At 30.9% G+C, this 60,948-nt stretch overlaps 7 protein-coding genes across 8 annotated transcripts; 4 read left to right on the top strand and 3 right to left on the bottom strand.

Annotated features, from left to right (window-relative positions):
- Nucleotides 1-881: 881 nt before the first annotated feature.
- LOC128955054 (influenza virus NS1A-binding protein homolog) lies at nt 882-5,000 on the top strand. Its single transcript, XM_054300687.1, has 7 exons — nt 882-1,073; nt 1,386-2,499; nt 2,570-2,713; nt 2,790-2,891; nt 3,723-3,848; nt 4,126-4,446; nt 4,526-5,000. The coding sequence occupies exons 1-7, from the start codon at nt 924-926 to the stop codon at nt 4,849-4,851; spliced, it is 2,283 nt and encodes a 760-aa protein (XP_054156662.1). The 5' UTR covers nt 882-923; the 3' UTR covers nt 4,852-5,000.
- Nucleotides 5,001-5,085: 85 nt separating this feature from the next.
- On the bottom strand, nt 5,086-6,177 carry LOC128955067 (selenoprotein F-like). The gene is made up of 4 exons (XM_054300703.1): nt 6,089-6,177; nt 5,724-5,909; nt 5,581-5,644; nt 5,086-5,507 (listed from the first exon to the last, which is right to left on the bottom strand). The coding sequence occupies exons 1-4, from the start codon at nt 6,131-6,133 to the stop codon at nt 5,332-5,334; spliced, it is 471 nt and encodes a 156-aa protein (XP_054156678.1). The 5' UTR covers nt 6,134-6,177; the 3' UTR covers nt 5,086-5,331.
- A 4,123-nt stretch (nt 6,178-10,300) lies between these two features.
- LOC128955053 (tetratricopeptide repeat protein 7B-like) lies at nt 10,301-13,119 on the bottom strand. The gene is made up of 2 exons (XM_054300686.1): nt 11,188-13,119; nt 10,301-11,113 (listed from the first exon to the last, which is right to left on the bottom strand). Exons 1-2 carry the CDS (start codon nt 12,889-12,891, stop codon nt 10,310-10,312), a joined length of 2,508 nt encoding a protein of 835 aa, XP_054156661.1. The 5' UTR covers nt 12,892-13,119; the 3' UTR covers nt 10,301-10,309.
- A 556-nt stretch (nt 13,120-13,675) lies between these two features.
- Nucleotides 13,676-15,061, bottom strand: LOC128955062 (heparan sulfate 2-O-sulfotransferase 1-like). Of its 2 annotated transcripts, none has more exons than XM_054300697.1 (2): nt 14,985-15,061; nt 13,676-14,923 (listed from the first exon to the last, which is right to left on the bottom strand). In XM_054300697.1, the coding sequence occupies exon 2, from the start codon at nt 14,805-14,807 to the stop codon at nt 13,734-13,736; it is 1,074 nt and encodes a 357-aa protein (XP_054156672.1). In that variant the 5' UTR covers nt 14,808-14,923; nt 14,985-15,061; the 3' UTR covers nt 13,676-13,733. The 2 variants fall into 2 exon arrangements, with proteins under 2 accessions (XP_054156672.1, XP_054156673.1); XM_054300698.1 differs by having other exon boundaries at nt 14,990-15,061.
- A 16,100-nt stretch (nt 15,062-31,161) lies between these two features.
- LOC128956070 (deoxynucleoside kinase-like) lies at nt 31,162-31,818 on the top strand. The gene has a single exon (XM_054301753.1). It carries the CDS (start codon nt 31,162-31,164, stop codon nt 31,816-31,818), a length of 657 nt encoding a protein of 218 aa, XP_054157728.1.
- Nucleotides 31,819-32,094: 276 nt separating this feature from the next.
- Nucleotides 32,095-33,978, top strand: LOC128956069 (zinc finger protein Xfin-like). Its single transcript, XM_054301751.1, has one exon. It carries the CDS (start codon nt 32,095-32,097, stop codon nt 33,976-33,978), a length of 1,884 nt encoding a protein of 627 aa, XP_054157726.1.
- Nucleotides 33,979-58,539: 24,561 nt separating this feature from the next.
- LOC128956068 (uncharacterized) lies at nt 58,540-58,938 on the top strand. The gene has a single exon (XM_054301750.1). It carries the CDS (start codon nt 58,540-58,542, stop codon nt 58,936-58,938), a length of 399 nt encoding a protein of 132 aa, XP_054157725.1.
- Nucleotides 58,939-60,948: the final 2,010 nt, after the last annotated feature.

Here is a 60,948-nt window from a genome sequence, read left to right as displayed (position 1 = left end):
GATGTGTTTTAAAAAAAAGTCAAATATTTGGTTATAATTTATTTATTTTTTCTTTCTATTAACTTAACTATAACTTAAAACTATTTCAATAGATATATATATATATGCTGTAAAATACCGGCATTTATGACATGTATGTATTGAAGGCTTGATTTTTATCGATGGCTGGAATTACCACTTGATTTTTATGGGGGCCTGTATTTCAAGTGTTTAAATATATATATAAAATACTTGTATTTGAATAGCTATTTAACAAATCAGTGATTGGTTTTTGTGGGGGAAAAACTGTTGCTATTAATATGTTTGCCCAGTTGTCTCTCTCCCTCCCTTTCCCATATATCCCATACAATACTTACTTACTTATACATGAGCTCTATATATATATGACATCCTATAGCCCCCACCAACTCATCAAAAGCAAGTTTAGTCATAAATTAAATACTTTGTGTAAAATAATTAATTTATTTGTCTGGCAATAGACTCGACAACTCACACACACATTTAGACCACGTTTTTATACATTTTATATTTTAGTCAATTTTATACAATTTTTTTTTAAAAAAAAGTTATAATTGTATATTTATTGAAATTGTTATTTGTGTGTCTGTGAATTAATTATATATTTTAATTAATAACAAATTATTTATTATATAATAATATTAATAATAATAATGTCTTATTATTTGTCTAGTGATATACAAAAAGTTATTACAAGTTTTTTACGGAAACCGAAACTATAGAAGAAAGTCGAAGAAAACTTCTCTTTTTTTTAATTTAAATTAATAATATAATAATTATTTATTAAAATATAATAATTGTTTTCATATTTATAAATTGTTATAAAATAATAATAAGGAAAAAAAATTTAATAATTAGTTATAAAATATTAAATTTAATTAATTACCGTAATATTGACAACAACAATGGTATCAACAACTGAGAGTATCCGAGACAATGATGAGGATCAGCACTCGCCGGTCCTATTGATTGAGGACAAGACCTACCAGAAGTCGATTTTAGACAATCTTAATATGTTAAGGAAGAACAAGCAATTCTGTGATGTTATTCTTCAGGTAATCAATTTGAATGAATGATTGTTTGGAAAAAAATTACCAGTAATTATGGTTTTCACAAAAGTCAGTGATGATGACCAACCCGTTTGATAAATATAGTTAATTGTTATTAATTTTAGTTAGCAATTAATATTAAAACAAACGGGTAATAGCAATGACCGAATAGTGTGTATGACAGAACCGATTACCCATTTTTTTATAGGTTCTGCCAAAGAATATTTTCGGTGACATTATTTTTTGTATACATAATATCAATAATATAGATATGATTTATTTTTTATTGATCCCATACCTTATTGATTGTCTAATTAGATTAATAACAAACAAGATATCTACGAAATCTATGGCCACAAAGTAGTGTTGGCCAGTGCCAGTCCCTATCTGCTGGAACTGTTTGCCAACGATCAGACATCATCGTCCGCGACCACTACTGTCAACCAATATAAACTGTTGGCCGGAAACTACGATATGGAAGCATTCGAGTGTATCGTCGACTATGCCTATACTGCACGGCTAGAAGTACCGAACGATAAGGTCAAAGATGTCTACGGCATTGCCAGTCGGCTGAAGATGAGTTCAATTGCCTACGAATGTGGACAGTATCTGATGTCTTCGCTAACCGCCGACAATTGTCTGAACATACGATCCATTCGCGGCGTTCTCAACGATCAGTTTCTGTTGTCATCGGTTGACAACTTTATCCGACAGAATATGTCGGAAATTGTCGAAAGCAAATGTCTGGACGGATTGCAGAAGATTCAGGTGGAAGTGTTGCTTAACAATGACGAAGAAAGGTCGGCCATTAACGAGAAGCATGTCTTCAATATGGTTGTCGAATGGATTCAACAGTCGTTTGCCAGGGAAGAGCTAAATGAGCTAAACATTTGCGAAAAGATGTTTATGTTGTTCGTAAACAAGTCGGACAAAATGCTTCACGACTGTAACGAAATTGAAAACGACACCAACTATTATGATTCAGATCTAATACAAGACTATAAGCGACAATCTCGGCGACTGTTTCCGGCCAAAGATGCGGCCGCCGCACGTAAGTCGAGTAATGGTCATCAAAAGCCGTCGTCAAATAATGGCTCATCGAGTCAGCCGTCAAAGTCGCGTCAGTTTATGTTCACTCGTTCCGATTCGGAGTCGTCGCTGTCATCGATTGCCGACGAAGATGTCGAAAGCGATTGGAAAGTACTGTCCGTCTGTTTTTCGGCCAAACATACGCTTATGGGTTTGATTATAGTATCGGGAAAGTTGTCGGTACTGATTGTTAAACTGCGAGTTAGTTCACCGGTAAATTCGCCGAACAATTCACGTCACCATTCGTTGGAAAAACCGGAACTTTATTGTCTGATTCCGCCGATGAACTCTGGCCGCTGTGCGGTCGGTACGGCTATTTTTGACGGAAAACTGTTTGTTTGCGGTATGTCTTAATGTCGAGTTAGTCTTTAATGGTGTGATTAATATTTTTTATTTCGTTAAAATATCTTTAGGTGGATATGACAGAGGAGAGTGTCTGAAAACTGTCGAAGTCTACGATGAGTTGACCAACAAATGGAATAAAGTAAGTCCAATGCTTGTCCCGCGCGGACGGTTCGGTATTGCCGCTATCGGTACAAACGTTTACGCCATCGGAGGTATAGTTTGAAATTTTTTTCATTTGATTATAAAATTTGATTAATAATATATATTATTATTATTTGACTACTAAAGGCTGCGACGGCCAGAATGAGCTCAACTCTGCCGAAATGTACGACTCGGCCACTCAGGAGTGGACACCGATAACCAACTGTCCTATTGTTCGTTCGAATGCCGGTAAGAATTCAAAAAAATAAGAGTCAAATTATAGACACTATTGAGAAACAAAATAAATTTTATAACGGGTTTGAAAAAATAAATATATATTAAAATTGATCGGTAAGTACCCGTATTGCGGTTGGCATCCAATGGTTATAAATACCCCCTAAATAATATTGCCACAAAATCTTCACGTTTTCTGTTTTTGCAGTCATATTCCCCCAAATAGTGTGGGTGTGAACTAGACATTTGGATTGTTGTGTCAGTCGCCGACACTCACTCACTATTGATTGAAATTATCGGTTTTTATTTGATTTTTTTGTATAGTATTTATCAAAATTATTTAAAACGATTTTTCAAAAAAATCATTTAAGTATTAATCCTATTTATATATATACTGTTTGAATATAATGATATGTTTCCTATTTTTTTTTATAATTTCAGGTTAAGATGTTGACTGGACTTTAAAAATGAGAGGTATGTGTGTCCTCTCTATACTCAAGACCTCTCTATCTCTCTGTGTATATCTTCATTGTCGACCATCAACTCATTTATGCGATCCCGACATTACATACATTTTTTTTAACTTAAATTTATATAAATTATATTAATTAATTGATTGATTATATATATCGGGATTGCATTCAACGGTGTTTGGTATGTGGTTATAACAAAACACACACAAAAACATTGGATTTTTTAAAAAAAAATTAATTACAATTTGGTGCCAACCCTTGAATTGTTTAAAAATATTTAAATATATATATATTTTAGTTATTGTATAGCAAGCGCGCGGCGCTCCTAATATAAACATTGCTATAAATACTATTATACTCGTATCTAATTTAGGTGTTTGTAGTCTGGATGATAAAGTCTATGTTATCGGCGGCTGGAATGGCCAGAGAGGACTGACCCGATGTGATACTTACGATCCAAAGACAAACCAATGGGAAGAGATAAACCCATTAAATACCGGTATATTTTATTTTATTTATTTTTTCAATTTAATGTATAAATTTTGTATCAGATTTTTGATAAGGAAAAGTGTGTCAAATAATGTTATCTCTTAATCCTAATTATAAATATAGTTTAGTTGGTGATAAAGTTTTTAAATTGATTATTTTTGTTTTATTTATTTATGCCAAGGGCATTATTTTGTGTATACAAAAATAATTGATAATAGTTTTTAATTTTTATTTTCCTATAAATAATTCAAACGGTATTTATATCTCTCTCTTTGTGTATATATCAGGACGATATCAAACTGGTGTCGCCGTACTCGATGGTCACATCTACGCTGTTGGTGGTTGCGATTCGTGGACATGTCTGAACTCGGCCGAAGTATTTGCCAACGATTTCTGGAAACCGATTGCAGCCCTGCATACGGCCCGTCGCGGATGTGGTGTCATAGCGTTCAACGGCAAGATTTACGCTATCGGCGGTCACGATGGTGTGCACGCACTCTGTTCGGTAGAAATCTACGATCCCGAGACCAATCAATGGACATCTGGTCCATCGTTGACCAATTGTAGAGCTAATGTTGGCGTAGCTGTGGTCGGCAAAAGACTTTATGGTATATTTTTTTTTTGTCTTGAAAGACATTACATTAAAATCAATACTAAATTATTTAATTATTTTTTGTTTTCGCGAAGCTGTCGGCGGTTTTAATGGCAAAATATTTTTGAATACTATCGAGTTTTTCGACAGCGATACCAATGAATGGACACAATCGGTGGCTAAATGTCTGATCACTGATTCGGACGATAGCAGCCATGAGTACAATAATAATAACAACAATAACAATGAACACAATGGCAAACACCATCATCAACAGCAACAATGTTGCGGTATTTCTATGAACACAAACGGCATTACCGGCGATGGCTATAATGGTTGTTCATTCAATTATAAGACAAAGACATCGCCGCTCAATAACGAGCCGTTGATCGAAGTCGAAGAAACAACTGTTGGTCACTGAAACAAAAAAGAGAGGGAACGGCTATTATTCTATCCTACCCTCTCTCTCTCACATCCCATTCCCCGATCCCTTCCATAATTTATATATTATATATAAAACGTTTGCTTTTTCTAATTATTATTATTATTATATTTCGAAAAAAAACAATTTTTTAAATGAATGATTGAATAAAATGAGTGCTTTTTTGTGGTCAGTAGTAATTTGAAGAAAAAAAATTTCTATTCAAATATTGTGCAAAAATATTGGTTTTTTTATTTATTTGATCACATAATTTGGTAAATTTGAAGATACAATTCAATGGCTAAATAATTCAGTCATCGAACGAATCAATTCCAAGTTATTTAATGGATTTATTGATGTCGTTGTCATATATATATCTTTGGGATGTGTTATAGACAATGAATTGTTTTGTAATCTTCATTAAGCTTTCCATTCAAATCAATAGTTGCGTTCAGAAAACAGTTGTCATTAGATTAGATCTTAAGCCAAATGTTGGCTCAAAAATTCGTCAATAGTATCGGTGTCCCACTTCTGGATGTTTAGTTCATCAACTTCTTGACCATTTTCGTCCAGTAGTTTGATAATTGGATCCGCGCCTCTCATATACTTTACCGATAGATTTGGATACTTATGGCTTTTGTCTCCTTTGATGAACGCTTTTATTGAGACAACAAAAAAATGGTCACTGAATTGGTCCACAACAACAACAACCAACCAGCAAAAGCTTACCATTGATTTGTGGAAAGTGTCCTACTTTTCATCCGCAGACCTCCAGACGGGCGGCCGAATACTTCTGTGTGTGTGTAATACAACCCCACCGACGGGTTAATCAATGGATCAAATCATTAGTTAGTCAAATCAAATATACATACTTTGACCGACTCTTCCTGGCCATCGGTAGATACTTCCTTCTGGCAGCAGCTAAGACACGACGACTTTAGTGATAGCAAATCAAATTTGATTAGTTCATCGCAACGATGACACGACAGATCCTGACGGCGATAACCAGCGGCCAGACATTCGTCAACCGATAGCTCGACGGCGGCCACCAATCGGGTCTTTATTTTTGGTGAGAAAGACAGACAGACAGACAAAGATATCAAAAAACAAATTAATAAAAATATTTATATATAAAAAAAGTTTTTTATCAATTGTCACCAAACAATTGGTACACATCATCGACAATAGCAATAAAGTTATTGAATTATAAAATAATTTTAATAATAATAATACTAACAATTAATACGATTAATGAACTAATATATAGTTCAATAGATTTCATGATTTTTGTATTCAATTTTTTAACAATAAATATAATTACATTACAATTGAATTGAATTGAATTGAATTGAATTAAAATAATTTAATAGAAATAATTATATTTATAAAAAAATACACATTTATATAGTCATTGATTACTATTATTATTATAATATAAAAAATCAATGTATTGGGGAATATATTATATACATATTCATCAATAACGTCCAAAATAAAAGTAATTATAATTTATTATAATATAAATTTAATAATTGATTAATTAAAGTTCAATTAAATAGCTATTATATAGCATTTATTTAGCTATTTATATATATATATATATCAACAAAATATTGTATATAAGTTATAAGTTAATAGTTATTATCAATAGTTTTGATCATTTTTTAAATGACTTTTAAATAGTTGATTAACGATAATTGTGATAATAATAATAATTTTAAATATTTTAAACTAACTTTTAAGCTCTCTTTAATGCTATCATGATAGATTTTTTTTTAATTTAACTTTATTACATATTTTATGATAATGTTAATCATATACCTTACTAAATTTATAAATAAACTATTACTATCAAAATTATTTTTTACCCATTTAGTGATATATTAATTAATTAATTAATTATTTTGTCAATATAGTAAATGTTTTGCATATAATATATGATTTAATAATATATATATAATAATATTTTAATGTAATTAATTATTTGTTTAGTAATATAAAAATAAATTATTTAATATAATTATAAATAATTAATAAAATAATTTTTTTTCCAATACATATTATATAATGCAAATTTAATTGTACACATCATTTGATTAATTGATTGATTGAAATCAATTGAATATTAATAGCTATTAATTTTTTATATACTCTAAACAAAATAGCATTGTATAAGTTATAAGTCAATACTTATTAATAGTTTTTAATCATTTAAAACACATTTAAATAATAATTTGATGCCATTATGACTATTAGTATATGTTTTTTAAAAAAATTGATTTACAAAACTTATTAAAAATAAGATTAATATTTCTATTGAAGACAACAATATATTAGGAATAAAAAACAAACAATTTATTTATATATAATGTTATTAATTAAGTTTTTATTTATTTATACAAAATAAATATTTTATTTTATTTTCTATTATTCATTGTGTGATATTTATTAAAATCGTATATTGAATAAAGTAAATAATATTTTTTTTAATATAAAGTTTAATTAATATTTATATATAATATAAATTTAATTTAATACTTATATAATAATAATAAAATATTACTATTATAATAATAATAATACCTTAATATTTACTATTATTGTTATTAATAAATAATATTTATTACTTTTAAAATATAATAATCTATTGTTAAGTAAACTTATATTTAGAATAGATTTTTTTTAATTAAATTTATTTATACATTAAGTAAACAGTATTCAAAATAATAATTATTAGTAATACTGATTAAAAAAATTTAATATATCTAGATAACACTTTAAGATAATTGTTTCTATCTGTATAAACTTTCACTATGACACATTCTCAAAAAAGCAACTATATTTTAAGAAAAAAAAACTTTAAAAATCTATTGTTATATTTTTAAAATTTAATTTAAAGCAATGTTATTCCTATGGATAATTTTAAATGATTATTGAGCACTGGTAGGTTTTAAGGACAAGTAGGTCATTTAAGCAATGATTACAGATAGAACAGAGTAGTGTTTATCGGCGATATTGTTTATTGTCCGTTCGGTGATCATAATTGGTGGTCATTATCATTGGTTAACTGATTATTACGGATCTCATTCCAATCAACAATTCCCGACACAAAACAATATATAAAACAAAATAATATATAAATTTTTTTTAAAAAAAAACATCTAAAAGTTTAATGTTAAACATTTTGATTTAATTCATAAAAATTCGAATCCATATCGGAGCCAACAATCAATGATTTATTATTTAAACAAACATGGTTATTCTATTATATAAGATGAACCTAGCTTATCATATATACGCATTTGTAGTTATTTGAGATACGCTAACAATGCGTGTGATATATATATATATATATATATATATATATATATATATATATATATATATAAGCGCCGATGCGATAGTCAGCGGTAATAATTAGTGGACACGAAATTAACAATAATATCAATTAGTTTATGTTTGGGAAAGTAGTGTCTGTGCGGACTGATTGTCAGGAACTACTAGTACGGGCAGTAGTGTTGGTTGACTTTATAGTCAGTTCAGATCGATAACAATGAAACCGTTACCAACATTGATCTGTTGGCAGTTGTCGTATAAAGTATAGTAAACGATACTATTGGTGATCAAGTGTTGAGACTTGATATTAAAAGATTGCAAATACTTCAAGCAATTATTATATACCCCAACAAAAGTCTCCAATCATACATCATTGATATCATTAATGACAAATGGTTATAGATAAAAGATTTATTAAATTAAAACTTGAAGTTTTTAACTATATTTAAAAATTATATATATTTAATAGTTGAATTAATGTGTGAAAAATTAATGTTTATCAAGCTAGATATTTGAATATGACGATTTGTTTAAATAATAAATTTTCAAATAAAACTAAAATATAAATAAAACATTTTTAAAAAAATTTTACTCGACAAAAACATTCCATTCTATATCGGAGCCAACAATCAATGTTTTATTATATAAACAAACATGGTTATTCTATTATACAGTACAAGATGAATCTAGCTTATCCTATATACGCATTTGTAGTTATTTGAGGTACGCTAACAATACGTGTGATATATATATATAAGCGATAAACGATACAATTGGTGCTCAAGTGTTGAGACTTGATATTAAAGATTACAAATACAACTAGAAATTATATACCACAACAAAAGTGTCAAAATGATACATCATTAATAATATTAATTTAATATCCATTATGACAAGTGGTTATCAATAAAAAATTTTTACTAAATTAAAATTTGAAAACTGTAACAATATTTAAAATTTGTATAATTTTTATTTTTATAGTTGACTTAATGTATGAAAAATTAACCAAAAACAGCTAGATATTTGAATGGCGAATTTTTAAAAAAAAATATATATTTTTAATAAAAACAAATATAAATAAAACATTTATAAAAATATTTTTAAAAAATAATATGAGTCACATTTATAATAATATTTAAGTTGTTTATTTTTGACATTTAATACTCTACATGACTAAAGTTGAGTCATATTTAATAATAAATGGTATGAAAATAATGTCTAGCATTCTCAACTAGTTTCAAACAATTTTGAAAAAAAATAAATAATTTTTAATAAATACTTAATGAAATCATTTTTTCTGACTTTAAATATCTTGAAATAAATGAGAAGTAATTTCAATAAATTTAATTAATTAAAAAAGTTTTCAAAATAAAAAAAAATGTTTGAATAACAATTTGAATTTATTATAATTAATTTAAATATACTTTTTGGATATAATGTAAAGTATGAGCTGTGATTACACCCTCTATTAGATTGAAACTTAACTATTGTGTTAACACTACTAAAGCTACATATTGTTAAATATATACAGTACATCCACAGTATAGCATACAGTTAAGTGAAAACACTAATTGATCAATAATAAGCACTTAATAGTTTATTAATTAAGTGCAAAATTAATTATTTAGAAATTATTAATTATGGTGTAATACCATTAAAATTTAGGTTAGGTTGCGGGGCGTACACCAGGTTAGGTAACGTTAGGTAACACTAATTTACTATTACTTGACTACTATTGCTTGCTTTCTATGTATATGTTATACTGTAGAACATAGACAGTGTATAGTTTTAGTTAAACTAATATCCTATAGAGGGGGTATACACAGCTCCTACTCTATATTTTGCCCTAATTTTTTGTTTAATTAATTGTATTTACATTTCACAAGTAAATTGATAAACATTAATACAATAATAACTTGATATACAAATACAAATTAGTATTAATAGTAATATAATTTGATTAACAAATAAAACTTTCATAATATGGAGATAATAAATATAAGATTTAAAAAACCAAACATAAAAATAAAATTTAATTAATTTTAATTTAATATATATATATAAATTACATGACAACTCTCAACAATTTATATTATTATTTTTTGTTTGTTTGATATATAGTCTACTCTAATACTGAACGTGGAATGACATTAAACGGTAGTACCGGTGCTGTTGCCTCTAACTGGAGTCCTGTTAGATGACAATCGGCTGCCCGTTGATGATCATCGATGGCTTGCAATACCAGACCCATGTATTGCCAGGTCTGGTGAACAGTGGCGTCAATATTGAGAGAATCTTTCAGATACTTATCGGCTGCCAAATGATTGCCCAACAAATAGTATGTGTGTCCCAACTGTTGCAACGCTCGGACGTGTTTCGGATTAATCGATATTGCATTTTGTAAATAAGTTTTGGCATCAATCAGACTGCCTTTGGCTTTACTAATAATACCTTTCAGATACATCAGCTGATGGGACAGTGAGCCGAATATACCGAGAGCACCGTCATTGACGCACGACTCGGCTTCCGATATGTGTCCCAATTTGAGAAACAGTTCAACAATCAGCAGCCAGATGTGCATTTGCAGCGACCACAGAGGCTTATTGATGGCACTGTTGGCACCACCAGTTCCTCCGCCACCGCCGCCGCCGCCTAGATGATTGTGTCCGCTCAGTGAGACACCCGTACCCGACATGGCGTCGTTTGCCGGCGGAATTGGTGTACTATCAAGCGATGCCACTTCGCTCAATGTTTGCTCCATTTTCATCGATATGGTATCGTAGTTGACGTTCGGAAAGTAATTGAAATGATAGTTCAGTCGTTTTTCTTCTTCATTGTTGGCAAACTTCCAACAGTTGAGCATCTCTTTTGCCGTCAACAATGCCTCTTCGCGACCATTTTCTCCGACCATTTCTTCCAAGTGTGCCTACAGTTATATGAAATTATTAGTATTATTATTATATAAACAATCAATAAAAAGATCAATAAAGTCAAACAAACCTTGAAATACAAAACAATCAGATGATTGGGATATTCTTCGAGAGCCGTCTCGCACAGTGCCAGTGCTTCGCTGTATTGTTTGAGTGCCGATAGACAGAGAATCAATAGCTGTATTGATGGCAAATGTTGGCCATTGAGTAGTAGTGCAATCTTAACGTATTTAAGCGCATCGTTCAATGCCCGCTGGTTTGCCATATGAAGAGCCAAATGAAAATATGGTAAATGATCGGCAAATCGTGATTTGGAGGCAATCTTCAAGTGTTCAATCGATTTGTTTAAGTTATCCGTATAGAACTTCTTGCAGGTTTCGCTTTCTGTTTCATAGATCAACGCATTGGTTACACCGATAACTATATGAATCTTATTGCGCAACGACTCGTTGTCTTTACACCGATTCAAGGCTTCTTTGGCCAACTGAAGACCTTCTTTATATTTGCTGAGCTCTTGTAGACAAAGTTTGGCACCGATTAGCGGTGGCAATGGATCCGCTGAGTCGATACGAGAAACTTCTTTCAGTAGAAGCAGTGCCCGTTGAGGACACTTCTTCGACTCGATGAGTGTCAGTGCAAACTGAAACCATATATGTTTGACTTCGAAACTGAATTTCATTGATCGCTCAAAGAAATCCATATAATAGCAGCGCAAAGGTGTCAACGTAATGGTCAACAGGTCATAGATGGCCATCACATCGTTCAGCGACTGTTGCCGACTATCAGTAAATTCAGGACTTCGGTCGAGTACTACGTTACGCGAGGCCAACGATTCGCTCATCAGAAGCAACAATAGGATCTCCTCTTCGCGTACTTTCGGCACAAACAATGACTGACCGATATATCGGAGAGGTTTCAACGGTTTTACTGACGATGAACTGGTATTGAGATCGCATGAGCTCCACGTACTTTGGGAGACACCGCGTATCAAGAGTTCGGCCAATTGTTTGGCAAGAATTTGGCGAGTGGTCAGCGTTGACGGTGTTTCGCAGGCGTTCAACGTTGACCTGTACTGATTGACAGCTGACTTGACATCGGAAGCGGTATTAATATAGACTATCGGTGCCCGTTGTACAGCCGTTTCTAGTATCGATCCCAACGGTACCACAATATACGGTCCCAACTGTTTCTCTACGTTCTGCAGATATCGGATGGCCATCTCGGATGCCTTAACCAAACACGACGTCCTAGTGGTCACGTCGTCGGTTTTGTTTCGCTGTTCGAGTGACATACCTTTGACAGCATACGATTCGGCTACCAATTTGACGACCCGAAGCGGCAGGACTTTATCGACGGTATTGATACTGTCGATACCAGACTTGTCGATATGTCGAAGAGCCAGTTCGTAGTCGCCGCGGACATAGTGACACTTGGCCAACAACAGATTGGCGTCCATGGCCAGCGGCGACGTCTGCGACGAGTCCAGACAAGCATTCAGATGGCCAACGGCTTCGTTCAACAGTTTAGCTTCGGCTGCGGCCGCCGTTGCCGCTGATGTACCACTTGCGCCGCTGCCGTAGTCGCCACTAGTGATATGTTTGCTGTTGGCCTCCAAATACAGTTCGACTTTGGCTTCGCCGCTCAAAAAGTGGACCATTTGTGGCAACTCGTGTTGCATATGTTGGGCCAAATCGAGACATCGGCGCCAATTGGACTCTTCACGACACCGTTCAATGTCCGACTCGACCCGAGCCCTGCTTTTCGGCGATGACATCGTCGTCGACGCCGAATAATCTTATAATTAGTGTCTTAAGACAATTGTTTAAGTGTTGACCAGAAAATTTCTGGTCAGACTAATGAATAATAGCCGCTGCCGACACCCGAAGTTATATCACATCTATTGTAATCGCATTTAATATTAATTACTATTTAATACCGCAATTACTATACAAATACTGTATTTAATTTCTATACAAATATTTTCCTCAAAATATTTATTTTTGTTATTATTATTGTCATTGAATTACATTTATATTAATAATATGCTATATATTGGAGTTATTCATAACTATTGTAACTTTTCTATTCAAATAAACAAAAAAAAATCTAAAATAAATTTTTATTAAACTTTTATTATTTATTTTTATAAATTATATTTAAACAATTTATTATTTTTAATTATATTAAACAAATGATTATATTAAAAATAATATATATCTTATATTAATTAATATATAACTTATAACTGGTAAAGTGTGAATGTAAAAAAAGTGATTGTTTTTATTATAATTATAATTATAATGTATAAATTATATTAAACAAATAATAATAATATTGGCATTCAATTAGTTTATGACTTAATTATGTAATAATAATAATAATAGAAAAAATAATATAAAAAAATAGTTAACAACAATTGGAATGTGTTTATAGATAATAATAATACTAATAATAATAATACAATTAATTAATTAATTAATTGATTGATTGTCAAACAGATATCATATCAGTAGATAATATCATAAATACAATAATAATACTATCGTTTAATTGGTTTTTATAGCGCAACAAATATTTGTTACGATATAGGAGTCGGTCTATCGGTTCACTAATAGACTACCTCTTCGGTCGAATTTTTTCAAAGAAAAACTGTTGCTCTTTGCCAACCAATTGGTCATCGATGGTAATCAGTGTTCGTTGGCGAATAAATTTGAACTGTTTTACAGCAAACTCGTAGAAATCGTTTTCCATTTGCCAGACCCGAGACTCGCGAATTTTGGCCACTGTTTCGGCCGACGGCTCCAATTTGTTATAGGTTTTCCTTAGATGAGACTTTGGTCCGCTTTCGTACAGACGGCGGGCACCGGCGAAAAACTTCGGTAATGCGACCTCCAATACGGCCACAAAATCGTGCATCTGTTCTGTTTGGCCGACAATCAGATACTTGTCCACTAGATTACGTTTGGCTTCGGCCAGTGCCCACTCGTTACCGGGAATCCAACATTCGAAGATATGGCCGCAAAAAAACGGTATCTGAAGCCACATATTTTCCGGATTACAATCGTGTTCGCCGTGTTGGACACACTCGTCGAACGTACGTTTGTCTCCTTGTCGGCGGCGGACAACATAAGGCCGAAAATTGTCACCGTTTCGCAAGAAATAATAATACGACACCAGCCGGTCAAGCGGTTTGCGGATCAGATTAATGTAAATTGGCTTCACTTGATTGACACCCAATCGGCCGAAATCAATGTACGCAATGTGGCCGTGAATCAGTGCCGGATGTCTTTCGCGCCATTGGCTAACATTACGGGCAAATCTTAGCTGATCTGTGAGTGACATCATATGACTGTTCTTCGATGTATTCAAATGCAAAACATTGAAACCATTTTTATCGCACAAATCGTAGGCCAGACCCGTAAAACTGGTACTACCGGTCTTCGGGACTCTATTGTAGATAACGACAGTGTCTTTATCGTCATATGATGTCAATCGTCTGTTTTGATCACTTAGATGTCTGAATCGTATTTCAAAAGTCAGATAAACAAATATAACAAAAACTAGGAAAACTGTGGCCGTTGTCGACGAACTGGTCCATCGGTGACAGCAATGACACAAGTTGGCCGTTAAGTGAACCAATTTGCCGACCGTGCGGCTCGTCATTAAGATTACTGACTTCATGATAGACATCGTTGTTGTTGATGACAATGAACGACGAGATCCAGTATTTGTTACATTGTTGTCGATCGGAATGATGTCCGCAGCAGTCGATAGCTTCGATTGGTTGAGTAAAGACTTGGGATTAGCTGACGAGGAAGGGAATGGTATGAATCATATAAACTTTACAAATAAAATATATACTAATACTATACTGTCTTTAAAATTATTTCATAAGATAACCATCGAAATAGACATCAAATTACATATGGGTTTAAATGTCAAAACAAATTATATTTATTTATATATTTTTGTTTTCAAAATATTATTAATAATAATAACTAAAGTCCATAAATAACGTCAATTATTTAAATAATTAAGGGAAATAATAATATTAGCCTCCACTATATTGTTATATTATATGTTGATTATGTCATAATTAATGTTGTGAGAGACAAATTTAGTTCAACACATGTAGGCTACTAATGTTTATGACACTTGAATACAGTTTATGACAGATTAGTATTTACAGACAAATCTTGTGACTTCTTTGTGACTCTTGAATACAGTTTATGACAGATTAGTATTAACAGACAAATCTTGTGACTTCTTTGTGACTCTTGAATACAGTTTATGACAGATTAGTATTTACAGACAAATCTTGTGACTTCTTTGTGACTCTTGAATACAGTTTATGACAGATTAGTATTAACAGACAAATCTTGTGACTTCTTTGTGACTCTTGAATACAGTTTATGACAGATTAGTATTTACAGACAAATCTTGTGACTTCTTTGTGACTCTTGAATACAGTTTATGACAGATTAGTATTTACAGACAAATCTTGTGACTTCTTTGTGACTCTTGAATACAGTTTATGACAGATTAGTATTTACAGACAAATCTTGTGACTTCTTTGTGACTCTTGAATACAGTTTATGACAGATTAGTATTTACAGACAAATCTTGTGACTTCTTTGTGACTCTTGAATACAGTTTATGACAGATTAGTATTTACAGACAAATCTTGTGACTTCTTTGTGACTCTTGAATACAGTTTATGACAGATTAGTATTTACAGACAAATCTTGTGACTTCTTTGTGACTCTTGAATACAGTTTATGACAGATTAGTATTTACAGACAAATCTTGTGACTTCTTTGTGACTCTTGAATACAGTTTATGACAGATTAGTATTTACAGACAAATCTTGTGACTTCTTTGTGACTCTTGAATACAGTTTATGACAGATTAGTATTTACAGACAAATCTTGTGACTTCTTTGTGACTCTTGAATACAGTTTATGACAGATTAGTATTTACAGACAAATCTTGTGACTTCTTTGTGACTCTTGAATACAGTTTATGACAGATTAGTATTTACAGACAAATCTTGTGACTTCTTTGTGACTCTTGAATACAGTTTATGACAGATTAGTATTTACAGACAAATCTTGTGACTTCTTTGTGACTCTTGAATACAGTTTATGACAGATTAGTATTTACAGACAAATCTTGTGACTTCTTTGTGACTCTTGAATACAGTTTATGACAGATTAGTATTTACAGACAAATCTTGTGACTTCTTTGTGACTCTTGAATACAGTTTATGACAGATTAGTATTTACAGACAAATCTTGTGACTTCTTTGTGACTCTTGAATACAGTTTATGACAGATTAGTATTTACAGACAAATCTTGTGACTTCTTTGTGACTCTTGAATACAGTTTATGACAGATTAGTATTTACAGACAAATCTTGTGACTTCTTTGTGACTCTTGAATACAGTTTATGACAGATTAGTATTTACAGACAAATCTTGTGACTTCTTTGTGACTCTTGAATACAGTTTATGACAGATTAGTATTTACAGACAAATCTTGTGACTTCTTTGTGACTCTTGAATACAGTTTATGACAGATTAGTATTTACAGACAAATCTTGTGACTTCTTTGTGACTCTTGAATACAGTTTATGACAGATTAGTATTTACAGACAAATCTTGTGACTTCTTTGTGACTCTTGAATACAGTTTATGACAGATTAGTATTTACAGACAAATCTTGTGACTTCTTTGTGACTCTTGAATACAGTTTATGACAGATTAGTATTTACAGACAAATCTTGTGACTTCTTTGTGACTCTTGAATACAGTTTATGACAGATTAGTATTTACAGACAAATCTTGTGACTTCTTTGTGACTCTTGAATACAGTTTATGACAGATTAGTATTTACAGACAAATCTTGTGACTTCTTTGTGACTCTTGAATACAGTTTATGACAGATTAGTATTTACAGACAAATCTTGTGACTTCTTTGTGACTCTTGAATACAGTTTATGACAGATTAGTATTTACAGACAAATCTTGTGACTTCTTTGTGACTCTTGAATACAGTTTATGACAGATTAGTATTTACAGACAAATCTTGTGACTTCTTTGTGACTCTTGAATACAGTTTATGACAGATTAGTATTTACAGACAAATCTTGTGACTTCTTTGTGACTCTTGAATACAGTTTATGACAGATTAGTATTTACAGACAAATCTTGTGACTTCTTTGTGACTCTTGAATACAGTTTATGACAGATTAGTATTTACAGACAAATCTTGTGACTTCTTTGTGACTCTTGAATACAGTTTATGACAGATTAGTATTTACAGACAAATCTTGTGACTTCTTTGTGACTCTTGAATACAGTTTATGACAGATTAGTATTTACAGACAAATCTTGTGACTTCTTTGTGACTCTTGAATACAGTTTATGACAGATTAGTATTTACAGACAAATCTTGTGACTTCTTTGTGACTCTTGAATACAGTTTATGACAGATTAGTATTTACAGACAAATCTTGTGACTTCTTTGTGACTCTTGAATACAGTTTATGACAGATTAGTATTTACAGACAAATCTTGTGACTTCTTTGTGACTCTTGAATACAGTTTATGACAGATTAGTATTTACAGACAAATCTTGTGACTTCTTTGTGACTCTTGAATACAGTTTATGACAGATTAGTATTTACAGACAAATCTTGTGACTTCTTTGTGACTCTTGAATACAGTTTATGACAGATTAGTATTTACAGACAAATCTTGTGACTTCTTTGTGACTCTTGAATACAGTTTATGACAGATTAGTATTTACAGACAAATCTTGTGACTTCTTTGTGACTCTTGAATACAGTTTATGACAGATTAGTATTTACAGACAAATCTTGTGACTTCTTTGTGACTCTTGAATACAGTTTATGACAGATTAGTATTTACAGACAAATCTTGTGACTTCTTTGTGACTCTTGAATACAGTTTATGACAGATTAGTATTTACAGACAAATCTTGTGACTTCTTTGTGACTCTTGAATACAGTTTATGACAGATTAGTATTTACAGACAAATCTTGTGACTTCTTTGTGACTCTTGAATACAGTTTATGACAGATTAGTATTTACAGACAAATCTTGTGACTTCTTTGTGACTCTTGAATACAGTTTATGACAGATTAGTATTTACAGACAAATCTTGTGACTTCTTTGTGACTCTTGAATACAGTTTATGACAGATTAGTATTTACAGACAAATCTTGTGACTTCTACAGACAAATCTTGTGACATCTTTGTGACTCTTGAATACAGTTTATGACAGATTAGTATTTACAGACAAATCTTGTGACTTCTTTGTGACTCTTGAATACAGTTTATGACAGATTAGTATTTACAGACAAATCTTGTGACTTCTTTGTGACTCTTGAATACAGTTTATGACAGATTAGTATTTACAGACAAATCTTGTGACTTCTTTGTGACTCTTGAATACAGTTTATGACAGATTAGTATTTACAGACAAATCTTGTGACTTCTTTGTGACTCTTGAATACAGTTTATGACAGATTAGTATTTACAGACAAATCTTGTGACTTCTTTGTGACTCTTGAATACAGTTTATGACAGATTAGTATTTACAGACAAATCTTGTGACTTCTTTGTGACTCTTGAATACAGTTTATGACAGATTAGTATTTACAGACAAATCTTGTGACTTCTTTGTGACTCTTGAATACAGTTTATGACAGATTAGTATTTACAGACAAATCTTGTGACTTCTTTGTGACTCTTGAATACAGTTTATGACAGATTAGTATTTACAGACAAATCTTGTGACTTCTTTGTGACTCTTGAATACAGACAAATCTTGTGACTTTTTGTGACTCTTGAATACAGTTTATGACAGATTAGTATTTACAGACAAATCTTGTGACTTCTTTGTGACTCTTGAATACAGTTTATGACAGATTAGTATTTACAGACAAATCTTGTGACTTCTTTGTGACTCTTGAATACAGTTTATGACAGATTAGTATTTACAGACAAATCTTGTGACTTCTTTGTGACTCTTGAATACAGTTTATGACAGATTAGTATTTACAGACAAATCTTGTGACTTCTTTGTGACTCTTGAATACAGTTTATGACAGATTAGTATTTACAGACAAATCTTGTGACATCTTTGTGACTCTTGAATACAGTTTATGACAGATTAGTATTTACAGACAAATCTTGTGACTTCTTTGTGACTCTTGAATACAGTTTATGACAGATTAGTATTTACAGACAAATCTTGTGACTTCTTTGTGACTCTTGAATACAGTTTATGACAGATTAGTATTTACAGACAAATCTTGTGACTTCTTTGTGACTCTTGAATACAGTTTATGACAGATTAGTATTTACAGACAAATCTTGTGACTTCTTTGTGACTCTTGAATACAGTTTATGACAGATTAGTATTTACAGACAAATCTTGTGACTTCTTTGTGACTCTTGAATACAGTTTATGACAGATTAGTATTTACAGACAAATCTTGTGACTTCTTTGTGACTCTTGAATACAGTTTATGACAGATTAGTATTTACAGACAAATCTTGTGACTTCTTTGTGACTCTTGAATACAGTTTATGACAGATTAGTATTTACAGACAAATCTTGTGACTTCTTTGTGACTCTTGAATACAGTTTATGACAGATTAGTATTTACAGACAAATCTTGTGACTTCTTTGTGACTCTTGAATACAGTTTATGACAGATTAGTATTTACAGACAAATCTTGTGACTTCTTTGTGACTCTTGAATACAGTTTATGACAGATTAGTATTTACAGACAAATCTTGTGACTTCTTTGTGACTCTTGAATACAGTTTATGACAGATTAGTATTTACAGACAAATCTTGTGACTTCTTTGTGACTCTTGAATACAGTTTATGACAGATTAGTATTTACAGACAAATCTTGTGACTTCTTTGTGACTCTTGAATACAGTTTATGACAGATTAGTATTTACAGACAAATCTTGTGACTTCTTTGTGACTCTTGAATACAGTTTATGACAGATTAGTATTTACAGACAAATCTTGTGACTTCTTTGTGACTCTTGAATACAGTTTATGACAGATTAGTATTTACAGACAAATCTTGTGACTTCTTTGTGACTCTTGAATACAGTTTATGACAGATTAGTATTTACAGACAAATCTTGTGACTTCTTTGTGACTCTTGAATACAGTTTATGACAGATTAGTATTTACAGACAAATCTTGTGACTTCTTTGTGACTCTTGAATACAGTTTATGACAGATTAGTATTTACAGACAAATCTTGTGACTTCTTTGTGACTCTTGAATACAGTTTATGACAGATTAGTATTTACAGACAAATCTTGTGACTTCTTTGTGACTCTTGAATACAGTTTATGACAGATTAGTATTTACAGACAAATCTTGTGACTTCTTTGTGACTCTTGAATACAGTTTATGACAGATTAGTATTTACAGACAAATCTTGTGACTTCTTTGTGACTCTTGAATACAGTTTATGACAGATTAGTATTTACAGACAAATCTTGTGACTTCTTTGTGACTCTTGAATACAGTTTATGACAGATTAGTATTTACAGACAAATCTTGTGACTTCTTTGTGACTCTTGAATACAGTTTATGACAGATTAGTATTTACAGACAAATCTTGTGACTTCTTTGTGACTCTTGAATACAGTTTATGACAGATTAGTATTTACAGACAAATCTTGTGACTTCTTTGTGACTCTTGAATACAGTTTATGACAGATTAGTATTTACAGACAAATCTTGTGACTTCTTTGTGACTCTTGAATACAGTTTATGACAGATTAGTATTTACAGACAAATCTTGTGACTTCTTTGTGACTCTTGAATACAGTTTATGACAGATTAGTATTTACAGACAAATCTTGTGACTTCTTTGTGACTCTTGAATACAGTTTATGACAGATTAGTATTTACAGACAAATCTTGTGACTTCTTTGTGACTCTTGAATACAGTTTATGACAGATTAGTATTTACAGACAAATCTTGTGACTTCTTTGTGACTCTTGAATACAGTTTATGACAGATTAGTATTTACAGACAAATCTTGTGACTTCTTTGTGACTCTTGAATACAGTTTATGACAGATTAGTATTTACAGACAAATCTTGTGACTTCTTTGTGACTCTTGAATACAGTTTATGACAGATTAGTATTTACAGACAAATCTTGTGACTTCTTTGTGACTCTTGAATACAGTTTATGACAGATTAGTATTTACAGACAAATCTTGTGACTTCTTTGTGACTCTTGAATACAGTTTATGACAGATTAGTATTTACAGACAAATCTTGTGACTTCTTTGTGACTCTTGAATACAGTTTATGACAGATTAGTATTTACAGACAAATCTTGTGACTTCTTTGTGACTCTTGAATACAGTTTATGACAGATTAGTATTTACAGACAAATCTTGTGACTTCTTTGTGACTCTTGAATACAGTTTATGACAGATTAGTATTTACAGACAAATCTTGTGACTTCTTTGTGACTCTTGAATACAGTTTATGACAGATTAGTATTTACAGACAAATCTTGTGACTTCTTTGTGACTCTTGAATACAGTTTATGACAGATTAGTATTTACAGACAAATCTTGTGACTTCTTTGTGACTCTTGAATACAGTTTATGACAGATTAGTATTTACAGACAAATCTTGTGACTTCTTTGTGACTCTTGAATACAGTTTATGACAGATTAGTATTTACAGACAAATCTTGTGACTTCTTTGTGACTCTTGAATACAGTTTATGACAGATTAGTATTTACAGACAAATCTTGTGACTTCTTTGTGACTCTTGAATACAGTTTATGACAGATTAGTATTTACAGACAAATCTTGTGACTTCTTTGTGACTCTTGAATACAGTTTATGACAGATTAGTATTTACAGACAAATCTTGTGACTTCTTTGTGACTCTTGAATACAGTTTATGACAGATTAGTATTTACAGACAAATCTTGTGACTTCTTTGTGACTCTTGAATACAGTTTATGACAGATTAGTATTTACAGACAAATCTTGTGACTTCTTTGTGACTCTTGAATACAGTTTATGACAGATTAGTATTTACAGACAAATCTTGTGACTTCTTTGTGACTCTTGAATACAGTTTATGACAGATTAGTATTTACAGACAAATCTTGTGACTTCTTTGTGACTCTTGAATACAGTTTATGACAGATTAGTATTTACAGACAAATCTTGTGACTTCTTTGTGACTCTTGAATACAGTTTATGACAGATTAGTATTTACAGACAAATCTTGTGACTTCTTTGTGACTCTTGAATACAGTTTATGACAGATTAGTATTTACAGACAAATCTTGTGACTTCTTTGTGACTCTTGAATACAGTTTATGACAGATTAGTATTTACAGACAAATCTTGTGACTTCTTTGTGACTCTTGAATACAGTTTATGACAGATTAGTATTTACAGACAAATCTTGTGACTTCTTTGTGACTCTTGAATACAGTTTATGACAGATTAGTATTTACAGACAAATCTTGTGACTTCTTTGTGACTCTTGAATACAGTTTATGACAGATTAGTATTTACAGACAAATCTTGTGACTTCTTTGTGACTCTTGAATACAGTTTATGACAGATTAGTATTTACAGACAAATCTTGTGACTTCTTTGTGACTCTTGAATACAGTTTATGACAGATTAGTATTTACAGACAAATCTTGTGACTTCTTTGTGACTCTTGAATACAGTTTATGACAGATTAGTATTTACAGACAAATCTTGTGACTTCTTTGTGACTCTTGAATACAGTTTATGACAGATTAGTATTTACAGACAAATCTTGTGACTTCTTTGTGACTCTTGAATACAGTTTATGACAGATTAGTATTTACAGACAAATCTTGTGACTTCTTTGTGACTCTTGAATACAGTTTATGACAGATTAGTATTTACAGACAAATCTTGTGACTTCTTTGTGACTCTTGAATACAGTTTATGACAGATTAGTATTTACAGACAAATCTTGTGACTTCTTTGTGACTCTTGAATACAGTTTATGACAGATTAGTATTTACAGACAAATCTTGTGACTTCTTTGTGACTCTTGAATACAGTTTATGACAGATTAGTATTTACAGACAAATCTTGTGACTTCTTTGTGACTCTTGAATACAGTTTATGACAGATTAGTATTTACAGACAAATCTTGTGACTTCTTTGTGACTCTTGAATACAGTTTATGACAGATTAGTATTTACAGACAAATCTTGTGACTTCTTTGTGACTCTTGAATACAGTTTATGACAGATTAGTATTTACAGACAAATCTTGTGACTTCTTTGTGACTCTTGAATACAGTTTATGACAGATTAGTATTTACAGACAAATCTTGTGACATCTTTGTGACTCTTGAATACAGTTTATGACAGATTAGTATTTACAGACAAATCTTGTGACTTCTTTGTGACTCTTGAATACAGTTTATGACAGATTAGTATTTACAGACAAATCTTGTGACATCTTTGTGACTCTTGAATACAGTTTATGACAGATTAGTATTTACAGACAAATCTTGTGACTTCTTTGTGACTCTTGAATACAGTTTATGACAGATTAGTATTTACAGACAAATCTTGTGACTTCTTTGTGACTCTTGAATACAGTTTATGACAGATTAGTATTTACAGACAAATCTTGTGACTTCTTTGTGACTCTTGAATACAGTTTATGACAGATTAGTATTTACAGACAAATCTTGTGACTTCTTTGTGACTCTTGAATACAGTTTATGACAGATTAGTATTTACAGACAAATCTTGTGACTTCTTTGTGACTCTTGAATACAGATTAGTATTTACAGACAAATCTTGTGACTTTTATGACAGATTAGTATTTACAGACAAATCTTGTGACTTCTTTGTGACTCTTGAATACAGTTTATGACAGATTAGTATTTACAGACAAATCTTGTGACTTCTTTGTGACTCTTGAATACAGTTTATGACAGATTAGTATTTACAGACAAATCTTGTGACTTCTTTGTGACTCTTGAATACAGTTTATGACAGATTAGTATTTACAGACAAATCTTGTGACTTCTTTGTGACTCTTGAATACAGTTTATGACAGATTAGTATTTACAGACAAATCTTGTGACTTCTTTGTGACTCTTGAATACAGTTTATGACAGATTAGTATTTACAGACAAATCTTGTGACTTCTTTGTGACTCTTGAATACAGTTTATGACAGATTAGTATTTACAGACAAATCTTGTGACTTCTTTGTGACTCTTGAATACAGTTTATGACAGATTAGTATTTACAGACAAATCTTGTGACTTCTTTGTGACTCTTGAATACAGTTTATGACAGATTAGTATTTACAGACAAATCTTGTGACTTCTTTGTGACTCTTGAATACAGTTTATGACAGATTAGTATTTACAGACAAATCTTGTGACTTCTTTGTGACTCTTGAATACAGTTTATGACAGATTAGTATTTACAGACAAATCTTGTGACTTCTTTGTGACTCTTGAATACAGTTTATGACAGATTAGTATTTACAGACAAATCTTGTGACTTCTTTGTGACTCTTGAATACAGTTTATGACAGATTAGTATTTACAGACAAATCTTGTGACTTCTTTGTGACTCTTGAATACAGTTTATGACAGATTAGTATTTACAGACAAATCTTGTGACTTCTTTGTGACTCTTGAATACAGTTTATGACAGATTAGTATTTACAGACAAATCTTGTGACTTCTTTGTGACTCTTGAATACAGTTTATGACAGATTAGTATTTACAGACAAATCTTGTGACTTCTTTGTGACTCTTGAATACAGTTTATGACAGATTAGTATTTACAGACAAATCTTGTGACTTCTTTGTGACTCTTGAATACAGTTTATGACAGATTAGTATTTACAGACAAATCTTGTGACTTCTTTGTGACTCTTGAATACAGTTTATGACAGATTAGTATTTACAGACAAATCTTGTGACTTCTTTGTGACTCTTGAATACAGTTTATGACAGATTAGTATTTACAGACAAATCTTGTGACTTCTTTGTGACTCTTGAATACAGTTTATGACAGATTAGTATTTACAGACAAATCTTGTGACTTCTTTGTGACTCTTGAATACAGTTTATGACAGATTAGTATTTACAGACAAATCTTGTGACTTCTTTGTGACTCTTGAATACAGTTTATGACAGATTAGTATTTACAGACAAATCTTGTGACTTCTTTGTGACTCTTGAATACAGTTTATGACAGATTAGTATTTACAGACAAATCTTGTGACTTCTTTGTGACTCTTGAATACAGTTTATGACAGATTAGTATTTACAGACAAATCTTGTGACTTCTTTGTGACTCTTGAATACAGTTTATGACAGATTAGTATTTACAGACAAATCTTGTGACTTCTTTGTGACTCTTGAATACAGTTTATGACAGATTAGTATTTACAGACAAATCTTGTGACTTCTTTGTGACTCTTGAATACAGTTTATGACAGATTAGTATTTACAGACAAATCTTGTGACTTCTTTGTGACTCTTGAATACAGTTTATGACAGATTAGTATTTACAGACAAATCTTGTGACTTCTTTGTGACTCTTGAATACAGTTTATGACAGATTAGTATTTACAGACAAATCTTGTGACTTCTTTGTGACTCTTGAATACAGTTTATGACAGATTAGTATTTACAGACAAATCTTGTGACTTCTTTGTGACTCTTGAATACAGTTTATGACAGATTAGTATTTACAGACAAATCTTGTGACTTCTTTGTGACTCTTGAATACAGTTTATGACAGATTAGTATTTACAGACAAATCTTGTGACTTCTTTGTGACTCTTGAATACAGTTTATGACAGATTAGTATTTACAGACAAATCTTGTGACTTCTTTGTGACTCTTGAATACAGTTTATGACAGATTAGTATTTACAGACAAATCTTGTGACTTCTTTGTGACTCTTGAATACAGTTTATGACAGATTAGTATTTACAGACAAATCTTGTGACTTCTTTGTGACTCTTGAATACAGTTTATGACAGATTAGTATTTACAGACAAATCTTGTGACTTCTTTGTGACTCTTGAATACAGTTTATGACAGATTAGTATTTACAGACAAATCTTGTGACTTCTTTGTGACTCTTGAATACAGTTTATGACAGATTAGTATTTACAGACAAATCTTGTGACTTCTTTGTGACTCTTGAATACAGTTTATGACAGATTAGTATTTACAGACAAATCTTGTGACTTCTTTGTGACTCTTGAATACAGTTTATGACAGATTAGTATTTACAGACAAATCTTGTGACTTCTTTGTGACTCTTGAATACAGTTTATGACAGATTAGTATTTACAGACAAATCTTGTGACTTCTTTGTGACTCTTGAATACAGTTTATGACAGATTAGTATTTACAGACAAATCTTGTGACTTCTTTGTGACTCTTGAATACAGTTTATGACAGATTAGTATTTACAGACAAATCTTGTGACTTCTTTGTGACTCTTGAATACAGTTTATGACAGATTAGTATTTACAGACAAATCTTGTGACTTCTTTGTGACTCTTGAATACAGTTTATGACAGATTAGTATTTACAGACAAATCTTGTGACTTCTTTGTGACTCTTGAATACAGTTTATGACAGATTAGTATTTACAGACAAATCTTGTGACTTCTTTGTGACTCTTGAATACAGTTTATGACAGATTAGTATTTACAGACAAATCTTGTGACTTCTTTGTGACTCTTGAATACAGTTTATGACAGATTAGTATTTACAGACAAATCTTGTGACTTCTTTGTGACTCTTGAATACAGTTTATGACAGATTAGTATTTACAGACAAATCTTGTGACTTCTTTGTGACTCTTGAATACAGTTTATGACAGATTAGTATTTACAGACAAATCTTGTGACTTCTTTGTGACTCTTGAATACAGTTTATGACAGATTAGTATTTACAGACAAATCTTGTGACTTCTTTGTGACTCTTGAATACAGTTTATGACAGATTAGTATTTACAGACAAATCTTGTGACTTCTTTGTGACTCTTGAATACAGTTTATGACAGATTAGTATTTACAGACAAATCTTGTGACTTCTTTGTGACTCTTGAATACAGTTTATGACAGATTAGTATTTACAGACAAATCTTGTGACTTCTTTGTGACTCTTGAATACAGTTTATGACAGATTAGTATTTACAGACAAATCTTGTGACTTCTTTGTGACTCTTGAATACAGTTTATGACAGATTAGTATTTACAGACAAATCTTGTGACATCTTTGTGACTCTTGAATACAGTTTATGACAGATTAGTATTTACAGACAAATCTTGTGACTTCTTTGTGACTCTTGAATACAGTTTATGACAGATTAGTATTTACAGACAAATCTTGTGACTTCTTTGTGACTCTTGAATACAGTTTATGACAGATTAGTATTTACAGACAAATCTTGTGACTTCTTTGTGACTCTTGAATACAGTTTATGACAGATTAGTATTTACAGACAAATCTTGTGACATCTTTGTGACTCTTGAATACAGTTTATGACAGATTAGTATTTACAGACAAATCTTGTGACTTCTTTGTGACTCTTGAATACAGTTTATGACAGATTAGTATTTACAGACAAATCTTGTGACTTCTTTGTGACTCTTGAATACAGTTTATGACAGATTAGTATTTACAGACAAATCTTGTGAGCTCTTTGTGACTCTTGAATACAGTTTATGACAGATTAGTATTTACAGACAAATCTTGTGACTTCTTTGTGACTCTTGAATACAGTTTATGACAGATTAGTATTTACAGACAAATCTTGTGACATCTTTGTGACTCTTGAATACAGTTTATGACAGATTAGTATTTACAGACAAATCTTGTGACTTCTTTGTGACTCTTGAATACAGTTTATGACAGATTAGTATTTACAGACAAATCTTGTGACATCTTTGTGACTCTTGAATACAGTTTATGACAGATTAGTATTTACAGACAAATCTTGTGACTTCTTTGTGACTCTTGAATACAGTTTATGACAGATTAGTATTTACAGACAAATCTTGTGACTTCTTTGTGACTCTTGAATACAGTTTATGACAGATTAGTATTTACAGACAAATCTTGTGACTTCTTTGTGACTCTTGAATACAGTTTATGACAGATTAGTATTTACAGACAAATCTTGTGACTTCTTTGTGACTCTTGAATACAGTTTATGACAGATTAGTATTTACAGACAAATCTTGTGACYTCTTTGTGACTCTTGAATACAGTTTATGACAGATTAGTATTTACAAACAAATCTTGTGACTTCTTTGTGACTCTTGAATACAGTTTATGACAGATTAGTATTTACAGACAAATCTTGTGACATCTTTGTGACTCTTGAATACAGTTTGTGACAGATTAGTATTTACAGACAAATCTTGTGACTTCTTTGTGACTCTTGAATACAGTTTATGACAGATTAGTATTTACAGACAAATCTTGTGACTTCTTTGTGACTCTTGAATACAGTTTATGACAGATTAGTATTTACAGACAAATCTTGTGACTTCTTTGTGACTCTTGAATACAGTTTATGACAGATTAGTATTTACAGACAAATCTTGTGACTTCTTTGTGACTCTTGAATACAGTTTATGACAGATTAGTATTTACAGACAAATCTTGTGACTTCTTTGTGACTCTTGATTACAGTTTATGACAGATTAGTATTTACAGACAAATCTTGTGACTTCTTTGTGACTCTTGAATACAGTTTATGACAGATTAGTATTTACAGACAAATCTTGTGACTTCTTTGTGACTCTTGATTACAGTTTATGACAGATTAGTATTTACAGACAAATCTTGTGACTTCTTTGTGACTCTTGAATACAGTTTATGACAGATTAGTATTTACAGACAAATCTTGTGACTTCTTTGTGACTCTTGAATACAGTTTATGACAGATTAGTATTTACAGACAAATCTTGTGACTTCTTTGTGACTCTTGAATACAGTTTATGACAGATTAGTATTTACAGACAAATCTTGTGACTTCTTTGTGACTCTTGAATACAGTTTATGACAGATTAGTATTTACAGACAAATCTTGTGACTTCTTTGTGACTCTTGATTACAGTTTATGACAGATTAGTATTTACAGACAAATCTTGTGACTTCTTTGTGACTCTTGATTACAGTTTATGACAGATTAGTATTAAAATAGCTGTTGTTTGCACAACAGCTATATATAATTTTAGCCTACGTTTGCATACCATTCACATAAGGAATGGTATGCAACACTCAGACATCATCCCTGTATCGCATCCAATGGGATGCGATACTATTGGGCGACTTTATGTCGCACCCAACCCTACTATCCCTAAAACAAAAACTGTTTTTCATAGAGATCTCGGGCTGAGTGCGATATCGACAATGTATTAGTTAAGTTAAAAGTAAAATAAATAAGTGATTAAAAGAAAAGTATAATAAGTGTTTTAATTATAATTATAAGTGAAGAGAGAGAGAGAGAGAGAGAGAGAGAGAGAGAGAGAGAGAGCCGACGGCTGTCCACCGGAACTACAGTCGACATAATAAGAGACGACAACAGTTGAAGATACTATAGCTGTCACTGAATTAGTTCCACAAGAAGCTACAGATACCATTGAATTGACTAAAAGAACCTGAAGACAAATCAATAGATGAAACAGAATCTACTGTTGATATAAGTAAGAAAAAAATTATAAAACCGAAACGCAAATCAATTGCTACAGAAGAAGTGATTCCAAAACAAGAGACGACAACAGTTGAAGATACTATAGTTGTCACGGAATTAGTTCCACAAGAAACTGCAGATACCATTGAATTGACTAAAAGAACCTGAAGACAAATCAATAGATAAAACAGAATCTACTGTTGATATAAGTAAGAAAAAGATTATAAAACCGAAACGCAAACCAATTACTACAGAAGAAGTGGTTCCAAAACAAGAGACGACAACAGTTGAAGATACTACAGCTGTCACCGAATCAGTCCCACAACAAACTGCGGAAACTACTCAATCGATTTGAAGACCAGCTATCGTGTCAATACAAAGTCGGTCAATAATTACCGTCGGTAAAAGTGAGTTGACTATTTTATAGTAGTATACACTGAACTACGTATTGATAAATAATTTCTATCTAAGTAGTATACACTGAACTATGTATTGATAAATAATTTCTATCTAAGTAGTATACACTGAACTATGTATTGATAAATAATTTCTATCTAAGTAGTATACACTGAACTATGTATTGATAAATAATTTCTATCTAAGTAGTATACACTGAACTATGTAGTGATAAATAATTTTATCTAATAAGTAGTTGTAACGGGTTGTAACACCCAATGAATACTACTAGTATTACTAGACCGTTACATAGATACTATTTTCAGAAGTAGGGGATGATAAATTCCCAAAAGCCCCACATTTTAATTATTGGTTTTAATTAATTTATAATTTGAAACTTATTATTTATTTGACTTAAATGTATTTTGCTTTTATGTTTTATTATTTGCTTCCCTTGACTAACCCGGGCAGTTGTGCCCTGGGCCGGGTGAGTAGCCCTGGCAGTCGAGGTGTATCCGAAACAAAAAACCTATCCTTTTATTTTATGTTTTTATTTTCTTTAAATTTATGTAACGATTTAATTTAATAATTTATAAATAAGTATATGTAATTGTGAATTACAATCGGCCGTAGTAGTTCACTTTTGATTTACTTGTTAAACACTAAGCTAAGAACACTTGTGTATAATTTGTTCAATCGAAACAAACCATTCCATGATTTAATTTATTATCTTATCGATTAAGTTATCTAACCGGTTCACCTCAATTATTTTATTATTTTAATTTTAGTAATTTATAAGGCCTAGTGGTATACCGTCGTTGATATTGGGCTATAATTTTATAAGTATTATAATGTATAAAACTATATTATTGGAAGGGAATATAGGGTCAGGAAAGACAACCTTTAGTCATTATTTGAGTCAATCTCAAATAGCAAACAGACTTTCTATACATAATGAACCTATAGATAAGTGGAGAGACCTAAACGGCCTTAACTTATTAAAAGCCTACTATAGAAAACCTAATAAGAGAGCCTTTTTATTCGAAAGTTATGTTGCACTTACAATGATTGACCATCACCGAGCGTTGCCACGTGATGGTAGTGACATTAAGGTTATGGAAAGATCGTATTTCTCCGCGATTCGCGTCTTTAAACCCACACTTGTTGATCAACATCTCATGTCTAATTATGAGAGCGAGGTGTTTGATGCTATAGTTAATGAACAGTTATCTCAATATGCGGACGCCTTGAAATACGATCTAGTAGTTTATATTGAGACCCCAATAGATAAACTCACAACCAATATATATTGTCGAGCGCGGGCCGAGGAGAGTGGTTACATACGTGTCCCTTACCTCCTTGAGCTTAATCATTATTATAACCAATGGTTAGAAAATCTACCGGAAAACATACCGGTTATTAAGGTTATGAATAATTCAACCAGAAAACAATTAGAGTTAATGACTCCTACATACGCCGAGTCCATTGTTAAAGCACTTGACATTTAAAAATGCTGTGAGTAGGCGACCCGTGTGACGGCACTGCTGGGCGTCCGCTTCACAACTTATAAATGTTAGGTGCAATTTGTGTGTAGTATTGTGTATTCTATTGTGTGTGTATGTAGTATCTGTAATATGCTTAACACTAAGGTATACTTAGGTGTTTTCGGTGAAAACAATGCCGGTCACCCGATGTTATACCTAACATTTTATGCTTTAATTATTTTATATATTAACATTTACATATACACCAACTAACATGATTTTAATATTCAACAGTATACAATGTCGGGCCTATATGACGATAGTAGCTACAGTAGGGATTCATTGTCTAGAGTTGAAGAACTAATACGTGACAAATCAGAAAAGACAAACGTGATAACCTATATATTTACGCCTAACGACCGACGTTGTCTAGAAGCCATCGAATGCGTGAGATGTAGAGGGAAATTTATTGAGCCGGGTTTATATTACAAACATTTGGTCTACAAACATGATTTTAGCGCTTTCCAAGCACACAAATTAATTGGAGAAATGCTACATCACGGGTTTGAACCACCAATAATTTGTAACAACTGCAGCGAAGAATTCTATGATTACACAAAACTACATAATCATCAAGTTGAAAGTAGGCACTGCAATGATGAGCTAAATGTTATGAAGTTACCGGACAAGAAGAGAATAAATAGTCCATTCTATAAAAACAAAGTCCCAATTGTCTGTCACCAGTCTAATAATACTCACGGTAACACTTTGCTTCAAACATTTACGACTACTAAGTATAGTGGCGACAATAATTGGCCAAAATTAATACAAACTTCTTTTGCGTGCAATGACGAAAACTGCAGCAAAGTATTTCCTACTATAAAAGAACTAAATCAACACGGAAAACTAGAACATGGCACGTGTCACAAATGTGATGAGACATTTATAAATCAAGAAAAACTCGATCACCATTTAGTTTATAAACACAACAGAGATCCTAAGTATCATTGCATTACAGGCTCATGTGATCAAAGATTTTGCTGGCAAAACGCATCGTTTAGACATCTCGACACTTACTCGGCTGACTGTATTCGTCAGCTCAACAACGGCAGGCCCAAATTACCATCTGATCCTTTAGTTGAACGGACTAAACGTTTGACAGAAAATATAATGAAAACACCCAAACTTGACAAACAAGCAAAAACATTTTATTGTTTATTATGTGAAAGGAAATTCTCAAGTGGCTACGATTTATACAATCACAAGAAAGCTATGCACAACCGAAAACTCAAGTCGGCAAGGAAGTGTGACCTATGCCCCGAATTTTTCATTGAAAAGGGAGATCTTGTTCTACATCGTCAACTTAATCATAAAATTAAATTTCGAAAATTTCCAACCTCATATAGGTGTTGTGATTGCAATAAAGACTTCAGATCACCCAAAACCTTGCGCGACCACAAGGAAACTCATCATGGGTTGAATTTGTTTGATTGCATCTATTGTAATGAAAAATTCAGTACAAAGAAAGATTTGGATTCACATAACATAATTTGCAAATCAGTTCGGATAAACCCCGAGACAATAACACTGGAAGATAGTGACACATCGCGTGAAACCTTATCTCTCACAATGAATAACGGTCATCGATCCCCAGAATACTCACCGATGGATTTACAATTAATAAGCTGTCAAAAGGAAGGATGCGACGAACAGTTTTTAACTGAAGAAGACTTGAGCATTCACGTTTATCTTCGTCATCAACCCCGATATCCTTGTTTGAATTGTTTTGCAAAATTCGATTCTATCATTACTTTAAACGAACACGAAAGACGTCAACACGGAAAGACTAACTTTGATTGTTTGTTTTGTATACAATCTTTTGGCTCATTAACCGAATGGGAAAAACACCATAACTTATGTAAACCAACTAGAGATCCCGACACAATAAGTCTTGATGATATAAGTAACTCGTCAATGACACCCTATGTCCCGACACCATCACCACCTTTAATTACAAGACTTCGAGTTAACCAAGTTCGGACACAATCAAGTGTTAATAAGAGTACCATCAAATGCGATCAGTCAGGTTGTCCAATGATGTTTTCATCAATAAGTAAAATGGTGGAACATTTTAACACTCATAAGTTGTCGCCTATTCAGTTGCCATTTAACTCAACTGACTAAAATATTTACCTTTTTATTTGCTTATCGACATTAAACCCAGATGTAATACTGAATATTAAATGTTTGTGCCTGAATTAATGCTTTTCTTTGTTTCCACCTACCTACCCTACTAATAGATGTCGAATACCCAATGTCAGGAAATGGATGTTGCGAGCAGTGACAGCGACGGGCCATTCGATCCAAACGAGTCGATTTTTCCGACACAACATACTTTACGCAAGATACGAAGAAATATCAACAAACTTTACAGACGTGTTAAGGCAAGAGTAGAAGCCATAGAGGCATACATCGCCGAAAACCCGAATCCAACCAACTTAGAACAAACAAGGAGGATTGGAGAACTGAGAGTGCAATTACGACTACACTTACGTACAGTGGCCGAAAGTTCGGATAACATCGAGAGGCATCAACGTAGCAGACGAGAAGACCGGCCCGAAACCTGGAAACATTATGAAAAATACAGGAACCTGAGAAGGCTACAAGTCCGGAACCTGATTGAAATGGAACCAGGACTCCGATTAATATGCCCTCTTAAACCCGATCATGCCGCAATACTCCAAAATAATAAATGTTTTATTTGTTTCAAAAAATGCTGTTAGAATAACAATAAATATGTCTTACAATTAATTAACTAATGTATTTTGTTTGCTGATCTATTTAAAATAAATGTTTTATGCAAATTAATGAATTGTGTTTGTTGTAAGAATGTATGGACTCGGGTATGAAAGGTTATTAGATTAAGGTTAATACAAAGAGGTTCTACCAAATATATAGAATCAGTTGTTGACAAGTTTGTTTTGAGTTAATTTTAAATTAGTAGGTTAATAGTTAATGTAGACTTTGATAATCAAGGCCCGCATTAATCTTGCATTTACATTAGATGTCAAACCAAACAAAACAAATTATCAACGAAATCGAAAAGAATTTTCCCGACTACCGTCAGATTAAGAGAGAAGTCACTAAAGAAAGAGAGAAAATTACTTACATTAGGAAAGAGCTATACCGACAGGTTGAAAAGGTTAAGAAGGGGAAACCAACATTTAATGTAGCTGTCAAACCTCAGTTTCCTGTAATTGTGTTTCCTAAACCTATTCAATTCAGATTTTCTGAATATTGGTTAACAACACTAACTAATTATCATATACAAGCTATGGAAAGATATAACGATTGTCGATTAAAATTAGAATTCTATAAACACGAACTATCAAGAATAGCCGATTATCATGAAATCAATTTAGAGTCAATAATCAGTGAATATGATAATCATTTTAGTATACCTGATAAAACAAATTGTAGTGAATGTAGAAAATCGATATTTGTTTGTCGAACTCACATTAGACCAGAAGATACTATAAGTAGGCCGGAAGTCATAGACGAAGAGACACTTTCGATGTTGCCCAACATGTCTGCTGTTGCCGTAGATGTCGAGTCAGCCGATCTTATACCCAATAACGCAAAAAAGGGAAAACCAATCGCAATACGCGTAGCATTAATGGGTGAAGTGCCAAAAAGAGATAGAAAACATTTGAAGGGGCGATCACACGTTCCCGACTACAAACTGATATATCATTCATTCTGGTCACCCCCGACGACCGGTCGCATCAACTGTTGGAAACCAATAACTGGTTATAACTTAAGAGACTTAAAAGAACATTCAGATCAGATGATGGTGAGATCAGTGGCTAGAACTAACTTTCTTAAAATAATTCAAAACAAAATTTTAGTCACCTGTAATCATGAAAGCGACCTTAAAGCTTTGGAAATAAATCAATCTGAAGTTAACTACAGGGACATACAAGACTATTATCGTCGACCAATGGACGCCGGAATACAATCAGTAAAATTGGAATGGCTAGCCAAGTACATATTAGATACAGACATTCAAAACAACAAAGCAATTAAATCTCACAGTCCCGTAACTGATGCATGCGTTACCCTCCAACTCTATAAATTAATCCCGAGTGATCACTGGGTCGACCCGACTCGACAAACTTTGGGGATTACAATTAGATGTCCTGACTCTCCACTAATAAGATTTTACGACAACTTTGAACCTGATTATGAACCCGATTGTTAGATTAACTTTACGCTACCTTATACTTTACAGTCAATGTCTTCGATGATTATAATTTTACTGCTCTGCTTCACTGTCGCCAATGTTGTTTCACGAGGACCTCCCTCTCTACCAAAATCATGGTCACGCAGAACTTTCGGCTCAGAAGATAAGAGTTTAAACCTGGATAGTTATATGATAGCGGAAGATTACAAAGACCATATACTATCTATGCACACATGGTGTTATAACGAAACAAGGCATTTTATACGAGAGCCTTTCGATACGTATTTTTTAAACATAACTGGAGCTGATCTCGAAATATTGAGTTGTCCACCCACCCCGGTGGGCTGTGATGAATCCGTATACAAAACACACTGTAAGAAATGTATGGATGGTCTTGAAGTGATTATATATTTTAAGGCTTGGCGAATGTTGTTTCTTAAAGACGCTCAAATAACAGCTAAGGAATTACGAGTTTATAACTTATTGGGTACTACTATAAGTACAGATCCGACTTTGTATAAAAACGCAGCAATACTAACCATCTCCAAAACCGAATTTGGTCCGGAACCCGAAGCCATATATTTATTAGAAAGTGACCCGAATAGATTCGATAAAACCAAAAATTTACAAAGACTTCAAAGCACTTTTTCATATACATACACTGACGGTGATTATCTCGTAACGATGGACGATTTACCATTTGGTACCTACGATTTTGATCGATTCCCTAACGTAGRCGTGTACGATGAGATACACAAACAAAGATTTATCGAAAGTATAAGGCAAAGAAAAACCTCACGAAAACTCTTAACTAAACACTTAAACCAATCATTTATTCCCGAACAATTCGATAACGAATCGACAATAATAACAACAAAGGATGAACTACTCACTTATAACCCATCCTTTCTGAGTGAAGACTATGTTACCAAAGCAGGAATATTTGGAGTACAATTTATACGCAATGGAGTCGGATACGTCTTTGACTCAGTTTGGGATCACTTTATACGTGTCGAGCTACCGACTTTCAGACCTCAACTTATCAACACAGTTATGCCAACTGACTGTTTAGATTTTCTTGCATTACTTAATGACAACATTACTAAAAAGATATTTGACGAAAACTCGAAAGATCTGTATAAGCAGCAAAACGAAAGTTGTAACCAACTTGAAAATGAGGTTAAAAGCATAATGGAAACGACAATATTGACATTAAAGTCAGCTCATACACAATTTAAAGAAAGACAATTAATAAGGGTGCAGCGATTCGAACCGATAACAATGGCGGTTGTGGGTGCTGGGGTCGCGATAGCTTCCGGTATTGCATTCTTAGCCGGGTGGAATGTGAATCAGGATTCTGATATCAGGGAATTAGAAAACGACTTTAGAAAACTCAAAGGACAACTTGATCTAAACAAGCAAAACATCGAAATTTTGAGAGATAAACTAAAAGGGATAAATAACGTGCTGGATGAAAGCAATAGACTTTTAAATCAGAAGTTAGAAAGTTTGAAGACTACTACGGAGAATCAACTGAGGGCTCTCTCCGACTTTGTTGAAAGAGAGATTGAYTTGCTTAATGAACAGCAATACCTATTAGCTCTACTCACTCACACAAATATGTTTAAAATTTTAAAATTAAACGCACTACAACAACTATCATTGCTTATCATGGATATGTTTCAAAACTTTGAAAACATAATGGCAGATCTAAGAAGATCGGTTCTTAGTCATCAACTAATTCCTTGGACAAGTTTAAAACCGATACTTGATGGAATAAAAGAACATATACAATACACATATGAACTTGGAATCGATTATGAGGATTACCACCTATATTACGTTTTGCCGCTCGTAACTTATCGAATTGACTTGACTGAAAATGCCTTATATGTCCACCTACAAATACCTCTTCGGAAGCCAATCAAGCCAAATAAATTCGATATGGTATCGCTCCGTTCAACCGGATTTCCTTGCCATCAATCTATATGCGGCAATACAACCAAAGACAACAACAATCTAGTGGTCATAGATACCCCAATCAGCCTATGGCTAGTACATAATCAACGCCTACATAGAGAGACTTATAAAACTGACTATGCGTGTAAAGCTACAGGTGCTAATGAAGTTTGTTTCACCTTTCAATCCCACACTCTTAGAATGCCCTCTGATTGCAGCCAGGCCCTGATGGACTGGTCTGCTTCATTAATTGTTCAAGAATGCAAACTCATGCAGCGAAATATAAAAACCTACTTACCTATTGCCATAACGAGCAATAAATTTATACTGCACTCAAAAATCATACCCAATTACGTATTAATTAACAAACGCGGGTTGGACACTGAAATAATAAACAGCGGATTTGCCGATGTCGTTACTATCCCTCCATTTAATGAAGTATTTATACCATCACTCAAACTAACACTTATAGGACCATATGATAAGGAAATGCGTTCGGAAAGCAACGAAACCATAAATACAGTAAATCAAGAGACAATTGATGACTTTGCAAAATACGCGTCTTTCACACCAGATCAAGATATTTTCTCGAAAATAAAAGGAAGGAAGCGAAATTTCCGTATCTTTGATCCAGACAGATACAAACTACAAGTTGAATTTGATAATTCTAAACTTACTGCAATTTCAAATTATTTAATGGAATCAACCAAAGAGCTGGAAGCGATGGTGATCGATATTGATGATAACTTTGTTTCACATGAAGAACACACCACATTCTACACCTATATAACCATAATTGCCGATTGTTTGAAAACTTTTGCGACTCTGATTGTGTTATTTGGAATAATGACATATACAAGGCCGTTTGGACGCATAGCCGGACCAGTGTTAATTGTCCACAGTCGTCGAACTGATGCGCTTTCTTTCGATAGTATAACTACATATGTTGGAAGCTTTGATATCACTATCAACTTTCTATTCGTAATAACTTGTATAGTTATGTTAGGTCTATACGTAAAACTGGCCTACTTTAGGACAATACGGTTAGCATCTTATGAAGGACAGTGTACGGCACGCAGTACATCACACAATTTTGCATTGGTTATCAGTCTCGAACATAAGGCCCATTATTTCAGATATAAGCTTTTTGAAACAATCAATTTAAGAATCCCGCTAATGAAAGGACTTAATAGCGAAAATTCAATAGTTGAAACTGATTTTGGACCGGATGTATGTCGTGTTGAAGTAGTAAACCTTTACAATCAATGGCTAATACGAAACAAACACCTGGAACTAGCCGAATTGGTTATGATAGTTGGGTTAGATAATTTGGGGAGAATTGTTAAGAAATACAACCTTAATGTCAAGTTACCCATTCACAGAATATCATGGCAACTACCTACAACAAATCAAGTCAAACCTGACATAACCTGTCATACGATTTTGTGCGGACGATGTATCGTTAATGCGATACACGTCTAAGTCTATACATTCACTAATTAACCAATTATTTGCCTAGATGCTTAACCCCGACGCAATATTAGAAGAGTTATCAACTATCACCGCCGCCGCGCCTATGCCACACGCTATCGATTTAACAAGAGAATCAACAAGTAAAGAAATTCAAACTCCGCCACTGTATAATGATAAACCTATAAGATACACTAACCAATTCACGGACCTACACGGATTCAACCCACAACAGACCGACCTGCCAACAGCTCCAACAATTTCTGACATAGACTTAACAAGATATCGGGCTCCTTATAGTCTTAATAAAAATAATTGTCCTCCCTATGATCCTTTCAACATTAAACGTTGGATCGAAAAATATGAAAACGCGACCGCGGGATATACCGACTATGATCGCCTTAACCACCTGTTTTATTGTTTTGACAAAACAGACTATTATGACTACTACTCAAAGCTAAAGAAATCTAATCTCTTAAATAACTGGCCGGAAGCAAAAGCCGTATTCCTCGCAAGACACACAGATCACTTCGAATGCAGTTTCGAACAGTTAGTTGACTTTAAGCAAACCAACAATGAAAGTGCAAAGAAATACATTATGGAGAAAGAAAGCATGATATCCTACTGTAGCCATCCTATACCAGATGAACATGGCATTGAACTGATAAGAAAAGGCTTACTTTACCCTATCCGAAGCAAACTACCAACGCAAATAAACTCAATCGAAGAATTAATACAAGTCGTAGTCCCGATAGAAAGACAATGTCTAGAAGAAAAGCTTATTGGCCCCAATGCTATATCAAATATAGGTATAGACCACTCTCAAGAATTACAGACAATACGAATGGACTTACGACGATTACGTAACGACTTGCGAAACGCTAGAACTTTTGGGGGAAGTTTGCAGAATACTATCCCCAAGGCAGCCGGTAGCAATCAGAGACAAGATGTAGTACGTCCATCGAACGTCGTGCGTGACACTCGAGGAAATATTCAATGTTGGAATTGCCACGAATATGGTCACATGTCAAATACCTGTACAAAAGACAGAAAGGAACCGGTATGTTACAGATGCAAAGAGGTGGGTCATAAATCCCCACAATGTCCACGAAGTAAACAGGGAAACTAGTCGCGAAGGTACAATCTGTAGGCGTTGTACCCCATCGAATTTATCGAAGTTCGCCTTCAAATACTTTACAAATTTATATAACAATTAACTCAGCTAAATATCTAACGCTTTTGGACACAGGCAGTGAGCGATCACTTATGCCTATAGATACTGCACGCAACTCTAAATTACAAATTCACAAAACAAAAATTAACTATGTAGCCGAGATGATAGCCGGTCATAAACAAATCATTTCGTATTGGAGTCCATTGGTATTCACAATAGAAGAAGGCAAGAATGTTTATCAATTTAATCAAGACATGTTATTACATTTCGGTCAAAACGAAGAGATTCCGTTAGGAATGGACTTTATAAATAAACATATAGACATAATAAACCTTACAGAAGACGCACCAAAAATTACTTTTAAATTACCCGACCCCACTGATACCATGGATGTCAATGAGCTACTCACTATGTCGCCTTACTACAAACCTAGTGACAACTACACGCAAGACATCATTAGCTCAATGATGCTCACAATAACCGAAGAAAAAACCAAGTTAAAGATTATGAATATACATATGGATGACACTACAGATTATGAAATTGAAGAAAGAGATCTTATCGATTTACCTGAGGAAGTTGACATTGACAGCATGATAGACAAAACAAACGTCGATGAATTCAATCAAATGAAAGACTTTTTAATAACAAAAAGGCACTTCTTTGTCACCTCCTTAAAAGACATAGGCACGACTGACATTTTGGAGCATACTATTGAATTAACCACAGATGTGCCTTTCTATAGGAAACCGTATCACACAAATCCAATCAAGGCTGAATTTATCAAAAATCATGTGCAACAACTATTAAAAGAAGGATTAATTCGCGAGTCAAGAAGCTGTTATGCCGCCCCTGTAGTAGTAGCTTACAAGAAAAATGGAGACATGAGGTTTTGCATTGACTACCGAGAACTCAACACTGCAACCATTAAAGACCGCTTTCCGTTGCCACTTATAAACGATTTGTTGCATGCATTGGGTTCCAGTAATTATTACTCCAGTCTCGACCTATTTTCGGGATTTCATCAAATCAAAATAGCAGAAAAGGACAAACACAAAACTGCATTCATATGCAGCGAAGGATTTTACGAGTATAACGTCTTAAGTTTTGGTCTGACCAACGCACCGGCTACTTTCGAAAGAATGATGCAGAAGGCTTTCGCTGGATACTTATTCAAATTTGTCCTAGTCTATTTAGACGACATAGTGGTTTATTCTAAGACTTTTGAAGAACATCTCAAGCACTTAGATCTTGCCTTTGACCGCCTCAAACAAGCAAATTTACGAGTTAATTCAAAGAAATGTCAATTCTTAGCAAAGAAATTACAGTACCTAGGATATATAGTAAGCATGGATGGTATCAGTCCCAATCCCGCTAATGTTGAGAAGATAACGAATATGCCTGAACCAAAAACACTAAAACACGTGCGACGATTTCTAGGATTATGTAACTATTATCGATGTTTGATTAAAGACTTTGCAAAGATAGCTAAACCTATCACAGATTTATTAAAAAAGACAATCGCAGCGAAAGTCAACAAAATAAATTGGACACATGAATGTGATATTGCGTTCAATAAATTAAAAGAAAAGTTGTCTACCTACCCAGTTGTTGGTCATTATAAGCCCGATGAGCCGATAATCCTCTACACTGACGCTAGTAAATATTCTGCCGGATGGGTTCTACATCAATTACAGAACGGTATTGAAAGAGTATTACTATACGGAAGTTACAAATTTAGCCCGAGAGAACAGAACTATTGTGTCACGGATCAAGAGGCACTAGCGCTAGTAAAAGGCATTAGAGCCGTACAACAATATATTAACAACGCCCCATTTACCGTTCGTGTAGATCATCATAGCCTATGTTTTCTCACAACAATGAAGAATCTTAACGGAAGGCTCGGAAGATACGCTTTGGAAATACAACACTTAATCCCCAACTTACGCATAGAATATAAATCTGGGTCACTTCACAAGAACAGCGACTGTATGTCAAGACTTCCGATAATAGAACAAGAGTTAATCGATAGTAAAGCCATTAAGCCATCAAAAGCTAAATGTATTTCAATCGCACTGTGCAAGTCTAAGGAATGTATACTAAACGATATGGAGCGTGCAAGAGAGGAACTGATGCATTTTTCAGATATCAAATCGTTTGAGTATTTTGGTTGGGAATTCACTCTAAACAGTTTAACAAATGTCAAAACTGTTAAAATACACAATAATCAAATAACAGAGTCTAACGCTCAAGAATTAATAAACACCCGCGAAGAACAGCTAAAAGATTCTTGGACTCGGTCTCTCATCGAATCATTGGAAAGAAACGAGTTAGAAACACAAAAAAGACATGTACTTATCGATGGATGCGTTTACCGAATATTCTACTTTGAGGGACACCCTGTTTATTTGTTTTGCCTGCCGAAACACTTGAGAGAATTAGTTCTTTCCGATTTACACGGATCACTTACATCTGGACATATGGGAAGAGATCGCACTATGAGTGAGGTTTACCGTCGATTCTATTGGCCAGAAAGAAAGAAAGATGTGGATAAATTCGTAAGAAGCTGTAATTGTTGCCAACGTCGCAAACATGAGACAACATATCCGAGAGGATTACTACATTCAATCTCTATTGAACACCCAATGGACCTCATAGGCATGGATCTGGTCGGACCATTACCCCGTAGCAATGACTATCGTTATCTCATTGTTGCCGTCGACTATGCTACACGATTTGTAATTCTGGGAAAAATCAAAGATAGGCAACCGCAAGGAATAGCTGASTTCTTTATAAAGCAAATTTGTTTAAGATTTGGCTGTCCGACGCGAATATTGACTGACCAGGCAAGGGAATTAATATCCCAAGCAATGGAAGTCGTATTTCAAAGTTTTCAAACACAACATAGTCTATGTGCTCCTTATAAGCCATCAACACAAGGACTAGTGGAGAGAACAAACAGGACGATAATAAATTCTCTCTCATTATACTGTCACAGCAATCAAGATAACTGGTCATCGGTTATTCCGTACATAGAGTTTGCAATCAACGCATCCACTCAATCTTCTACTGGAAAATCCCCATTTTATTTAATGCATGGTTTTCATGTTCGTAAACCTATAGATGTTGCCTTTGGTTTACCATTCGACAGCCCCAAGCAAACAACTGGCGATCATTTAGCCGACGCCAGAGAAGTTGCTCGAGAGTTCCTAAAGTCAGCCCAAGACAAACAAAAATTCTATTACGATCAAAAACGAAGTCCACAATTTTTCAATATCGGAGACACGGTAGGACGATACAAACTTTTACGACAAAAGGGGGTCAACACTAAAATGCAGTTAAAATATTTTGGACCTTATAAAGTGGTCAAGATACATGGTGACCCACCAAACAACTATACTATTGAAAGTCTTTCAGACCCAAGGGAAAGATCTAAAGTCCCTATAGAACAACTTAAATTATGGTATTTAAGAGACCCTATCGAAACAGAATATTTTGAGGATAATAATAGCCCAAATATCAGCGATATCTCGCATGAAACCAATGATGTTTCATGTTCGCAAATCAGTCTGCGTACTGATAGTAATAATAATACAGGGAAAGCTTATGAGATCCCTGACAAAGGAGTGGTCGTCTGCGAACTTCCACAGTCCGTTACTTCTTTGACAGTGGGAAATGAAGATATCATTTCGCCGGCTGTTGTATCGACGTCGTCAAACCAATGAAGAGGAGGAGTTCTACATTGGCGGTTTTGAAGTTCTACGCGTAGAATATTTGGACTCGCATTGACTACTCTCTTAGTGATCAATACGACTTTAAATATTCAATTTATTTAATTTAGCTTTATTTATTTATCTGCTTTAATTATTGTAGCATTTTAAGCGTTTGATGTTTATTATTACCTTATTGTTTTAATTTGTGTTGTTTTAAGCATTCTAAAATACCAAAAAAAAAATTATAAAACTGAATGATCACTCAGCTCAGGGTCTGATCTGTCGGTCAGGAGGCCGATAAAATAGCTGTTGTTTGCACAACAGCTATATATAATTTTAGCCTACGTTTGCATACCATTCACATAAGGAATGGTATGCAACACTCAGACATCATCCCTGTATCGCATCCAATGGGATGCGATACTATTGGGCGACTTTATGTCGCACCCAACCCTACTATCCCTAAAACAAAAACTGTTTTTCATAGAGATCTCGGGCTGAGTGCGATATCGACAATGTATTAGTTAAGTTAAAAGTAAAATAAATAAGTGATTAAAAGAAAAGTATAATAAGTGTTTTAATTATAATTATAAGTGAAGAGAGAGAGAGAGAGAGAGAGAGAGAGAGAGAGAGAGAGAGAGAGCCGACGGCTGTCCACCGGAACTACAGTCGACATAATAAGAGACGACAACAGTTGAAGATRCTATAGCTGTCACTRAATTAGTTCCACAAGAAGCTACAGATACCATTGAATTGACTAAAAGAACCTGAAGACAAATCAATAGATAAAACAGAATCTACTGTTGATATAAGTAAGAAAAAGATTATAAAACCGAAACGCAAATCAATTGCTACAGAAGAAGTGATTCCAAAACAAGAGACGACAACAGTTGAAGATACTATAGCTGTCACTGAATTAGTTCCACAAGAAGCTACAGATACCATTGAATTGACTAAAAGAACCTGAAGACAAATCAATAGATAAAACAGAATCTACTGTTGATATAAGTAAGAAAAAGATTATAAAACCGAAACGCAAACCAATTACTATAGAAGAAGTGATTCCAAAACAAGAGACGACAACAGTTGAAGATACTACAGCTGTCACCGAATCAGTCCCACAACAAACTGCGGAAACTACTCAATCGATTTGAAGACCAGCTATCGTGTCAATACAAAGTCGGTCAACAGACAAATCTTGTGACATCTTTGTGACTCTTGAATACAGTTTATGACAGATTAGTATTTACAGACAAATCTTGTGACTTCTTTGTGACTCTTGAATACAGTTTATGACAGATTAGTATTTACAGACAAATCTTGTGACTTCTTTGTGACTCTTGAATACAGTTTATGACAGATTAGTATTTACAGACAAATCTTGTGACTTCTTTGTGACTCTTGAATACAGTTCTTTGTGACTCTTGAATACAGTTTATGACAGATTAGTATTTACAGACAAATCTTGTGACATCTTTGTGACTCTTGAATACAGTTTATGACAGATTAGTATTTACAGACAAATCTTGTGACTTCTTTGTGACTCTTGAATACAGTTTATGACAGATTAGTATTTACAGACAAATCTTGTGACTTCTTTGTGACTCTTGAATACAGTTTATGACAGATTAGTATTTACAGACAAATCTTGTGACTTCTTTGTGACTCTTGAATACAGTTTATGACAGATTAGTATTTACAGACAAATCTTGTGACTTCTTTGTGACTCTTGAATACAGTTTATGACAGATTAGTATTTACAGACAAATCTTGTGACTTCTTTGTGACTCTTGAATACAGTTTATGACAGATTAGTATTTACAGACAAATCTTGTGACTTCTTTGTGACTCTTGACTACAGTTTATGACAGATTAGTATTTACAGACAAATCTTGTGACTTCTTTGTGACTCTTGAATACAGTTTATGACAGATTAGTATTTACAGACAAATCTTGTGACATCTTTGTGACTCTTGAATACAGTTTATGACAGATTAGTATTTACAGACAAATCTTGTGACTTCTTTGTGACTCTTTGAATACAGAATACAGTTTATGACAGATTAGTATTTACAGACAAATCTTGTGACTTCTTTGTGACTCTTGAATACAGTTTATGACAGATTAGTATTTACAGACAAATCTTGTGACTTCTTTGTGACTCTTGAATACAGTTTATGACAGATTAGTATTTACAGACAAATCTTGTGACTTCTTTGTGACTCTTGAATACAGTTTATGACAGATTAGTATTTACAGACAAATCTTGTGACTTCTTTGTGACTCTTGAATACAGTTTATGACAGATTAGTATTTACAGACAAATCTTGTGACTTCTTTGTGACTCTTGAATACAGTTTATGACAGATTAGTATTTACAGACAAATCTTGTGACTTCTTTGTGACTCTTGAATACAGTTTATGACAGATTAGTATTTACAGACAAATCTTGTGACATCTTTGTGACTCTTGAATACAGTTTATGACAGATTAGTATTTACAGACAAATCTTGTGACTTCTTTGTGACTCTTGAATACAGTTTATGACAGATTAGTATTTACAGACAAATCTTGTGACTTTTGTGACTCTTGAATACAGTTTGTGACTCTTGAATACAGTTTATGACAGATTAGTATTTACAGACAAATCTTGTGACTTCTTTGTGACTCTTGAATACAGTTTATGACAGATTAGTATTTACAGACAAATCTTGTGACTTCTTTGTGACTCTTGAATACAGTTTATGACAGATTAGTATTTACAGACAAATCTTGTGACTTCTTTGTGACTCTTGAATACAGTTTATGACAGATTAGTATTTACAGACAAATCTTGTGACTTCTTTGTGACTCTTGAATACAGTTTATGACAGATTAGTATTTACAGACAAATCTTGTGACTTCTTTGTGACTCTTGAATACAGTTTATGACAGATTAGTATTTACAGACAAATCTTGTGACTTCTTTGTGACTCTTGAACAGTTTATGACAGATTAGTATTTACAGACAAATCTTGTGACTTCTTTGTGACTCTTGAATACAGTTTATGACAGATTAGTATTTACAGACAAATCTTGTGACTTCTTTGTGACTCTTGAATACAGTTTATGACAGATTAGTATTTACAGACAAATCTTGTGACTTCTTTGTGACTCTTGAATACAGTTTATGACAGATTAGTATTTACAGACAAATCTTGTGACTTCTTTGTGACTCTTGAATACAGTTTATGACAGATTAGTATTTACAGACAAATCTTGTGACTTCTTTGTGACTCTTGAATACAGTTTATGACAGATTAGTATTTACAGACAAATCTTGTGACTTCTTTGTGACTCTTGAATACAGTTTATGACAGATTAGTATTTACAGACAAATCTTGTGACTTCTTTGTGACTCTTGAATACAGTTTATGACAGATTAGTATTTACAGACAAATCTTGTGACTTCTTTGTGACTCTTGAATACAGTTTATGACAGATTAGTATTTACAGACAAATCTTGTGACTTCTTTGTGACTCTTGAATACAGTTTATGACAGATTAGTATTTACAGACAAATCTTGTGACATCTTTGTGACTCTTGAATACAGTTTATGACAGATTAGTATTTACAGACAAATCTTGTGACTTCTTTGTATTTGAATACAGTTTATGACAGATTAGTATTTACTCTTGTGACTTCTTTGTGACTCTTGAATACAGTTTATGACAGATTAGTATTTACAGACAAATCTTGTGACTTCTTTGTGACTCTTGAATACAGTTTATGACAGATTAGTATTTACAGACAAATCTTGTGACTTCTTTGTGACTCTTGAATACAGTTTATGACAGATTAGTATTTACAGACAAATCTTGTGACTTCTTTGTGACTCTTGAATACAGTTTATGACAGATTAGTATTTACAGACAAATCTTGTGACTTCTTTGTGACTCTTGAATACAGTTTATGACAGATTAGTATTTACAGACAAATCTTGTGACTTCTTTGTGACTCTTGAATACAGTTTATGACAGATTAGTATTTACAGACAAATCTTGTGACATCTTTGTGACTCTTGAATAAAGTCAACCGTTAAAAAGTTAGCCATTGAAACTAATGTTAAATACTTATTTAAGCTATACTTTTAGTATTAACTTTATACGTATACTGTTAAGGTGTGGGTTTTCGGGCCTTAAGCCTGGAGATCGATTCCGTCCTAGAGACACTTTAGTGTTGAATCAATCATTGTTAGTCGAACGCGGGTATTATAAGGTAGTACAGTAAAATTCTTAATATATCTCACCCAATACATTTAGTTAAACATAAGTTTAATAGTATGAGTAAATTAACATTGATTGAAGTGGCAAAAGCATTAGCTAAGCTAAAGCTTTTGCACTATTTTAGTATGATTTTAATCTAAATTAATTTATATTTAAATAGCAATTAAGTGCAAATGTTTTTAGTTTAAATTAAAGCTTAAATTTAGTTTAAAATTATTTGTTTAATTTGATCTAATTAAAATACAAACATTATTAAATTAAAATTATGTAAACTAACTGTTAGACTAACAATTTAATTAGTATATTAAACATATAATATACTAATTTAAATAAAACACTTAATATAAAGTAAACAATAATATATATAAAATATTAATGTAATTTAGGTTATATATGAAATAATAAAAAACACTATAAAATTTACATGTATTTTCATAATAAATATAATTAAAATTCATTTAATTTAAATATTGTTTGATTAAATAGTTATTACTTTACTATTAAACTTATTAAAATTTGGCTGTAATTATATTTTAAGTAAAATTAATTATAGATAAAACATAATATGTTAGCAATTATATTAAAACTTGGGTGTAACAAATTTCAAAGTTAAAAATGTAATAGAAAATATGGTAAGTATACAATAATACATTAGGCGTTATACATATATATATTGAAACCAACATTAGTATATTAAAACTTGGGTGTAACAAAATTTCAAAGTTAAAAGTATAATATAAAATATAATAAATATTCAATATTTCATTAGGCGTTATACATATATATATTGTAACCAATACTAATAATAAAACTTGGGTGTAACTTTAAGTAATGTATAATTATTAATTAATAACCATAATATGTATATAATAATAAAAATGATTATTAATTTAAATAACATTAAAACTTGGGTGTAACAAAATTTCAAAGTTAAAAGTGTAATAAAATATAAAGTAAGTAATTAATAATACATAAGGCGTTATACATATATAAATTGCAACCAATATTAGTTGTTTAAATTAAGGTCATAAAAATACTTCAGAGTATATATATATTGAATTAAATTTAAGAATATCATTCACACAAGTTTAAACACTTTAATAGTAATAATTAAAAGTTTGTATTACAAAAGCGACACCTATCGGACAAAATGGAAGCTGACGCATTGGCTAACATTGTTGCTTACCTTCGTATCAATAACAACAACAAATCCACAAATAACGTCGATGAACAGCTTCGTTTACGAGAAGAAGCATTGGCACGTGAAAAGGCTTATGAAGAGCAACTCGGATGGGATGGCCTACGTACTCAATCAGAGTATACAAAAAGCGCTGCGTTCAAACACGCCCTCAGCCATCAGCTTCTTCTGTGTCCAAACTGTAGGATGGACCATCTAAAGGCAATTGATGGTGGTTTTATTGTATGTAATTGTGGGGTTCGTTTCCAAACACCCCTAACTATTCATCAAATAGTCCATAAAATATGCGTTTTAATGGACTACCACGCCTTTATTCCTTGCGCCGACCCATTACTTCAATTGGATATGTTAATGGGCAATCTATGGATAAACTGCGATTGCGGATACCATCATTCTATTTTGTAATGGCCAGCATTTTTAAATATTTTTTTCTATATATTATTATATATAGTTTTTTTTATATAATATGTATATTATTTTATATATTTTTTAAAAAATAAAATATTTTTAAAATTTAATGATTTTTCATTTTTTTTAAACTTAAAAATAAAATAAGAATATTTTTTTATTAAATTATTAAAAATTAAGTCATTCTTAGGCGTAGTTTATAAACAAAAATAAATTTAAATAATACTTTGATGTAGTTTATTATTTGTTTAAATAATACATATATTTTCAAGTTTATAAATAAAATAAATTTAAGTATTTCTTAGGCGTAGTTTAATATTTGCGTTAATAGTACATATAATTCAAGTTTGTAAACAAAAATAAATTTAAGTAATTTTTAGGCGTAGTTTATTTTTTGTTTTAATAATACTTATAAATAAAAAAAATTAAATGTTTAGGCGTTTCTACAATTTATTATAATAGTAACTATACTTCAAGAATACAAATAAAAATAAATTTAAATGTTTAGGCGTTTCTACAATTTATTATAATAGTAATTATACTTCAAGTATATAAAAACAAATAAATTTAAATGTTTAGGCGTTTCTACAATTTATTATAATAGTAACTATACTTCAAGTATATAAATAAAAATAAATTTAAATGTTTAGGCGTTTCTACAATTTATTATAATAGTAACTATACTTCAAGTATATAAATAAAAATAAATTTAAATGTTTAGGCGTTTTTACATTTTATTATAATAGTAATAATATTTAAAGTATATAAATAAAAATAAATTTAAATGTTTAGGCGTACTACAGTTTATTATAATTGTAACTATATTTCAAGTTTATAAATAAAAATAAATTTAAATTTATGGGTGTTGTTATTATATATGTATATTAATAACGTTATTAATAAAACAAATTTTAATTAAAGTTGAGTATATAAAGAGATATATTTTACATTCAATAATCATTCAGTTTTTAAAGCTAAAATTATAGTAAAAGTTATAACAGTTTTATTACTTTTAAAATAAAATTTTGTTGCAATGGCCGCTGAAAAAAGATCTGAATTATTGGCATCTATTGGTATGGATGAATCATCGTCGGACTCGGATATTGAGGAAGTGTTGCCATCAAAAAGTGGACTAAACGAACTGGAAGCGATTGGAGAGACTGATGATGACTCGAAAAAGCGCAAAGGAAAAGGCAAAGCAGGTCCGTCAGCAAAACGGGCTAAAAAAGTAAATGGTATAACATATGCAATGTATGAAAAAAGTACTCCATCCGGCAGCGATAAATCTGAAATAACTGAAAAAGTTTTTAGACGAGGTATGTAAAAATTATAACATAATATTTTAAAAAATTTATATTATTTATGTATAATTTTTACATACAGATTATGATGGTATATCAACAAAAGGTAAAGAGTTAATTTTTTTTAAATTTAACAAAGAGGACGTGCCTTCAAATTATCGCTACCGGATAGAGATGAATCACATGTCATATATCCTGAGATCACTAATTACAATTGCAATTACCAATAAATTACCAATTGATGATGTGTTTACAACATTTAAAAAACTTCAACCAAAAACTAAAAAAAGTAGTATCGGTTAAGTGAATATTAAACTCACTTAGCTATTGAGCTACTTAATCAAATTAATTCAAAATTTATTTTATAAAATTTTTAAGTAAATTTATATATAAAATTTAATAATAATATAATATATAATCAAATTTAATTACTTTGTTATTTTAATGTTAAATTTATATTTTGTATTTACAATATATTTTATTCAATAAACTTTTTATGCAAATAATATATCTTGTAATATATGAATTTAAAATTTTTATAATGTTATGTTTTTAATAAATTGTTTATAATTTATATACAATTTTGCTGTAAAAACATTGTTTTTCTACTCCAGACAAATGTTAATAATATAGTTATTTAAACTTAGTCTACTAATGGCATAGTTCCGATGTGACTATAATAGTTTAAAACATTTATTATTAACAAAGATTTGTTTCGATAACAATAGCTGGAATGTTAGCATAAACATAACATTTAAAAAATGTTTTAGATAATTTAAATAAATGATTGAAAAAGTAAATGTTTTTTAATTAAAGATATTTATTTATTTACAAATTACTTGATAAAATTAATTATTTATATATATTGAAAATAATAATGCATATGTTATATTTATAAACAATTTTAAATTTAATTATCAAATTATTAATTATATTTTTCTATTTTTACAGTCATATTTCCTTTAATAAAGCTACCATTTATTCAAAGACGAAGAGTTTTTCTCAATTGTCCACTTTGCAATGAAGCAAGCATACTTGGAGATCAAATGTCTAGACATTTAATCTATTGCAATAAATTACTAAGACTTAAATATAGAAAGTTTAGTGATTCTGTATTATATTCATGTAATTTTGTTGCGATAAATGTTATCCTTTATATACTTGGATTAACTCGTAAAATTGACAAATATATTGATTTAAAAATGATATTTTATCCAAATTCTATTAAGCAAATCTGGGCTGTTTATGAAATCATTTACAAAACTCGTAATAACATTACTTTGGATAAAAATGAGTATTTACATGTTAATCGAGCTATTGAATATTTGCTTAAAAATTGTCTAAATCTTGAAACTTGTCCATTAAAAATAATACCTGGCATGACAATGTATGATTTCAACCAAGCATTTGGTAAAAGAGACTGGAGTTTTGTAATCGATGATTATGATATTGATGTCCTTATAAATGAAAGACAACCAAACGGATTTTATACCCCAATATAAATGTTAAAATAATAAAACTGAGTTCACAAATGTATTTTCTAAATTTTAAAATAATTTATTTGTAATAATAACTTTTAAATTTTTTATAATAAAACTGATTTTTGCATTAAAATATCTAAATTAATTATTATTGCATATGTTATTTTAAATTATATTTTATAAATTAATATATATAAAATAATTAATTATTTTTATTTTAATTATTTTAGATTTAATTGCTAAAAGAAGATCTGAACTAAGATTACTTCCATATATTAAAAGACGTCTTGTTCGTCTCGATTGTCCTAATTGTTGGCAATATGAAATTCCAGGATCGCAAGCTCTTTCTCATATTAAAATATGTAATGAAAAACAATCAACGATAGCTAAAAAAATAATTTCTGAACAATTATGTTCAACGTTTGTATTATTTAACTCATTACTTTTTATACTTGGTATAAGTCGTAAACTTAACAATAAGATAAAATTGTTTAATATATTTGAACCATATGTTATAAGACAAATTTGGGCTGTTTATGAAATCTTATATAAAATACGCAAAAACATTCCTGTTGATATAAATGATTATTTATTCATTGATAAATACTTTGAATATATTATGAAAAATTGTTTAAATATGGATACATGCAAAATAAGAATAATACCTGGAATGACTATGAAAGATTTTGATCATGCATTTGGTGAAAGAGATTGGAATTATGTTCTCGATGAATATGACATTAATTTGCTTATCCATACTGAACAAAATCACGTTGCATTTACTCCATCATAAATGTATATTTACTAAAACTGAGAACATTTATTATACTATAAATTGAATTTTATAATATATAATCCAATAATAACTTTACTTGATGTATCATTGAATATAAATTTTTTTACAATAAATTTTTTTGCATTTTAATTCTGATTATTTAATTACAACATAAACAATCTTTAGACGAATTATGTACCAATTCCAATAAATAAGGTTTTGTAAAAGATGAAATATAAGTGTGAAAATAATTGATTTTTTTATTATTTACTTTATCAATACTTGAATTTATAGAAATAATATTATGAATTGATAAATAACAATTGTCTAAATCATTTTTAATAACATAATCTATTGGATACTGACATTGTTTTTCGTTAAAAATAAAAATTATTAAACTTATATTTAATAATATTGATATTATATTAGTTGTTATTAAATTTTTATTATTCATTTTCTTATAGATATGGAACAAAACAACGTCTTTACACTTCCAATCACATGTGAATATTGTGATAAAATATATACTAAGATTCGTTTATATAATAATCATATTCGTCTTATACATAGTGATAAAGTATTTGTGTATAAATGTGAATTATGTGAGAATACAGTTAATTCATCAAATAAATTACGTGCACATTATTTACACTGTGATAAGTTTAATAATAATATAAACAAAATAATTTGTAATATTTGTGGAAAAATTTATAAAGTTAAATCTACATTTATTTTACACAAATTACGTGAAATCAATCAAATTGGCAAAGGCAATCAACAATTGCCTAATATTTCTAACAAAGAACATAATTTTATGTTATCTAAAAGTGCATTTAAAAATTTTTTACAACAATATGAACTTTATCCAAAAAGAGATTATAAAGATCCTCACGATTTTTTTTATGTACATTTTGAAGATATTCAAACTTTATTAAATTTATTATTAGCTAAAATTAAATCAATTAAAGTACAATTTTGTCTTCAAGTAACGTTTTACAAAACAGTTGCTAATGTAAAAATATATACAATATCTTATTTTACAAGTGATAATTACATATTATCTTCTTTTAATTTTAACATTACTAACAAATTAATTAGTAATTTTGAAAATAAAATACAAACTTTTGAAGCAATCGGAAGCGGTTGGATAATAGATTCAATTGACAGATTAGATTTGCGAATTGCAATATATAATCCCTTAAGAGGTGGTTGTTTTAACAACAAATTACCCGATTGTATTAAAAATAAAAAAGCATTAATTTCTTTAAAAAATACTGATCAAAAATGTTTTATGTGGTCAATATTAGTAAAAATTGCTTTGTTGTATTATAAAAAATTTGAAATTAATGAATTTTTAAATGATAGAAGATTAGATTCTTTATTACCATTTAAAAATTTTGCAAACTTTAATAATATATCATATCCAGTTACTCTTAAAGATATTAAAAAGTTTGAAAATTTAAATAAACATTTAGAAATAAGAATAAATATATATGGAATTGACAGCGGATTTTCAGAAAATACTCATTCTGTTATACCTATTTACATATCTAAAAAGAAAGCTATTCACACTATAAAATTACTATATTACAATGATCATTTTTATTTTATTAAAAATTTTAATAGATTATGTGGTAACTATTCATCAATTAATCATTATTTTTGTAAAAATTGTTTAAGTGGGTTTCAAACTAAGGTTAGACTAGAGAATCATAAATATTTGTGTCAACATTTTAATCCTTCTGCTGCTGTAATGCCTAAAAATGATATAATGAAATTTACACAAATTAATTTTATGTATAGATTTCCATTTGTTATTTATGCTGATTTTGAATCACTTTTAGTTAAAGATAATCAGATGATTAATAAAAAGTCTAGGCAAATACATAAACATGTTGCTTCAGGATTTTCTTTAGTAGTCGTAAAAAATGAAAGTGAAATATATTACAAAAATGTATATACTGGTAAAAATTGTCTAAATAAATTTTTAAGTATACTCGCTACAGTATCTTATTTAATTTATGGTGAAATAAGTAACCCAAAATCAATGATAATAACTGAAAATGAAAAAATAAAACACCACTTAGATCACATTTGTCATTTGTGTAAATTACCATTTAATGATTCTCTAAATGAAAAAGTTTATGATCATGATCATATGACTGGAAAATATAGAGGTGCTGCCCATAATTTATGTAATTTATTATATCAAATCCCCAAAAAAATTCCTTTATTTTTTCATAATTTAAAAAATTACGATTCTCATTTTATTGTAAATAGTTTAAGTAATAATTATTTTAGTAAATGTACTATTATTCCCAATTCAATGGAAAAATTTCTTGCACTTGAATTAGATAATTTAAAAATATTAGATTCTTGTCAATTTTTAAATGATAGTCTAGATAGACTTGTAAAAAATTTAAAAGCTTCAAATGGTAATTTTTCAATTACAAAATCTGTTTTTGAAGAAAAAATACCAATTAACGATATAGAATTATTATTTAGAAAATGTCCTTACCCTTATGAATATCTTGATGATTGGTCTCGCTTTAAAGAAACCAAATTACCATCAATTGATGAATTTTATTCACATTTATCTGCATCTACTATAAGTTCAGATGATTATAATTATGTTTTAAAAGTATGGGAAAAATTTAAATTTAAAAATATTAAAGAATTTCAAAACTTTTATTGTTTGTTAGATACATGTCTATTAGCTGATGTTTTTCAAACATTTCGAAATATGATTTATAATACCTATCAATTAGACCCCTGTCATTTTTACAGTATTCCTGGTTTATCATGGTGTGCTGCTTTAAAAATGACAAAAATAGAAATTGAATTATTAAAAGATATTGATATGTATATGCTAATAGAAAAAGGTATCAGAGGAGGAATCTGTAATATAATGAAAAGATATGCAATTGCAAACAATAAATATTGTAATAATTATGATAATTCAAAAGAGAAATCATTTTTAGCTCATTTTGATGTTAATAATTTATATGGAAAAAGTTTAAGTGAAAAACTTCCATTAAGTAATTTTCAATGGATTAATTTAGAAATTTTAAATATTATTGATTGGTCAAATATAAATACAGAAAATGAATTTGGTTATATATTAGAATGTGATCTTGAATACCCTAGTGAATTACACGATTTACACAAAGATTTCCCACTTGCTCCAGAAAAAAATAAAGTTACAAATAATCAGCTAAGTTTATATCAAACTAATTTGTTAACAAAACTAAAGCAATTTGGTTATCGTAGATATCCTACAGAAAAATTATTATTAACTTTGAATGATAAAAACAATTATATTATTCATTTTAAAACATTAAAATTATATTTAGAACTAGGATTGAAAATAAAAGCAATACATAGAGGTATCAAATTTAAACAAAGCAATTTTTTAAAACAATATATTTCTATAAATACTGAATTAAGAAAAAAAGCTAATAATGATTTTGAAAAAGACTTATACAAATTAATGAATAATTCAGTATTTGGTAAAAGTATTGAAGATAAAAGAAAGCATGTTAACGTTAAAGTCGCCTTAAATAGAAATCAAGCAAATAAATGTATTCAGAAATTAAATTTTGATACATTTCAAATACTAAATGAAGATATTACATTAATTAAAATGAAAAAAACAAGTGTAGTCTTAGATAAACCTATTTTTATTGGTTTTACTGTATTAGAATTATCTAAACATTATATGTATACTTTGCATTACAAAGCATTTAAAAATTATTATAAAAAAAATATTCAATTGTTATATACTGATACTGATAGCTTAATTTATGAAATTAAAACAAACAATTTGTATAAAGATTTAAAAAATTATTTAAATCCTTTAATGGATTTTAGTAACTTTGATACAAACCATTTCTTATATAATGAAAAAAATAAAAAAGCAATTGGATATTTAAAATCAGAATATGGTGATAAAGTTATGAATGAATTTGTTGGATTAAAGCCGAAATTATATTCTATTTTATATGATAATATAGAAAATAAAAAAGTTGCTAAAGGCGTACAAAAAAATGTAATTAAAAATAATTTAACACATGATATTTATAAAAATGTTCTGTTAAATGAAAAATATTATAATACATCTATGACAACAATTCAATCAAAACAACATATGCTTAAAACATTATCTATTAATAAGTTTGTGTTTCATCCTATGGACGATAAGAACTATATATTATCAGATGGAGTTTCATGTCTTCCATTTGGACATAATTCATTAAAACATTAATATTTTTTTAGTTACAGACAATATGAATAATGTATATAAGGAATTAATCATTAACGGAGACAAAATTAATCCACTTGTATCAATAACACCACTAAATTTTCATGCAGTGAAACCAATGACTAAAGTTGTTTTATATGTAAATAACTTAAACGAAATACCAGCTAATTATATGGGAACATTTATTAAAAATGAAGATTTAGATGTTAAAGATATTGTCTGCAAGTTGTTTTATGTTGAAAACAAAAATTCAGACATTATGCAAATTGTTTTGTGGAATATATCTAAAACTAACACATTGTACATTAAACCAAACGAGTCTCTTGGAAAATGTTATATTGATTGTCTTAATTATTTGGATGAACGTCGTATCACAGATTATAAACTTAATTTAAGTTATGATATTATTTCAAAAGGTATGTTTAACTAATACTAAATATGTAATAATCTAATTATAAGATTAATTATTTTTTTAGATGAACAATTAAAAATAAATATGGATTTTGGATCGTGTCTTCCTACCAGAGGTACATCAAAAAGCGCTGGATTAGATTTATACTCAAATGAGGATAAAATGATATTGCCATCTCAACGCAAACTTGTTTCAACTGGATTAAGCATTTACATGCCAAATAATTCATTTGGCTTTATTGCTCCAAGAAGTTCATTAGCAGTTAAAGGGATAGATATTGGAGCCGGAATTGTAGATTTTGATTATACTGGAATTGTAAAAGTGTTGGTTATTAACAACAGTAAATTGGCTTTCAACATTGCACCTGGAGATCGTATTGCCCAACTCATAGTGTTACCATACAAAAAGGTTACTCCATATATTGGTTATATTCCACAGACTGAACGAGGAAATGGTGGATTTGGCTCAACTAATGCTATATAATTTCTATTATTATATACTTATTTGGTGGAGGGTTTAATTTTATAATTATTTTTATATATAATTTAATAATTTACACAAATTATTTGTTTTAATAATTTTATTTTAAAATAAAAATTTTTAAATTTTAAATGTATTTAATATTTAATTATAAGAAATAATATATTTATTTTCTAGATGAACCATTTTTGTAAGAATTTCAGCATCTGTAAATAAATTGTATTATTATATATTGTAAGTTTTTAAAATAATACAATTTACTTACCATATAGTTGTTTTTGCAGTATTTATTTGATTATCATTATTTATTTTAATAAATTGTGGGTTAAAATATTTATTATGAGTATTTTTACAAAAATTATACATAAACTCAGCTTTTTCTTTTGCACACAAAGGTTTTAAAGTAACTTTTAGTTTTTCGTGCAAATAACATGGATTAGAATTAGTATCTTTTGTAATTTCGGTCATTATATCATTATCTGTTGGAATCATTGTGGATGAAAATATATTTAAGTTCTCTATATTTATGATATATTGTCCAAATCCAGCTTTATATAATAGACTTTTAATTCCATCATCGTTTTTACAAACTGCTATATATTTTGCATGTGTATTGGTATTTAAGTGATATAAAGTTTTGATTACAGGTACAATTTCGCTTGGTGATAATCCAAATTCAAATTTTTTATCAAATTTAATCCCATGAATATTATCTTCCATATAATCTATGACAAATTGATTAGTTACATCGATTTTAGATTTATTAATTCTATAGTTGAATGGTATTGATGATGATAAATTATTATAACAAAATCCAAGTTCTCGCAAATAAAAGCCACCATCGATTTTATAACCATTAGTGCACATAATTATTTTAATATTTTCAAAATCTGGGTTTATGAAAGCCATGTTTTATTAACTGTCTAAATTTCAAAATAATTTTTGATTTTATAATATAATTTCAAGGTTATATTTCAAATAAAAACTATAAAAGTATATATAAATGTAAATAACCAATCATATTATTTATAATACTTTTATATTAACAGTAACCATGAATAATTATGATTTAACCTTGACACACCCTTCACGTATTTTAGTATGTGGACCATCAAGTAGTGGTAAAACAACTTTCGTATCAAATTTAATTGAAAACATGTATGAGTTATTTGGATTATATTTTGACAAAATAATATATTGTTCATCTCAAGGATTCTCAGATTATAATTCAATACATGGAATTCATATAAATAAAATAAATACTTTTAATAATGATGTAATAAATGACCTTGATTCAAGCCATAATAATTTAATTGTTTTAGATGACTGTATGCATACAGTTTCTAATGACTTACTTGTTAGTGATTTATTTACAAAATTAAGTCATCATAAAAATATTACCGTAATTTTATTGTTACAAAATTTGTTTCCAAAAAGTAAATATATGAGAGATATTTCAACTAATAGTACATATATTGTGCTTATGAGTAATCCACGTGAAACATTACAAATTAAAATTCTTAGCTCGCAAATAGATGCAAATAATTCTAAATTTATATATGATAGCTATATAGATGCTACTAAAAACAAACCGTACAGTTATTTATTTTTAGATTTTAATCAACACACATCAAATGATGTAAGAGTACGTACAAACATTTTTCCAAATGAAACACCAAAATACATTTATATTAAATCAAAATAAATTAAAAAATATTAAAAATTGTGAAAACTCTCTGAAACAAATCGTTAATACTAAATCTACAAAACAAAGACAAAAGTTAATAAAATTAGCTAAAATCTGTGTCATAAATTCAATATCTGAAATAGCTAAAAACTGTCTGCATGGTAACTTACCAATAAAAAATTGTGATTTTAAAAAATTAAATAATAATAAAAAATTATTAAGAAAACTTGCAACAAAGACTTCAGTTATAAAACGTAAAAAATATCTTAAACAACAAGGAGGAAATATTTTGCTGAATATATTGATTGCTTCTGCTTTAAAGTTAC

This window comes from Oppia nitens, unplaced genomic scaffold (genome assembly GCF_028296485.1).
Source record: "Oppia nitens isolate AA-2021 unplaced genomic scaffold, nextdenovo-longstitch-racon4-pilon3 scaffold2_pilon_pilon_pilon, whole genome shotgun sequence".
Classification (NCBI taxonomy): domain Eukaryota; kingdom Metazoa; phylum Arthropoda; class Arachnida; order Sarcoptiformes; family Oppiidae; genus Oppia; species Oppia nitens.
This window is presented reverse-complemented; position numbering and strand designations above follow the sequence as displayed.

Excerpts from the sequence above, each read along its gene's own strand:
- LOC128955054 (XM_054300687.1), top strand. The coding sequence starts at position 924 with ATGGTATCAACAACTGAGAGTATCCGAGACAATGATGAGGATCAGCAC. Across the intron at positions 2,892-3,722 it reads TATTGTTCGTTCGAATGCCG|GTGTTTGTAGTCTGGATGAT; the intron begins GTAAGAATTCAA and ends TATCTAATTTAG. Across the intron at positions 4,447-4,525 it reads GGTCGGCAAAAGACTTTATG|CTGTCGGCGGTTTTAATGGC; the intron begins GTATATTTTTTT and ends GTTTTCGCGAAG.
- LOC128955053 (XM_054300686.1), bottom strand. The coding sequence starts at position 12,891 with ATGTCATCGCCGAAAAGCAGGGCTCGGGTCGAGTCGGACATTGAACGG. Across the intron at positions 11,114-11,187 it reads TGATTGTTTTGTATTTCAAG|GCACACTTGGAAGAAATGGT; the intron begins GTTTGTTTGACT and ends ATATAACTGTAG.
- LOC128955062 (XM_054300697.1), bottom strand. The coding sequence starts at position 14,807 with ATGTCTATCATGAAGTCAGTAATCTTAATGACGAGCCGCACGGTCGGC.
- LOC128956070 (XM_054301753.1), top strand. The coding sequence starts at position 31,162 with ATGTATAAAACTATATTATTGGAAGGGAATATAGGGTCAGGAAAGACA.
- LOC128956069 (XM_054301751.1), top strand. The coding sequence starts at position 32,095 with ATGTCGGGCCTATATGACGATAGTAGCTACAGTAGGGATTCATTGTCT.
- LOC128956068 (XM_054301750.1), top strand. The coding sequence starts at position 58,540 with ATGGATTTTGGATCGTGTCTTCCTACCAGAGGTACATCAAAAAGCGCT.